Source organism: Pollicipes pollicipes, unplaced genomic scaffold (assembly GCF_011947565.3).
Source record: "Pollicipes pollicipes isolate AB1234 unplaced genomic scaffold, Ppol_2.1 Scaffold_4881;HRSCAF=5763_pilon_pilon_pilon, whole genome shotgun sequence".
Lineage (NCBI taxonomy): Eukaryota > Metazoa > Arthropoda > Thecostraca > Pollicipedomorpha > Pollicipedidae > Pollicipes > Pollicipes pollicipes.
This window is the reverse complement of record NW_023596576.1, coordinates 4,978,974-5,049,357: the sequence shown is the minus strand read 5'-3', so window position 1 is coordinate 5,049,357 and position 70,384 is coordinate 4,978,974. Positions and strand designations below refer to the sequence as shown.

The 70,384-nt window shown below is 58.0% G+C and overlaps 1 pseudogene; it reads left to right on the top strand.

Annotated features, from left to right (window-relative positions):
• Positions 1-15,499: 15,499 nt before the first annotated feature.
• On the top strand, positions 15,500-57,705 carry LOC119101178 (insulin gene enhancer protein ISL-2B-like; annotated as a pseudogene).
• Positions 57,706-70,384: the final 12,679 nt, after the last annotated feature.

Genomic DNA, 70,384 nt, shown 5'->3' with positions numbered 1-70,384 from the left:
TTTCCCTGCCACCAGTAGGTGACCCGGTGCGGTAGGCCTAACATTTTCAGTTATCCATAACAAACAAAAAAACTGAAAGGCAGACTTAATGGCAGTGCAAGCAAGCAGGTGGCGGGCAAGCAAATCCGGCACGCAGGCGTGTCTGTGGTTATGCGTGGTTCAAGATTTGCGGCAATGGCACCGTTGGTGCTGAGTAACTGATGCAACCGAGAGACGCTCAGCCTCCCCGGTGGGTAAGAGGCCCACGAGAGCGTAGAAAATACATACCCCTTCACAAAAGCTCCGTCTCGGTGAATGACGGAATGCATTGAGCTGTTATTCCTTGGCCGTGCGCTCAAATCTCAGAAGAGGCAATTTGCTGGGCCCAACCATGTGTACAGCGGTCCGCTAGCAACCGGTCATAGAGCTCAGTCTGGCACAGGGCGTCCGCGGCGCCGCATCGTACGGCAAGAAACAGATCACTTCGCGATTTTATCTGGCAAAAATGACGGTAAATTATATGTTGACTGGAAACCAGTTCCTTATTAGCAAACAAGTTGCCTGATTTGTTTTTTCTCTGAACGTGTCCTTACCCGAAACGGCCAGGAGCACGCTGCCATAATGCACTCTTGCAAACTGGCTCCTTGGCCACATGTGATATTTGACCAGTTTGTTGCAGATTGGCTTTATGAGTCCGTTTTTTTCGACGCAACGCTTAAGACCTTACGCTAACGCCCTGAAATGCCGGGCATGCAGTTGCGCGTCACCAAGAATGAAGCCTGCATCCACACCTTCGACTATCATTTGGCTTCAACTTGGCTCATACTTTTTTAATGTTTGGAGTAGGGGTACGAAGTTGGTGCATTCAAGCTCTCTATAGCGAGTCATTCCTACCATCCGCCGTGCTCGTACACACGTTCCATTTATACTCTGAAGGAGGAATCATCATTGGCATAAGTGGGGTCTGGATACTGACAACTTTGGGAAGCATTGAGATAGCTTTGTTAAACAACTTAAACGACTTGGCAGACTTAAAAAGTTACCTGGCAAACTAGGCAACTTTTGCTGTGCAACTTAGTTACGCCTCTGCAAACGTATAGGCGGGTAGGTGTTGCCTGTTGCCTGCACCCGTTCCGTGCCGACCACGCCCCTGCGGTGCGCCAGAGCAACATGCGTCCCACGCGCGCGCACCGCGTTCTCACAGTAATTAAACCGGCGCTCGGGTGTGACTGGGACGAATCAATATTCATAATCCCCGTCATTGTCGGTAATGAAAGCAGACGCGCATCTGGCGGGCGCGGCGCTCCGCCGATCGCGCCGCAATAAATCACCGCCGCCAGGGGCGAGCCCAGGCGCTGCTCCCGGGGGGACCGGCCCGCGGCTACCCGCCCCCGCCGTCGGCGGGGGTCGTGACGCCTCGTCAAACCGCCCGTCGCCGCGGAATGTGACGGCACCGCACGCGCCGCGGCCCGTCACGTGCTGTGGCGGTGGGCCGCCGGTGGCGCGCTTTTTGGGCGCCGTTTTTGCGCCGTCTGTCGCGCGGCTCGGCGACACTTGAATGAATTCAATTATGACGCGGCCGTCGTTATGGATGGCGCGGCGGATGAGGAGGCGCCGGCGGGGACCATCGGTCATCGGACGTCCGGGCCGGACCGTCTGGTGGGGGCGGACGGTCCTGTGGGGGGGTATCGTGGTACGAAATGCACTGGTGTTGTCAGAGTGGTCTCCCTGAGCTTAATTTGTGCCGCATGATTTCATGCATTTTTATTCAACGCGGTTCACCATGGGATGATGGTGACGGCAAGACATATGGTCGACTTTGGGACGAATGCAGGTTAAGTTTTTTTTTTGGATAAGAGCTCTTTCGATCAGAAATGAGCATTTCAGGGCTATGGGATGAAGGAGAATGGTTAACGGTGGGGCAGACCTGCATGCGCCTGGGGGGCGAACCGCCGAGCTTTGACCCGCGCATGTGCGCCGAGTACGCGGTCGGGGTCCTCCTTCCCACGGGGCTCCCGGCCAACTCGTGGCTGACACATGCAGCCTGCCCGGGACAAGCGGAGTGTCGCGAGGATGCAGGATGAAGCGAGATAGAGGACAAGAGGGACGGACGGTGATTGCAGGATGCACGCACTGGAAAGATAAATGAAACTTTTATGAGGGATTGTAGTGATACTGGACATTTTCCGGAATGTTGGTGGCACCGAACTCTCAAATTCGACGCGCCGATCAGAATGTGCAGCCGAATCCCTAGCACACAAACACACTCGACCACTGTGATTGGCCCAGGACGAACCGGAACAAAACACCTCATCTGCCCGCCCCGCCTGGAGCAGCATCCGTGCCGGCTGACGGGCCGCCTGCCGGCCGTCACCGCCTGCGCCGACCACCCAGACGGCGGCGGCCGGAAGCCGTCAGGTCGGTCGCGTCTCGGGCGACGGCTCGCGCTCCCACCGGCCGCCAGCCGTCCGCCGCCGCCGCCGCCGCCGTCGCCGCCGCCGCTGGGAACCATCAGCTGGCCGGCCGGCTTTGATTTCGCCGGGCGGCCGACGGCGTGACAACCTGAACAAACACGGCTACCTAGGGGAGATGAATCACGACTCCCCTCGGCGCGAGGTGCGGCGGCGCTCAATGTGGCGCCCTCAGCCGGCCGCTAATGGCTTTGGAGTGAGGACGCGGCGCGCGCCGCCGCTGATGGATGGGGGGCGAGGTGTCAGCGGCGCTCTTTACCGCCCGCGGCTCGGCCGGGGGTCAGCGGTGCGCCCCGCCGTCCGCACGGGCAGCGCGCGTGCCGTGGCACCGCCCGTGTAGCGTGGAGTGCGCGCTGAGGTGTCCTCTGTGTGCTGGCCGCATTGTCGCGCTGATGGGTCTGTGTGCTGGCTCGGGACCAGGCTCACCAGCCAAATATGGTTCCGACAGGCTTCAATAGTGTTCAAGTATATGAAAAACTGGGGGGAAGAATCGGTCCATGACAGGTGAAATGATTGCTGTCGTGTACATTGCTAAGTGTGCTGCGTGCATTTGTTGGTGACCGATACGATGCAAAAAGGCTTGATTAATAGCGCAACGAATTATCATAAACACCATTGGAATGAGCGGTTGGTTGCAAACCAACGCTTGCTTGTGTTTCAAACTCATTTTTGGGTTGAGTTGCATTATGAAAACACATGTGCTGTACTGTACTGTTTCATGACCCCTCCCCCTCCTAAAAAGAACGCGGTTGACTTATTTCGGCAAAGCGCAATAAACGTTTTTGAAAGCTACGAGGAAAACCTGCAGAACATAAATGCGCAATGATTTTATTGCTTTAAGCGTGCGAAGAAGGCATTTTGTCTGCAACTTTGTCCATGTATTTTAAAGTTGTCGCAAGTGCAACCACATCGGCTGTGAGCTGCGATTGGAGAAGGTTGTCCTGCAAACGGGTCGGAACTAGAGATAAAAATTCACGACATTTTGGTGTTCGAATCCAGGGGTCGGTGAGTTCAGATTCGAGATTCGAACAAATTCGAAGCTTTTTATTTAAAGATTAAACTACGATCGTGCCATAAAAGGATGACGGACGACACAGTATGATGCACATACAACATACATTTGATGCATACGGCTTACACTCTGCACATCTACTGCACATTTCGATCATGGTTTTCAGGATTCGGTCAGGTTTTGGGGATACCAGCCCTAATTTTTGCAGCGCGAATCCTTGGTCTCAACTTCGAAAATTTCCAAGGTTCGATTCCATTTGAATCCAATCAAACCCGACTAGTCTGGATCACCTACTCAAGTCAGAACCCTAAACGAATTTTAATGCTCTGACTGGAGCTGTGAATTCAGACAAGAGATCTTTAAGAGGCAGGCACAAAGTCTTCGTGACACCTGCCGCGCCATGCCGTGGGCCCGCCGTGCCGTGCCGTGAGCCTGCCGCGCCGTATCGTGACTCCTGCCGCGCCGTGCAGTGGACCTGCCGTGCCATGCCGTGGGCCTGCCGTGCCGTGCCATGGGTCTGCCGCGCCGTGCCGTGGGCCTGCCGTGCCGTGGGCCTGCTGTGCCGTGCCGTGGGCCTGCCGTGCCGTGGGCCTGCCGTGCCGTGCCGTGGGCCTGCCGTGCCGTGGGCGTGCCGTGCCGTGGGCCTGCCGTGCCGTGCCGTGGGCCTGCCGTGCCGTGCCGTGGGCCTGCCGTGGCGGATGCGCTCCTCGGGCTACGCGCCTTCCATTTGGCTGCTCACCCTACTCCATGACTCCCTGCATTTCTACGCATCTCAGCGTTCTCTTTCGTGGTTGCGAAGCCGATCTCCCCCTCCCCCTCCTCACGCTTCGCTCTGCTTGTCCGTGTCGTTTATCCAGCCGCCCGTCACCACGTCGTACTCCTCTGCGTCTCCGCCAGTTCATCGGCAACCCCGTGCTTCTCCATATCTGCCGTTCCCTCCACGTTCCCGGCCCTGGCGCCCCCCCCCCCCCCTCCCTCTCTCCGTACCTGTTGTCGCCGTTTACCCAGCTGCCCGTCGCCTCGCCGACTCTGTGTGTTTTGGCGTGGTCGCCAGGACCCGATGTCGGAGGCAATTAGGGGGGTCGTGCCGGGTCAGGGGGCGCGGCCCGCCCGCCGTCGCGGCCCGCCACCCCGCCGCGCCGCCCCGCCGCGTCGCCCCGCCGCGCCGCCCGCCCCGCGTCCCCTCTCCCGTCACCATCCGTCACCCCCGTCCCGCCGCCGCCCGGCCGGGGTGTGTCGCACGCGCCCACTTCCCAGACCGGCGAACCAGCCAAATCACGGAGACCGGTGATTATGAGCTTGGAGTGGGTGGGTGAGTGGGTGATACTTCAATTACAGGTTTGGACTTTGGGCAGCGCGCGCCGATTTGCTCGCGCAGACAGCGTAGTGTTTAAACCGTTAAGTGGCTTGACGTATGCGGAATGGGGGAGTTGTTACGTCTCTATCGACGGCGCCGAACCTGTTGCAAAGCTTCCGTTCCTCGCTGCAACGCAGAGGCAGAACACGGCCCTCGGTCCCACACATATATAGCTGCATTGCGTCAATCCTGGGAAGATGCCAGATGGAGATACCACTCACCCATCCCTAAAAGCAGAGACAAACAGCAGTTCATACGGGGCTTCGTGTGGCAGACTCCTGTCCAGCACACGCTGTTCGCAGAGAAACCTTCTCCATTTAAAGCGTCTGTTAACCGCTGCTGTCTCACACGCCGTCGCGACTGCTGGGCATGTCTCTCCCGACGGACGCCGGAGCTGGGCGTCAGCGGTGAGTAGATCGCCGAGCTGTGCGCTCGCAGCCATCCTGTGGTGCTTGGGTCATGGTTCAGCGGTGAGTCAGAGAAGCTGCTTGGACGAGCGGCGACTCTTCCCTGCCAGACGCTGTCAGACACCGCCAGACGGCCGGGAATGGAGGGGAGATGGCGTTAGAGAAGCTGTGTGGACGAGCGGCGACTCTTCCCTGCCAGGCGCTGTCAGACGTTGCCAGACGGCCGGGGATGGTGGGGAGATGGCGTTAGAGAAGCTGCGTGGACGAGCGGCGACTCTTTCCTGCCAGGCGCTGTCAGACGTTGCCAGACGGCCGGGGATGGTGGGGAGATGGCGTCAGAGAAGCTGCTTGGACGAGCGGCGACTCTTCCCTGCCAGGCGCGGTCAAACGCCGCAGACGGCCGGGGATGGAGGGGAGATGGCGAGCTGAGCGCGGACCGGCGCTGTTGTCGTCAGCGCGAGCCAACCTCCGCCTGGGCCCGTCCACCGGGTCAGCCCCGGATTACCGCTGCCCTGATGACTGGATAATTCCCCTCCATCATGACTCGGTGCCCCCGAGAGGCAGCCTCAGCCCGCAGGCCCCCTTCCCCCGCGTCGGACTGGGGAACACATCCTATTGTGGCGCAGTCAATCCAAGAACGTCAAGTATTTATAGAGATGCCAAACACCGATTATGTTCCTATCGGACACATGTCAAGTTGTCGCCCCGTCGGCAGCACCCTTCCTCTTCCTGCGGCCAGCGGCGTCCTAATCCTGGCTGAATGGTGCGCGGCCAGCGGGCCCTACCTGGCGCCGGAAGGGGCACGGCCGGCGACAAAGGCGGCGCGAGGGGGCCATTGTGGCGCGCCAGCCGCCCGCGGCCGCCGCGCCGGTCACTCGGCCAAACAGGCCGGCGGGGACATGTGTCGAGCGTGCCGGCGCGGCGGGGCGCCCGGCCACCCCCGCGCGCTGATGGCCCATTGACGGGCCCGGAGGGGACCGGCCTCCCCCGAGGCCACTTGAGCGCCGCCGCCGTCGAAATGGGCGACGGCTATCCGTGCATACCTCGTGCTGATGGATACGAAACACGGACAGCGTGGAGCCAGGTCACGAGGTTCTGTTTGAATTGTTTTGAGCTCTGAAGTAGCCTACTCGGCCCCGCCCGGGTTTGATTTGCTTTTGCATCAATGTGCAGTTACTCGGGCACTGTCGCTTTGAAATTGTTTCATTAAAACCCAGGACGATTAAAAGCAAAGCCAAGTGCGGTACGATGTTTGTTTTGGAAAAATCGGCCGATGGGACTAATGGAGGCGGAAAGTGTGCATACGTTGTGCTCAAACGCAGACGAACGGTGCGCGTATAGTCCAGTTGACTGCGCTGATGGTGCCTGATGACTTGCTTCGGTGCACGATGGTCGTTGTTCATGTGGATGCAAGTTCCAAAGTTCTGGCCTTCGGACTTTAGCAGCAGCAATATTCGTCGAAGTTGTGTAATGTGCCGCCGAAAACTTGATGGAACCAGTGGATTATGACATCGTTCAGGGCGACAGGGTTTGTTTTGTTTGAAAGTCCCTCCCGACAGCAAATACCCACTCTGCCATCTACCGATTTATATTTTAACTCGCTCCTGTCACGGTCGCTAAACGCTACCGGCAAACCATAACATTTTTCCGCCTTGGCCAGGCTGAGAAACAAATTGAAGTCCCAAATAAGCGTGGGCTCTTGATTTTACAGCCGTGACCAAGCCGCTGTCCCTGCCCCAGAGCTGGAGCCATTAGCCATGGCCAAGTCGCTGTGCCTGGCGGCAGAGCTGGAGTCGTTAGCCGTGACCAAGTCGCTGTCCCTGGCCGCAGAGCTGGAGCCGTTAGCCGTGACCAAGCCGCTGTCCCTGCCCCAGAGCTGGAGTCGTTAGCCGTGACCAAGTCGCTGTCCCTGGCGGCAGAGCTGGAGCCGTTAGCCGTGACCAAGCCACTGTCCCTGGCGGCAGAGCTGGAGCCGTTAGCCGTGACCAGGCCACTGTCCCTGGCGGCAGAGCTGGAGCCGTTAGCCGTGACCAAGTCGTTGTCTCTGGCGACAGAGCTGGAGCCGTTAGCCGTGACCAAGTCGCTGTGCCTGGCGGCAGAGCTGGAGTCGTTAGCCGTGACCAAGCCGCTGTCTCTGGCGGCAGAGCTGGAGCCGTTAGCCGAGCACCAGCTGAGGGTGAGCCGTGGACTCGCTGTCGGATGTGTTACGGTCAGACTGTGCCGCTGCTCCGCCCAGCCCGCTGCTCCCCGCCACCGGGTCGTCGCGTGCTGTCTGTGCTGCCCTGTACGCTCTGTCCGCCCCGCCAGTAACGTCCCTGTGTACGTCTGTCCGTGCTGTCCGAGTGAACCCTCTGGGTGTGACACCAGCGCTGTTCATCCTACGACGACGTCCCCGCTCTCCGTGCTGTCCGCGCCGTCCGGTGAGCACCTGGTGACCCCGTGACCCCTGGAATCAGCCCGGCCGCCCCGCGCGGGCCGGTCCCGCCGCCGTCCCGCGGTCAGCAGTGTCGCCTGGCTCAGATGAGACCGATCGCCCCGCCGACCGGCCTCGCTGATGGATTGGGCCGCGTGCCCCCCCCCCCCCCCCCCCTCCTTCTCCGATCGGTGAGCCTCGGCGACTCTCACCACCACCGAGACCTTGTGTAGGACACCGGACACCACTGAAAACGGCAGTCCGAACAGTTGCGTCCGATTCATGTGATGCTCCCCACGATGCTCGCCATGAAAACAAACCCTCCAGAGCGTACCACGTCTGGTTTAGCTTGCTTAATACATGCCAGGCATTAACGACAGAGAATCCAACGGCGAATCACATGATGTCACGTGCAAGGTCACACGGGTCACGCGTCACGCCAACACGGTCTGGAACGCTGGGTTTTTTATTTTTGACGGCCTTGCACATTTTGTGCCCTATCTCCGCACCTATTTGTGCCCTATCTCCGCACCTATTTGTGCTCTATCTCCACCCTGCACACGGAGCTACTCGCGAGTAGCGTGCTTCGATGGGCAGCCAAATGGGCGATGGTGTGGTGCTAAGTTTATAGTCGCACGTGTCATGTGCCATACGCACACGAAATAGCAAAATTGATTTTGTCACTTTTGACCCCTTTTCATGAGTCATGCTGTGTCTCGGCACTCGGGCGCCTAGAGGCGCAAATCCAACTGCAAAGTATAAATTAATGAAATGTTTACGCTTAAGAAAGAGCTTGGCGAAACAAGCGTGCAAACGATTGTTTAGTACAAAAGGTTATTGTGGTTTGTTCACCATGCCAGAATGGAAACCCTACCACACCGCTGCCTCTTACCCTACGTCACGCTATCGCCCACGACCACATGAACCCGGCTGGCATACGCGGCACAAGCTCAAGCTTTGGATGAGGGAGCCAGCGGACGATGCCGACATAGCAGGATGTGTGGAGCACTGCTCCGTACGGAGTGGCTGAGTAGCGCCGTGTGACCGTGACCTCCCAGCCTTCCGTGGCACTGCTCAGCCGTTGTGAAAAGTTCTCCCCACGGCTGGTGCCCGCTTATGTGCGAGGTTGGAGTAGACGTAGGTCTTGTTCTTCCTTGTCTTTTTCACGAAGACACCATGCCAAGCTCTCGAAAACCACGACCGGAGCACCTACTAAGCCACAGGGAGCCCGACTTTTACTACAGGGTCGCACTGGTCTAGCTAATCGTACTTCAAACAAAATGGATCGCATTTTATCACTGTTCCTCCGCATTTTCTGTACTTTCTTCCTACCCGTGAAGCATCCCTCCCTGCGCTGCAACGTTTTTAAGATGTTGTTACGCCATGTTATGTCGAACAGCTTGCATGGATGGTTTTAAGCATAGGGCAATTTCTATGCGGAGCTTGCTGTATATGCCCTGAGCTAGCTCTCATGTGAAGCCTGAAACTGAACCCAGGCTAGACTGACCCAGTTCATCGGGCATCACCTCCGGCCGTTTTGCCAGACGGGACCGCGGCCGGCAAGACCCGCCCTGCAGCGTTACACGCGGTCTCCCCGGGCCAGGCCGACTCCTTGTGACCAGTTGCCAGCCGAGTCTTCCATGCCACTCGGGCAAGGCAACGCGCCCGCTCCGGGGATCGTGCAGTGTCTGCACTACGGGCCCGGTATCTCTCCCCTCGACCACGGGGACGTCGGGCACTACATGCATTGGATTGCTAACCTTGCGCCACTGCTCCCGACTCAAATTGGAGCTGCAAACGCCGAACAGGTTATAAATTGAAAGCGGTGGAGAGCTGTTTGCGGATGCAAGCAATGTGATGTGCACTGAATTAATGTGTATTTGTTTACTCAAAACAGCTGAGGATTCGCCGCAATTTGGAATTCGAATCCTATGGTGGATGGATTCCAATTGAGATTTAGAGCCGATTAGATTTCAATATATCAAAAAATAATCAAAGTCTTCATAACCTTTTAAACCGATTTAATTTATATCTAGCTGCCCGTTTACAACGCTTCACCCAGTGGAAGATTTCCGACTCGAACAACCTTATGAGGGAGGCACTGGTGTCAGTCTGTAAAGTGACGAAATTTTGCCTTTTGTGAGGTGTATAGAGGGCATCTGACAAGGTATACACATGGTGCCGTGCTCTTTCCGCTAAATAGCACAGTTTATTGCTCCTATAGCTCAGCTGGTTACAGCGCCTGTCTCCTGATCCACCCGACTGTGGCGAGGTGGTGCGAGTCGCTTTAGGCGCTAATTTCCCCTGACAGGTTTGGCCTGCGGCTGGTCGGCAGCGGCTGCGTCTGACGTCACCTGGCGCCGAAGGTTAGATGACGTCAAAGATCAGAACGGACCGTGGCAAGCATTACGGCACGTTAAACTTTTGCCACCAATTTCCTGTCCGCCGACCAGGAATTTCACAATCGGATGTTAGGGGTCAAGGTTCACGCATCAAGCCTTGAGCTTTGCGTGAGCTCTGGTGCCAGAAATCCATTTAATCAAAGGGTTCGCATAAAATCTTAAAAACTGTGTACCCTTCTCGCTAAAAAAACTCCTTGATACCTCGCAAGCTGTTCAAAAAACGACATGCTTACTCATGCAGTGTGGGTTTCGGGTAAGCACACGTGTACGTATGTACTTCTGCCCGGTGTGTGGTTTAGTTCCTGAATTTGACGAGATGATCGATGGAGGACGACATTTCCAGCAGATGCATCCTTACCTGGTCATGGAAGGCGTGGTGGCAATGGAACATTAAGCTGTCCATCACAAAAGAAAGCAGAAATGAAACGGCTTGAAACCCGTCAAAGACCATGCAGTTTTACAGAGGAGTAAAACATGCATGTGAGCAACTCATGTTTATAAACGCCCTAATTAACGGTAACGATCCAAGGCATTTTTTGAGCAAACATGGAATTATTATGAAACGACTTTAAAGGTGTGACATTTATGTATGGCTACAGCGTAGTCCTGACACTTAGCAGCTAGAGTGTGCAGTAGTCGCCTCAATTAGTGTTGGTGCCCTTACCGCACTGAATGCGTACAGTTTGAAACGGTGTCGTGTGAGTGAAGAAGCAAGAAATATCCTTGTAGCTGATGTGGCTCAAACCCTTCAGGAGCTGCACAGCTAATATTTCACGCGCAGGCTCCCAGAAACACCAAAGTTTGCAACGACCTAAACGAAAGGGTATGTAACAAAATGTTCAAGACAACCAGAGGGTTTTGAAAATTGGGTACGTCCACGTGGACATGCAGGCACGGCAGTGGAAAGAAGACGCGTGACTAGCCGCAGAGACCGCAGTAACTGTGTCAGCACGCCGCAAGATCGCAGCAAGACGCCTTGACGACATGACGTGCCAAAGCGACGGAATGGTCGCCGTTGCAGTGAATCTGTTCCGGACGGCATTGTGGCCCACCTTCCACGCCGCAAGTGGCGGCACAGCGCGAGGCTAGCGGGGCTGAGCGCGATCACAGCTGGAGGACACAGCGCCCCGCTGAGATAGTCAAGCTGACTCAATGTTCCCATGTCCCCACAGTCAGCTGTTTTCGCTGCGGCACGCCGGCGCTGGCAGGCCCGCCGCCGCCAGTCATCATGGCTGCGACGGTACAACAGCATCACAGCAGACGGCAGGAACAGAAGCGGTGGGCACTGGGCTAGAAATGTACGGCTGGAGCTCTCCAGGAGAGAGTCGGAGAGTAACGAACGCAGCTACCAAACACGGCCCTGCGGTGACGCCACCACAGCAGACGGTAGGAACAGAAGCAGGGCTGGGCGCTGGGCTAGAAATGTGCGGCTGGAAACTCTCCAGGAGTGAGTGTCGGGGAGTAACGAACACAATTACCAAACACAGCCCTGCGGCGACAGAGGACGCGTGAACCGTGCTTCAGCATGGCACAAAATGAAGCTTTCCGCACGGGCGCGTCCACAGTGATCCCCACCATTGGCTGGAAAACGGCATATGGCGGTGCCGAGGGAGGGTGTTTGGCGCATCTTCCATCGGAACAGACAAAGGCACTCCCAGTCTGCCGGTAATTCGATAGATTCGCCTTCTATAATTTATTCATTGGCCTGGTAGGCGGTAAAGAGTGACCGGTATATTTGGCGCTCTTTTTTAAGGACAGGGGCCTGGTACGCAGTTTTTTAAAGATCTAGTCTGAGCCTTTTGATTGAAGGATTTGTGGAATTAGCGCGCACGCTGCGCAGTGCTCGTTGTGTTAGCGCTGACCCCACCATCCGATCACCCGATCCTGGATCAACGACAGAGTTATGCGGCAAAAGAGGAACGCGGGGTAATGTTCGCCTGCTCTTTGAGCTCGCCGGGCCTTAAGCAGGGCCGCTGTTACTGACCACAGGCCATCTCAGTCAGGGCCAAACAGACAGCACCTAAAGCGACTCAGAACCCTCTTGCCACGAGCGGTCCGATCTGAGGACAGGTGCATTAACACGCTGAGATACCGGAACGGACAAACAGCGTGTCAACAGGGCAGGTCAAGAAACCAGCCCGGCAACCGTGCCCGGCAGGGGGAAAGTGGACTTGCCCCCCCCCCCCTCCCACCCCACCCCCTTGGGATCTCCAACTTACAGACGCCGTGTGAGAAAAACAAAGCTATCGTTTTGAAGGTCTCGTCATATGAAAAATACATCATACATTTCTAACCTCAGGCCAAATGTGAGGTCACCAGAGGCAGTGAACGATCAAAAACGGTCGTTTTAATGAAAACAGCTAAAACCCATGCTAGCGCGTCAAGACACGTATTGAGGGCACGGGAATAAGCGTTCAGACCCTGGGGAGCTCATCTCAGATATCCCTGTCCCACACATGGGTCGCATCCTAAAATTGATCTATCAGGGTCTACGAGAGAGATATTGCAATGTGTTTTTGACTAAGTTTATTTCATTAGGCGAAACTGTTGGAAAAAAGTGTTCATGACACAAAATTACCATTTCAGGGTGATCTAGAGCTCATTTCAGGTCAACTTAGGTCAAATTTATAGCGCATCCGAATGATGAAAATTATAGGTACGTCTCTGTTGCCAGTACCATACTTTTTATGGTTATAAATAGGGTATTTGGCATCTATAGGTACTGCAGTTCGCCTGGCTGTTGTCCGCATCATACATAATCCCTTCGACGCTTGGCAATGCACTTATAATAGCCTGAGAGCAGGCACGTAGGTCCATGAAATTATACGTCGTCAGCTTCACAAGCAAGGCAAGGAGGTGGCTGCACGCGTCGCGTTCGTTCATCTAGCCTCTACGCTATTGGCAACAATAGTCATCAACCTTGTATGACCACATGTGACCTAACATGATCTATTGTGACCTCATTATGCATTACGATCTTACCCAACAATGTTTTCAGTGGCTCATTCAAATTCTGCGTCCAAAATTACCCGAATGCCTATGTTGAGCTCAGCATGCGCTTTGCAGAAGCTACTCATAGAAACAGGTCATGACCTGGGTCAAGGTCATATCCTCTGTGGTCGTATTATGGTGGCGCATGTAAGTTAGTGCTCTTTTCCTCGTATACAACACCAAAACTACACGAAAATGCGTACAAGCCTACATTATTTGCGAACAAATGGTGAAAATTGACCTGGCTATAGATATTATAATCCCTGAAATGATTCAAAACCTGTAAGAGCTGCCGATCAGGCCGACTTGACAAGAGTCCCTGGACGTCACTCTGTCGCCTTCACAGGCGTTACGCTGCAGCGTTAGCGCTGGTAATCAAATCCTGAAACAACGTGTCGAAGTGTACCTGCACGAAACGTGGACCAGGCGGACACGGACAGCGGTCTGTCGAAACGTGCACTAGGCAGGCAAGGACAACGGCATGCCCGCCCAAATGAAGGGGATAGCCATCGTAGGTTATTTCTTTTCATTCACGACCACACCGCCACTGTTGCATTTTAAGGGAGCCGAGCGCTTTTCGACCCCACCTGAACCCAACGGACCTGTTCACATGGAGACACCTGAGGGACTGCTGTGTCGCGACGGTCCTTACTTAACGGGAAAGAAATGAACCTCCGCCGCGAGCACGCAACGCCCCAAAAGGACGCTGCTTGTCGGACATTACTATTCACAATGTTCTAGAGAACTTGCCTGTTGCCTTGCTTTAAAACGAAAGCTTAAGGTGGTTGAGGGAGGGTCACAAGTTGATGCACTGGTCGTGATTTGGCAGCGGAAGCAATCAGCAGAAGCAGCGGTAAAGACTATGCCGCCGAAGCCCGAACGATCGGGGGAAGAGGGACATGCGGGAGGAAACTTAGAAGGTGAAAACAGGGAGAGGCCATCATCGTAATTGAGGTGGAAAAGATCAGAGGGGGGAAATCGAGGAGAATGAAAAACAGGATCAGGGAGGGTGACAAGGTAAGAAGAATATGCACTGCCGTATACGTATAGAGCGATCCCATCTCCCTTGGGCGCGCAGATGGTTGCAACGCTTGGATGATATTATCTGTTTGCATAAGTGATTCCAAAGGGGTGCGTTTTGTATCCTTATCAGGACAGAATGGCTCCTCGCGGGGGACTCAAACACCCAACTTTTAGAAGAAAGTGGGCCAAATCAGGGAGAAACACGTTTATTAGCGTATTTAGGAGTAAGTTTCACCACCTCTACCCCCTCCCCCCCTCCCCCCACCTCACTTTCGTTACGTTGCGCTCCTTTGTCAGGGCTAAGGTTTGCTGAGCCCAGAATGGTTGTGACTTGCGTACATTTTTGCAGAGACAGTGACGCTGTAAAGGCAGCTTGACATGACTGATTACGATTGAAGCAGCTTGTCGTTGAGCAATAGTGTCATACGGCGAACCAGCGCACTGAAGCAGATACACCGTCCTGCTCCCAGGCCACCGCACTGAACCGTATGATCGACAGTTCACGCAGGCTCTCGTCAATCCCAAACAACGTCTTCCGACTCGATTGGTACGTCTGGCGGAGATACGCCGGACTCTCCGCGAAATAGGCGAGCGCGAATTCCGCATGGATGGCTAACAGCTTTTCGCTGTTGCACAAAAGCATGATGTGCGAGTTGATAGGGCGACGCTGATAAGCCGGCCGCCTCCGATCATGCGCGTGCAGCGGGCGCACTGCAGTAATGCAGTAATGGCCGACGTTAACCTCGGCATGCCTACTTGGGTTACTGCATGTTTCATGTCTGACAAATGGCTTTCGCTGATTTTTTCTGGGCAAATTAAACATTTTTATAAGTGGAAACACGTGCATCGTCTTTCGAAGTCGTTGCCATCACCCATTTTTTACCATGAAATCAACCAAGCTCCTCACTTGTGGTTCTAATAGCATTTATTAATTGCAAAAAGGACAATTATTAGCACCGCCCCACCCGGAGTCATGCACAGTGTATTTATTCCAGTCGCTACTGACCACTCCTTTCTGGCATCACGATGCATTTTCCAAACTTTTTTTGCATCAGTTCAGCGGGTGCGCTAGAATCTGTGACCGTTTCACATCTCGTGTTCGGCGGCCGTTTCGCCACGTCCGACGGGAGCTGTCGCACGCGGCCAGCGGCGCCGCCATGCTGGCACCCGCCGCAGGCCGCTGTGCCGGTGCGCGGAAGTGCCGGGCAATAGTCTCGTCCTGGCCCGTGCGACGCGGCGCGGGATGGCTCTGTTTTGCCGCGCGGCCTCGCCGCACATTTGATGCCTCGCCCGACGCCCGGCTACAATCAATCGACAGGGGGCGGGGCCGGGGCGGGCCGCACGGTCACGTGGGGCACGCGGGGGCGGAGCCTCAGCGGCACCCTACTGCGCATGAGCGGAGCGGCGCCGGCGGCCGGGGGCCGCTCAGTTGTGTGCGCGGCTCGACTCGTGTGGTGCCCGCGCGTCGCGCAGACTTGTCACGCTCGTTTTCAGCGGCGACCCGCTCGAAAAGCGTCGGCGATGGTGATGGAACAGCCCCCTGGTGAGTACGCTGAGAGGCGCGCAGGATCGCTCCGCCAGCTGCGCGAGAGGCCCTGTCTCCAGCCGTGTTGTCGACGCCACGGCACTCGCGATTGCAAGGACCCCGATTGCAAGCTTGAAGCCCTGCCGCTACGGAGGGCGCCCTGGTGGAACAAGCCATACGGTTCTGATGGCTCTTCCCCGTTGACGACGGGCAGAAGCTCGGTTTTGTTGTGCCGCCTTCAGGCAGATGGCGTGACCTTGTGACTCAGCTGACAGGCACATGTTTCATCATTGATTTCTCTGTTTCTGCAAAAAGGCAGTGGAGTGGAAGGGGTCCAAATCTCATGCAATTAACTTAAACCTGACGGAAACGCGCCGTGGCGAAATTCACGCGATAGGGTTTCCCGCATCTGCCTGTTAACGCTTTTATTGCTGTGCTGCGCCTGAAGGCAGGCGCGAGGTGAGCGTGCGGGCGTCAGGGGCTGGCAATGTTTGTAAACTGGCTGACGCTGCCACACAAGGTGATTTATCCATTGCTTACCTCGCTGGACACTCGTAAGAGCGTGTGGAGGTTCGTATTTTCGGCTTGGTGGTAACAACACGGCGTACAGCGTACATGTACGTGCCAAAGATTGTGTCGCAGATAAGGGGTAATAACAGAAGAAAGGCAGTCACACCTGCCCTACATAGGTAACGCAGTAGCGTGCTGAGCCGAGGACTGAGCGTTTCCTTCTTCATGACTGAAAGCATCAGGCCTTGTCTGCACAGCCGATGAAACAATATGTACAATATGAATTCATAGGCGCAACGAATTGTTTTGCTCCAACGTGGCTATAGCTATCATTCAAATTGGGATGCCACATTTACAGGAGCTCAACAGTGGGACTTGTATACCTCAAGTGTCACCGTTGATGCAAGAGTTGGTTGGGAACCCGCAGCGGTTTTAAGACGGAAGGGAGTGACGTTTCTAACTGCCTAACACTGCAATACAGTTAGGTTGACTGCGACTTTGCGGGCGTTGTGGGTTGGGCTGATCTCATTGAGCTCCCATGATCCGACAAACATCACCAGCTCATGTGCGGAGCGCGGAGATGTCGCACGTATGCTTTACTCAATACCCTTTCATTTGGTTTCTAAACTGATCTGACAAAGGCGGACGTGACAGCAGTCGACAGCACGTTCCAATCCTTCACTGTCCTGATGTTCAGCTGGCTCCTTGCCATCCTGGTGTGGGCGTAAAACTTTGCCACCTTTAAAGGGCGATTTTCCCCTGCCTCGTCCAATACCAAACATTTCGTGTGGTATTATAGGAAGCCCGTTGTGACAATTTTGCATGTATCCTTATTGCCCGCAACATCAGAACGTTAACCGTAATTTCCGATTGTCATGTAGGCACTCACTGACCTCTCGCATCCATGTGGTAATTTTCATTTCGCATGTAGGACACTTGAAAACAATTCGTAAACATGCTTGAGTGCATCAGACCATACTCGTGGAAACTCAGTCAGCATTCACTGCATTTAAGTTGAATTTAGGGAGCTAACAAAGCTTCATGCCCTCACAAACCGTCCTTCCCAAAAATGCAATTATCAGGACCGTCGCGATGGAATCAGTAACGATGCAAAATGTACACGGAAAATCCGGCAGAGATTGTAGCAGACGCGCGAACCGTCCTCGCCGAATCTTTCTTCAAAGCTGCCAAAATGGGTGCTCACCAACTGAAAAGCGGATTGCGTAGGTGTCGGGGAAAACGTCATCGAAAAATTCCTGAAGCTGTCATGTTTCGCGCGGTGCGCATTGTGTTATCTATATTACGTTCATTTTTTAGCTGTTGGTAATCCACGTCCCATCTATATGGAAGGGAAACTGAGGGTTGCCATACATGTACCGATTAATTCCGCATGGGTAACGAGTAACGGCCATGGCTTGTCACTCCGGTGACGTGTAAGTCTCAGCGGGTGGAGGCAGGCGCTGATGAGGTCCATGACTGAGTAGCTTTCCCTCAACCCAGATCTGCATGAACTCGTCCATTACGGCTCCAAGCTATAGATAACGGCAGTAATAATGGCCGACGTGTGCACTGAGGTAGCAGCTAGGACTGTGCCATCGCTCAGATCCGTCGCCTCGACTGCAGTGTGCATGCTCTGCATGCTCGTCAGCAGCTTCCGGTCGGGACTGCAGGCGCCATGGTCGCTGCTTGGACCTGGCCCAGTTTAGCGTTGGCCGGCTTTGTGAGGCCTGCACAGGCGAAGCACGGGCCGTGTGGACCCCGGACATCGCGGAAGCTGGTCCCGTAGCAGCCGCCCATGACTCCGCGAACATGCCGTAGCCTCTCGCGGTAGGGTCGCCGGCCAAGACGCTTCAGGCGGTCCGATCCCTTGGCGTTTGAGGCCCAGCTCCTGGTGGTAGCTCCTGACTGTCACGTGGGGAGTTATTTGGCCAGAACGCTTCAGGTGGTCCGCTCCCCTTGGCGTCTGAGGCCCAGCTCCTGGTGGTAACTCCTGACTGTCGCGTGGGAAGTTTTTTGGCCAAGACGCTTCAGGCGGTCCGATTCCCTTGACATTTGAGGCCCAGCTCCTGATGGTAGCTCCTGAGTCTCTCAGCTCGCCATGTTGAGCCCTGTCTGGGACTTGCCTCAGCTCATGCTGACGACCGCACTTAGTACCCCCTTCGGCGCACAGCCCTAGGGTCGCTCAGCCAGTGGGGAATGATTACCTTCTGGATGACATGAAAGCACCTGACAAGCCCATCCTCAGTAGCTGAAAAAGACCGGCTTTTCAAACGAAGCAGTGATTTTTTATATTTTCTTTTTTGCAAATGCCTGGTAATGCTGTCAAGTGGAATTTGTGTCCGTCGGTGTACGCTTCAAAACAGCTACTCGCCTCCTCCGCCCGTGTGGGCGTGAAGAGAACATCTACTCTCGGTCTGTGGCGCACTTGAGGTCGCTGCTCGCCCTATAATGCGTGATTGATGGGGTGCCTTTCTTAAATGGGCTGGGGCTGAGCTGAGAAGACGACCTAACCTACCATCAAATTCTGATTTGCTATTGGATTTCGGCAACTTTCATTTCACGCCGATTTTCAAGTAAAAACTTGCTTTCTTATTTTTTGTGGTTTCAAAATTGTTTTGCTGCGGAGGAATCACTTACCGATGCAAAGCGATGCGGAGCTGCTTTTTGCGAAAAGCTTAGAATGGGCTGTGATTCATGGAAAAGGTTTTAGTAAATCTTCGCATGGGAGCACTGGTGACTACCGCTGTCGCTGATTTTGTTGTACCATTCAGCTGTCACTCAAATACCGCCACGGCCTTGATTGTGTGGCAAATACAAACACACACGCTCGTCACTGTGGAGGAAACATGGACTAATTATTACATGGACCTCTCTTTACTTTCAAAACCTGCCACATATTGCGGTCGATTTCCTTTCTCTCGATCCAGGCGTCTTATGTAAAAATGTTAAACATTTGCAGACTGGCGTAGTATACAGTGGAATTAACGTGGCAGAACTTCAGGTATGAACAGGATGGTATCTTATACAAAATAAACATGCTGCTGATAGTGAGTTGCTTACGTACGTAGGGCGTCAATAGTAAGAAGGATTTTTTCTGCTTTTTTGGTCCAGCATTCCCTCTTTGCCCATCTGCATTGACAGGGATCGGAGAAACATTGAGGGGGTCTCAAGTCAGAATCTTGCGGGGGGACTCAGGCCCCCAAAAGCATATCGAGTGACACCCCTGGTGATGGGTTGGGATCCGAGCTGTGTTCGTTGCTCCAGGTCAGGAAGTAGACGACCTTGTCGTCCAGAGCCGCGCAGCTTTTTAAATGCCTGACTCACTGAAATATCGATAAACAAAATGCCTCCTTGGATTGCATGATGCCATTGCATTGTTTTTAGTCATTCATTACATGACTTCTGACTGTGCTGCCCGTAAACGAAGCCGGTCGTCCTAACTAATGGACTGGTGACGGCAAAAAATTCGTCCGCGACTATTTAGATACCCGCGATTTCAGTGCACAGCAAAATTTGCAAGACATTTGAAGAAGCCGTATGCGTCCAAGGGGTCTAGTGCGACCCTGATTGGGCATTAACATAAGTTCCTTTGATGCATGTCTCGTCACCAAGCATGCTGCTTAGATCGAGATCAAGAACCGAATTTCGCGGCGCTATGTTGACCAATGCAGAGCACACTCAAGTAGTCCTAGAATATCTGAGCTCTATCTGGACATTTGTTGAAACAGATCGAGTGCGATTTTGACCGCGGACTGACGATGGCTCGGTGCGGCACGGAGAGGTTTGGCTCCAGATCGATGGGATAAGGATTTTTGTGGGCCTGAATTGGCGATGGTTAGACCTCGCCGGTTAGTGGTCTTGTCAGGGTAGTGCACCGGAAAACTTTGGACGGAATGACTGTTACTGACATCGGTTACGGGCCATAGAAGCGAGTCCTGGTTCACCAAAGTGGCTCGTCTCCAAATAAAATTAGATCTGCCAACGATCTGTTAAATTTATTTGGTTGCGAAGATGGTGTGATGTGGCGTGATGTGTGTGAAAGTGATGTGAAGAAGTTGCGGGAATTTTCTACCCGATCCCTAATACGGGTGGATAAGTTGATGACTTCAAGCAATGTGACGATAGAATCTCTATTTTGCGAAGACGGTATAATGTGGCGTGATATTCATGAAAGGGGTATGGATAAGCTGTGGATTGTCCCACCCGCTCCCCAAGACGAGTGCATAAGCAAATGACTCCAAACAATGAGACGCTGAACATGCTGCCACACCTCACCGGGGCGTAGCACGCGGGACCGCAGCCGCCCTCGGCTGCCAGTGCTTCAAAGAATTGTCAGTAGAACGATATGAAGGTTCGCTGCATTCAAACGATGCCGTTCAACATTCAGACAGAGCGAGGAGCTTCAGATGCTGCCAGCACCTTGATTCGATCGATTCTTAAAAATCGTCAAGCTCAGGTTGGCAGTTTGGAAGACCTCTGCGTTATAAGATCAATACGACGCAGCATAAGCTCGTCACTGTTTTTGGGATTCTTCAAAACTGAAAGTCAGCCGACATCCAGTTGTTGTAGCGTGTATAGTGTGGGTCCTACTGCTGATAGTTGGAACACTGGCCCTCTCATGACATAAAGTACAAACCTGAAGCTGATCCCGTGTCCTCTGATCCACCATTGCCTTCCCCGCTCTGCCACAGCGTCCCTGCGTCACACGCTTGCAGCGCAGGACCGCGGCGAGCCCTGAAGCCCAGCCCCTGCCCGATCCGTGTGCGTCCATGCGGTGCGATCCGCCGGACCGCGACAGACCGGCGGTCCTCAGCCGGCCCGCGGCGGCTCCGGCCCCGCCCCGGTGGTCCTCGCGCCGCTTTCTTGCCGCTCTCCCACGCGCGCCTGGGAACTGCGCGCGCGCGCGGCCGCCTCTAGCAATGGCGGCTGGATGGCGGCCATAAAACCGTGAGGCCGCGATCGCCGGCCCACCGCCGCCGCCCATTGTGTGGCGTGGTGACCGTGGCCACCCGCGGCTATTGTGTGGTGTGGTGGCTGCGACTACCGGAGACCGCTCGGTGCGTGACCGCGGCCACCCGCGGCTATTGTGTGGTGTGGTGGCTGCGACTACCGGAGACCGCTCGGTGCGTGACCGCGGCCACCCGCGGCTATTGTGTGGTCTGGTAGCTGCGACTACCGGAGACCGTTCGGTGCGTGACCACGGCCACCCGCGGCTATTGCGTGGTGTGGTGGCTGCGCTACCGGAGACCGTTCGGTGTGTGACCGCGGCCACCCGGGGCTGCCGTGTGATGTGGTGGCTGTGGGTATCCGGACTGTGATGTGATGCGATGGCTGTGGCTACCGGAGGTCGCTCCGTGACGCAATGACCGGAAATGCCCGGAGCCGTTGCGTGACGTGATGCCCACGGCGTGCACGGGCTCATTACTACCGTGTGACTGCTACTGGACTATCCGGGGTTACTGTGCGACTGTGGCTCGGTGGTCTATCTCAAGCTTGTGAGTTTGTGTTATTGCTACGCGTGTACAATGTGACGCGGTGTCATGGTTGCCCGGGCCACTAAATGTGGGGAGGGGGGGAGGGGCACGGTTACCCGGGGCTATCAAATTCGGGGGGGAAGGTTACCCAGGGCCATTGAGTTCGGAGGGGGCACGGTTACCCGGGGCTATTAAGTGTGGAGGGGGCACGGTTGCCCGGGGCTATTGAGTGCGGAGGGGCACGGATACCCGGGGATTTTGAGTGTGGGGGAGCACGGTTACCCGGGGCTATTAAGTGTGGAGAGGGCACGGTTACCTGGGGCTACTGAGTATGGAGGGGGCACGGTTGCCCGGGGCTTTTGAGTGCGGAGGGGCACGGTTACCCGGGGATTTTGAGTGTGGGGGAGCACGGTTACCCGGGGCTATTAAGTGTGGAGAGGGCACGGTTACCTGGGGCTACTGAGTATGGAGGGGGCACGGTTGCCCGGGGCTATTGAGTGCGGAGGGGCACGGTTACCCGGGGATTTTGAGTGTGGGGGAGCACGGTTACCCGGGGCTATTAAGTGTGGAGGGGGCGCGGTTAGCCGGGGCCATTGAGCTCGGAGGGGGCACGGTTACCCGGGGCCACTGAGTTCGGAGGGGGCACGGTTACCCGGGGCTATTAAGTGTGGAGGGGGCACGGTTACCTGGGGCTACTGAGTATGGAGGGGGCACGGTTACCCGGGGCTTTTGAGTGCGGAGGGGGCACGGTTACCCGGGGCTATTAAGTGTGGAGGGGGCACGGTTAGCCGGGGCCATTGAGTTCGGAGGGGACACGGTTACCCGGGGTTATTAAGTGTGAGGGGGCAAGGCTACCCGGGGCTATTAGGTGTGGAGGGGGCACGGTTACGCGGGGCTATTGAGTTCGGAGGGAGCACGGTTATCCGGGGTTATTAAATGTGAAGGGGCAAGGCTACCCGGGGCTATTGGGTTCGGAGGGGCGCGGTTACGCGGGGCTATTGAGTTCGGAGGGAGCACGGTTACCCGGGGCCAATGAGTGACTGCTATATGGCATATTGAGCTATCGGCTGACTTTTGATTTTGATTTGACTCCTAATCAAAACTGAGCCAACCCACAATTTACCACTGTATTATTTAACCAATGGATAACCAATTTACACGGAGGAAACCTGAAATGAATTCCTTTGATGAGATGAAGTCGGAGGTTAGTCGATCGTTATAGATGAGATCATTGTTGAGTGTCGTGATAAAAACAATCGAGAACTAGCAAATGATATTATTATTAAACATTATCTGCGTGTGTAGCAAACGGGACTCAAGATATACTGCAGCCTTAGTACGAAGATGTTTGTCTTATGGAAGCCGCTCCGAAACGCCCATAAGAGCGGTGCTGGTATGGCGCAAATGACAGCTAGCCACGGTAAAGGAATAACGTTGACTACCATCAACTCAGCCACGGCATGACAGTGACTGCGAGTACCCGGGCGACGCTGTGGCGGCAAGCATGGTTGACTGCGGATTCTCTACGATGGTGACCACGGTTACACGTGGCTATTCTGTGGTAGAGACAACGGCTTCCCCATGTATTTTATGATGGTGATCACGGCCACCTAGGGCTGTTCTATGATGGTGACCGCGGCTACCACTCGGCCACTCTCGTGCGACGCCCACACCTGGCCGAGGCTGAAGTCGTGACCATTTTGTGTGTGCTGCGCAGCTCCCCCGCCACGCAGCCTCCTGCTAGGTCGGGTTCATGTCTGTACGCATGCCTCGCCCGCTGCCAGCGCCTGCTCGGCGTGGCATGCCACAGACGGCGCGCGGCCGCGTGGCGCACGACATGACCGCTGTGATTACCGCGGGCGGGGTGAGCGCGGGAATCACGGCCAGGGGTAATCAATGTATGGCGACCGCTGCCTTGCACGTGTGCGCGCGGTAGTGGTCCCCGTTCCCTCGCAGAACCCGACTGAGCTCAACACTGCGATCGAGGGGAGGATGCGGGTAGCCGTCCGACGAGGCAACCCGGTCATGGCTGAGATGGGAGTGATGTGGTGTTATCGGGCGACAAATAAGCCGTGATAGTTAAGGACATGGCACAGATAGGGAGCCTTACCAGACGAAATGTCGCACGGCTTCAAACATTGGTGCTACCATAAGCGTTGACTTCAGTTGGGAACGAATGGTGCTTGCTTGTTGCTCGGAACATTCTGCTTACAAGCCATTTCAGATGATGTTTGAATGTGGCTGAAGTCGCTCTTGGTCGTTGGAAACGGCCGTTATCGCGGACAACTTGCCGAATGTTACGTGATATCGGCTTTATTTTACTTTGGCGTGCCCTTTGTGTAGTTTACATTTAAGTGACAACGCGATATTTCTGCCCGTCACCCGGATGCCCCCGAAAAGTGAATACGAACCGGCCACAAGTGGAAAACATTATGTTGCAGACAAGTGTACTTTCAGTTTCAAGGATGCGTTCGGCGAATCCTTTGCAATACTAGTCCTTTAAACACTGACAAACGCGACCTCGCTTATTCGGAAATTTAGAATCAAAAGCGTCAACACTTCAAGTCCTGAACACCTGATTAGCACCCCTCATTCTAGCCGAAACCAGTCGGGGAACATTGACCAATGGCGTTGCGGGACGCCTCGACGGCTGAAGTCCGGTTCGGATCTTTAACGAGTCTGGGAATTGGCAGATGATTACGCCCTCAACCTGAAATGAAGTCATGAGTGCGAAGAGTATGCGTCCTAAGTGCTTTTAACCTTGACTATGACCTGGGTGCTTTGTCTGGAAAGGATTTATCAAGATAAGAAACCTATAGCATTACCAATCCTATGTTAAAAGAAAAATAATAGAAGACATCAGCTTGACCGTGAACAGTGAAAAATAAAATCGCCCAAAACCCATGAATGCCTCAGCAAGGAAGTAGTGCAATTCAAGCCTACATCGCTGCGCTTATGTCAGACACAGGGCTCCCTCGCAGGGGAACGGCGTTCCCATCGTTCTTAAGAGGCGGAAGGAGAGAGAGGGCTCCTCGTGAGATGCGAGCGGGTGTTCCTCGCGAGAAGGTCCGAAATGCCGCACCGTCCAATGACGGGCGGCGCGTGACCCGCGCCCCGACCGAGGTGACCGGACCGCGTGACCCGCGCACTGACCGAGGTGACCGGACCGCGTGGCCCGCGCACTGACCGAGGTGGCCGGGCCGCGTGACCCTCGCTGTGGCCGAGGTGACCGGGCCGTATGACCCGCGCCCCGACCGAGGTGACTGGACCGCGCAACCCGCGCCCTGGCCGAGTTACCGGGCCGCGTGTGACCGGACCGCGTGACCCGCGCCATGACCGAGGTGGCCGGACCGCGTGACCCGCGCCCTGACCGAGGTGACCCCGGGCCGCGTGTGACCTGCAGCCAGAGCTGCCTCCAGTGTGACGTTCTGCTGACCAGCATCATCATCCTGCTTCTTGATCTGACCTGACCATCTTTATTGGCCGGTTGTTTTCTCGGGTCACCGCGTCTTCCTGCACATTTCGTGTCAGCCAGCTGACGACACCGATTGGTCGGCCCCGCTGCGTTAGGTAGAGTGTCAACTCATGCCTCACAACCTTGTTGCAGAAAGGTGGTGCACCAAATGCACATTTGAATTCCCGCTCTGTGCGTTGCTCGGACCGGGTCCGGCGAATGGATCGGTCCCCAGCCAGGACGTCGGGCCATTCCGGTAGTCCCGTAGCCCCCCCCCCCCCCCCCCCCTGTGCAGCAGCGGGCGAAGACTGCCACACTGTCACTGAGCACACCTTTACGCCCCCTTCGCAATCAGTTCTTATTTTGTAACGAGACCATGGCAATGCATGGCGAGGATGTTCCCAGAGGGTCCCAAGTGGCTGTCTGAGTCGCCGCCCCGGCCAGTTTTGTGGAGCGCATCTGCTGTGGCAGACTGTGCCGGCCGAGCCCGCACAGACGGCCAGGCCGGGTGGGACGGCGGCCAGGCCGGGTGGGACAGGCTGCTGCCATCCTCCCACCATCGTCCACACAGGTAGCCAGGCCGGGTAGGACAGGCTGCTGCCGTCCTCCCACCATCGTCCACACAGGTAGCCAGGCCGGGTGGGACAGGCTGCTGCCGTCCTCCCACCATCGTCCGCACAGACGGCTAGGCCGGGTGGGACAGGCTGCTGCCGTCCCCCCACCATCGTCCACACTGGCGGCCAGGCCGGGTGAGACAGGCTGCTGCCATCCTCCCACCATCGTCCACACAGGTAGCCAGGCCGGGTGGGACAGGCTGCTGCCGTCCTCCCACCATCGTCCACACAGGCGGCCAGGCCGGGTGGGACGGGCTGCTGCCGTCCTCCCACCATCGTCCACACAGGTGGCCAGGTCGGGTGGGACGGCGGCCAGGCCGGGTGGGACAGGCTGCTGCCGTCCTCCCACCATCGTCCACACAGGTGGCCAGGCCGGGTGGGACAGGCTGCTGCCGTCCTCCCACCATCGTCCACACAGGTGGCCAGGCCGGGTGGGACAGGCTGCTGCCGTCCTCCCACCATCGTCTACACAGACGGCCAGGCTGGGTGGGACAGGCTGCTGCCGTCCTCCCACCATCGTCCACACAGGTGGCCAGGTCGGGTGGGACGGCGGCCAGGCAGGGTGGGACAGACTGCTGTCGTCCTCCCACCATCGTCCACACAGGTGGCCAGGCCGGGTGGGACAGGCTGCTGCCGTCCTCCCACCATCGTCCACACAGGCAGCCAGGCCGGGTGGGACAGGCTGCTGCTGTCCTCCCACCATCGTCCACACAGGTGGCCAGGCCGGTGGGACGACGGCCAGGCCGGGTGGGACGGGCTGCTGCCGTCCTCCCACCATCGTCCACACAGGCGGCCAGGCCGGGTGCGACAGGCTGCCGCCGTCCTCCCACCATTGTCCACACAGGTGGCCAGGCCGGGTGGGACAGGCTGCTGCCGTCCTCCCACCATCGTCCACACAGGTGGCCAGGCCGAGTGGGACAGGCTGCTGCCGTCCTCCCACCATCGTCCACACAGGCGGCCAGGCCGGGTGGGACAAGCTGCTGCCGTCCTCCCACCATCGTCCACACAGGTGGCCAGACCGGGTGGGACAGGCTGCTGCCGTCCTCCCACCATCGTCCACACTGCTTGCGCCGCGGTTTCATGATGTGATTTATGTTAGGGCCTCAGAGACAGTGCGCTGTCGCTCTGAGAGTGTGTCCTCTATACATGGCATGCTTTAATACAACTCAACCGGAATCTTTGAAAGAATGGAACGAAGCACATCCCTATCACGTCTCCTATAAGCTTTTACGCGGACCGCAGACACTATTGTCTTCTGAACTTGCCTGAGGTTGTCTGTGCGCTGGTAGCCATGGCTCGCCCGGGTTACCGCCGCCCCGGGTCATGACGTCACCGGTGACGGCCTGACCCTGGCCAGGGCTCGTGGTGCAGGGCGAGCCGGCCGGGGACGGCGTGCCCATGGCCTTATAGCTGGCGCACCAGCCGGGTCAGCCACCTGCTGACTGGTGCGTGACGGCTCAAAACAAGGATTTGTATGCTATTTCGTGTTTTATCTTAAAGGAATTTTTTTGAGAAGCGCAGCAAACAAATCAGCTTAAAGACGGTATTGTCCTAAGTTCAACTTGGAACTTGTTATGTTGCAGCGCAATTTTTCCTTTTGTGTTGAAACCACGCACTTATTCCAGAAAAGGACGGTTTACGACAACTGCCCACTGAGTCACCATTTCGCTGGACTCACCTAGACCGGAAGCCAGTTATGCCTGTAGTCACCTTTATACCGACTGGACTGAAGTCATTCTTCGTGCAATGTTCGTGAACGAAGCCCTGTAGAAAGACGCGGATGCAAGTATGGCTGCACCTGTTCAGCAAGTCCTTAAAAACTCAACATTGCTGACGGTACGATTGTCCCATGCTCAGCTTGAAATTAATTGTACCAGTTGCACAGAGAAACGCATCACCCACTTGGAGTTTGCGTCGGCTTACACGAGATAGATACTGAAAATAAAAGTTTAAGATAGCTTTTAGCTTTTGCTAACTGAAAGGAAGCTAAAGAAGTTTTTATGCATCCATAAAAACTAGTTATACATACCTACAGGCTAACCGCGTGCTATATCCGTAAGTGCATACAGGTACGCCCATGTTCGTCATAACAGTACACTCAGTGAATTTTGTCTGTCAATAAGACACATAATCCGGAAAAAGTCGGGCGTTTCCATTGAACATCGGGCGCCCCCCCCCCCCCCTTCCAGTCGAACAACTGGGATGGGTGGTCAGGGGTCAGGGGTGACAGACGGCGCCGCCCAGCCGGCGCCGCGGCGTCAGTCGGGCGCGCGAGAAAAAACCATCAGCCTGACCATCAGGCCGCAACCCATTCGGCGCCGGCCGGCTCGGCTTGTTAGCTCATCTAATTGGTGGTAATTACCGGCGATCTCGGCGCGATACCCGCGCCCGCCTCCGGCCCTTGTTGCCCGCGACTGTCCCCACACGGCGCGCTTCCGCCGCGTCCGGCACCGAGCAAGAAGGGCACGGCTGCTGAGGCTGGCGGGGGTTGACAGATTGGTCGTCGCAGGCTTGACGGCGAGGGGGGGGGGGCGTACAGACGCGCGCCGTTACCCGTCCCTGCCACCCGTCATCGAACTCGTGCCCACCCGCGGAGGGGTCGTGTTTTGGATACAGACCTGCCTGCGGTCCACCCACCGTCCATACACACACACAGACGGTATAGACTAGACGGTACCTGTGGCCGTACCCTGGCGCCCTGACCCACCCCCACCTGCGCCATCACCTCCCTGGGGACTGGGGCCCTCTCAGAGCAGGACTGTCGCTGGCGCCCTGACCCACCCCCACCTGCCCCATCACTTCCTCCCTGGGGACTGGGGCCCTCTCAGAGCAGGAGACTGTTACTGCCACCCTGACCCACCCCCACCTGCCCCATCTCTTCCTCCCTGGGGACTGGGGCCCTCTCAGAGCAGGACTGTCGCTGGCGCCCTGACCCACCCCCACCTGCCCCATCTCTTCCTCCCTGGGGACTGGGGCCCTCTCAGAGCAGGACTGTTACTGCCACCCTGACCCACCCCCACCTGCCCCATCTCTTCCTCCCTGGGGACTGGGGCCCTCTCAGAGCAGGACTGTCGCTGGCGCCCTGACCCACCCCCACCTGCTCCATCACTTCCTTCCTGGGGACTGGGGCCCTCTCAGAGCGGGACTGTCACTGCCACCCTGACCCACCCCCCACCTGCTCCATCACCTCCCTGAGAACAGCCCCTCCCCCCCCTGATCCACCCTCACCTTCTCCACCCCTGAGGACCGCGCCCTCCCAGAGCGGGACCGTCGTTTCCGCTGTGACCTGCGCGTAGCCTACGCGGTTGCATTTGCCTCGCGCCCACCCCATATCGGAGTGCATATGGTCCAGCTCTGAGCATAACGAGGTTTGCGTACTGGTCACTGACCTGGCCCCTGACCCTGACCCCACGGTCTGCGAGACGGCGTGAGCTGCTGCTGAAGGGTGTCAGCACACGAAAGTGTCGAGTTCAGAGCTTGCAAACAATGTCTGAAATACCAAACTATGCCGAACAAGCAGAGAGACGCATAGATGTACGGCCGATAAACGCTGCAAATGGACAGGCCTTGGGTGACGGAAAGAGTGACGGGAAAAGAGAGAGAGAGAGTTTGGGATGTGTTTGTGCTGATTCGCGCGCCCTGCCCTGCGGTGCGTTTTCGCCGAAACCATTCTTGAACGTGCCAACTTCGTTGATTTACTCGGTAAGTTATCCCATAAAAGTTGTCCTAATCCTGTCGTTATTAATCATGAAAAGCGTTCGTATTTTAGATGTTAGATATGTCCTCAGCTGATATACTTCCAGCAGTCAGCGAAGCCCTGCTAAACAAAACGCACCGTAAGTTATTTTCAGACCAGCAACTTTATAAATGTCAGCTACGCACTTCCGGAAGTTTGCCAGCTTCTGTGCAGGAACACCGGCGACACGTTGTAACCAGCACCAGCCACGCACACATTCGAGTCGAGACGAGGTGCAGCCCCATCTGTGTCAACAAGAGGTGTAGTTCGTCCGGTGACTGAGGGAAGTCTCCGGTATGCCAGCTCTTCCCGAGACTGAGAAAGGTCCCCGGCGCACCATCTCTACGAATGAGAGAAGGAAGTCTCCGGTGCGCCAGCCCTTCCGGAGACTAAGAGAAGCCTCCGGTGCGCCAGCTCTTCCCGATACTGAGAGAAGTCTCCCGTGCTGCCAGCTCCTCTGGAGACTGGGAGGTGTCTTTAATGCACCAGCTCTTCGGGAGCTGACGGAGCTGTATCGGCGTCTTCTCGCTACAAGATGGCCGACTCGCAGCGCGACGAGCTTTGTTGTCAATCAACCTGAGACTAGCCTTAACAGAGCCTTTTGCTAATGCTGCCACCACGCATCCAAGCTTGAAAACATCAGGGAGCTTGTAGCAAAATCAGCTCAAGTCAAAACAAATACCGAACCGCTTGGATACGTGTTTTGAGAAACTATGCGGCGGACCATTGTACGGTACATACCCAACATTGTTGGGCATGACGGCTGTCATTCTGCGTTCTGGCTTAAATGTCCAGCTATCAAATCACCAAATGTAGGCGGTCTGTACGCCGGGCGCCCTCAGCGGGGTCTGTTCCAGCATGAGCCGGACGGGAGCCCGTCTGCAGCGCACAGCTGTCAGTAGAGCACGGCCAGCATGTGGCGGACGCGGAGTCCCGGCCTGGTAGTGTCAGTGTGGCGCCGACCGGCCGCAGTAAGGTGGACGGTGGCCGACGCCGAGATCGCCCCTCTGTTGACCGGGTCAGCCCGCTGCAGCGCAGCCCTGCAGAAAGGCGAGCACGTGACGCGGCCATGTGACGGACGTGATGCGGCTGCGTGACGGTCACCCCAGCGAGACGTGGCCTGGTGCCAGGAGTCGTTACGTTATTTGGTGACGCAAATAGGCACTGCGATTATGAGCACAGCGAGCTCTCACGCTCGTTGTCGGCGTCAGGGGTTCCAAAGTCTTAACTTGCTGCTGTGCCCCACTCATTTGTGTCTCGACCCTTCGACCCGTTCGGCGACAAGTTCCCTCTCCGTAGCCCTCGGGCCCTGCCGCCACCCTCGAGCTTCAGTTTGACACCTGCCTGCTCCCAGTCGTCGCCTGGCGGACCCCCGGTTGGCCGGACCTTGCCGGTGCCGGATCCCGCACCGGATCTTGCCCCGGATCTTGCCTCGTGTCCTGCCCCAGATCCTGCCCTGGGTTTACGCTGGATCCTGCCCGGGTCCTGCCCGGGTCCTGCCCGGATCCCGGGCCGGCCGGCCGGATCCTGCCGCGGGCCGCCGCACTGTCGTGACTGCACGGCAGGAAAACCACTGTCCGACTCCCACTGTCCTGCGGGCGCCAGCCAATGATACGCATCATGCCACCACGCTACCGGTTCGGGCGGCAGGATTCGTGGAAGCCGACAGCATGGCTTCCCGACGCCGCCAGCCGTCCGGCGGCGGGTTGTGATTGGTCAGAATGCTATCCAGAGGAAGGAACTATTCGTGGGATTCTTGTTTCAAACAAGCTGCCAGTTCCTGACGAAAACGATGGGTGCTAAATTTGGTAGCTGGCGACAGGGATGCTCCCCTGCCGTGCAATTGATGCTGCTCGTTACTGTGCTGGTCATAAATGACCGTGTTTGACGAAATGCACGGTAGTCAAGACCGAGTAAAACTCTGCAAAAGCACGCCAGGTCTGGGCTACGGTACCCGGGCCTTTCCTGCTCGCTATGCACTATGGTAAACGAATCCCGTACATGCCGAGACGGACATCCACCGACTACGACCTTCCAAAAACGCCTCTTAGCAGACGGGATCGGCGAGCGCGCGGCTGTGCCGGCCGGCGGCCCCGGCCGGCTCCCGTGCTGCGGCGGGCCCTGATCCGGCTGCGAGGCGGTGACAGGATCTGAAGCCGGAACCGGCGCCGGCAGCGGCACGGCCGACGCCTCCGCAGTTGCGTCAGGCAGGGCTCGGGCGGGCCGCGCGCCGCTGACCGCCGCCGCTAATACCTCCTGCCAGATCCCAGCCAGCGGGGCTGTGATCGCCGAGTCGGAACGCTACGACGGAATTCATGTTTCGTGGAAATAAACATCGTTTTTTCCGATTATGACCCCATGTTTCCGATTTTGCGCCTTTCTTTGATAGTCTTGCTGTCCCCTGTTTACCCGCGTTGTTGATCAGGGCTGGTGCTAGCTTGCATGAACAGTGTGAGAGCCAAGGCTATCTCGAACCGCTCCGTCACACCTTTGAGCCGAAGCGCACTGTAGGAGTGCCGTTCGCTGTCCGGACAGGTGCTCCTCGGTCCGGCGTACCGCGCGCCGTCGAAGCACACTGTAGGGGTGCCGCTCGCTGTCCGGACAGGTGCTCCTCGGTCCGGCGTACCGGGCGCCTCCCCACCGTCGGGGCGACGTTTATCCTCCGGCTCTCCGGCTCTTCCAGCTGTCCAGAGCCGTGCAAACTCTCCGTTGGAGCCTTAAAGAACTGGGTGAAAAGATTGAGGGACGTTTAAGGCTGTGTAGGGATGATAGCCCGAGTGCTGTTTGCTTTCTAAAGTCTGCATGCAAATGCACTTATCTATATGCATATATAGAGATCACGGTAAAGAAGTATAACCACAGTGAAGGTGTTCGCACTGCGATAGGTTTATTTGGCATCGATGCAGAGGACCTGATGAACCGCATTACTTAAACTCTTTACACAATAATTATTTCACTATTTTCCCACCAAATCTAGCTGAACTGACAGTTTTATCTATGCTATCCATGGAGCTGCAGTATATATGGTTGCTTGTCAACCCCTCCCGCCAAACGACGAAAGCTGCCTTTCCGTCTGGCGACACCACCATCTTGACCTATCTCGTCAGCAAAACAGCAGCTGTGACCTTCCGCCCCGTCGGCCGCGCCGTGGCCCCGCGTGATCTTGACCCGGCGTGTCCCCAGGCCGCCGGCGGGCCTCGACCTGCATCGGCTGCGGCGGCGCCATCCACGACCAGTACATCCTGCGCGTGTCGCCCGACCTCGAGTGGCACGCCGCCTGCCTGCGCTGCGCAGAGTGCAACCAGTTCCTCGACGACAACTGCACCTGCTTTGTGAGGGACGGCAAGACCTACTGCAAGCGCGACTACGTCAGGTGAGCGGGGCACGCGCCGGCGGACAGGCGCCTCCGTTCGCGCGCACCCACCGAGAGAGTGCCAATTGGCAGCGCAAATAGTGCCGAGTCCTGCAGCGTTGCAATGCGCTTCCAGTGGTGGGTGGTCGCCAAAGCGCCGCGCTGTCTGGACGGCAGCCGGGCTGTGCCACGTCCTGGCTACAGTGGGGGGTCCCGGCCATTTCGGCCGCTTCATTCCGCCAGTCTGGTGATGTGTCTTTGGATGTTGCCAAAACCACCTGGGCGCAGCAGCATCGGCTGACGTAGTCGCATTGTGCTGCACAGACCTGATCAATAAAACTACAATCAGGGCTTGTCTTCAATTCGCCCTAAAAGCGACGCATTGTGCGCGTCGCTGTGACGCAGAATGGCCGCCATTAGTCAGACTGGCCGCGTTTTGCCGCGCTCTTTAGCCATCCCATGCCTCCCATTACACAACAAAGGCGGCTTTCACTCTGCGCCATTACCCTACCGACGCCTTTATGCCCAGCGGCGATAATAAAACACCGCGTCACTCGAACGCCGCGCGTGTCGCGTCGGTCGACGGCGGCCGCGTCTGGAGCCGCGTCGGCGCCGACGGCCGTCGACCGGTGGCGGCGCTGGCTGGCGTGACGCGCCCGCCACACGACCGCACAAGATGAACGATTTTTGCACGATCGGCGGATTATGGGCGATATTAGTCGGCGTTCGTCAATTGGTATCATGGGCTGGGCGATTAGCGGCGGCACGCGATTGTCTAGTTTGCCGGCGGTGGCGGGCCGGCGGCAGAAAAACAGCCCCGGTCGGGCGGCGATCGATCCGCCCGATAAGTCGGGTCGGGCCGCCCTTCGATCGCGAGATGGCCCGGTGTCGCCCGGCGGCCGGCGCGCCCGCCGGGCTGGGCCGTGCCCGGTCCTCGCCCGGCCCCCGTCCAGGCCCCTGCCTCGGCGCTGACCGCGGCCCTGTCCCCGGACTCGGCCCCGACTCGGTCCAGCCTAGCACAGCCCTTTGTCTGCGTAAGGCTGCCGCGGTCCCAGGTACACCAGCCGATGCTGTCGGCCAGGGCGGAAGACACGGCGCCGCCGCCGGCCGGTCGGCGACTCTGTTTGCTCTCGGCTCCGCCGTTTGTTTTGTTCGGCGTGTGTTCCGTGTGATGCCGCCGCATCCCGGCCAGGTGTGAGGGCCCTCGGGCCACTTACGATCCTTTGTGGATCTGCAGATAGTGCGATCTGAAGAAAATGGCGACGTTCGTAAGCCGTTCGGTGTCCTGTCTTGGTAGCCTTGATCATCAGGCGACTGGACGCCAATTTTTTACAAAAAATTCGTTCACGGTAAAACCATAGGATTAAAAAAATCTGTGCTTTTAATTGGTCGCATTTTCGGAAATTTCGCGGCACTAGTTTTTTCAAACTTTCAAAGCGAGCGTGCTTTCCAAACAACACACAGACTGCGATGGTGTGGGCTGCTGCCGGTTTGGAGAGACATCAAGCCCCGCCCCGTCGGCAGGTTGTTCGGCGCCAAGTGCAGCAAGTGCGCCAAGCTCTTCAGCAGCACGGACATGGTGATGCGGGCGCGCGACAAGATCTTCCACATCGACTGCTTCCGCTGCTGCGTGTGCGCCAAGCACCTGGTGCCAGGTGACGAGTTCGCGCTGCGTAACGAGGCGCTCTACTGCAAGGACGACTACGACTGCGTGCACGACCGCAAGGAGGACAACAACAACGTCAAGCTCAGCGCCAAGAGCCCCGGAGGTGAGTGCGCCCGCTGGGCGCGGCGAACGCGCGCGGCAGCCCGCGACGCTCGCTTTTTCAGGGGTCTGACGCGCCGTCAGCGGCCGTACGCGACGGCGAGCGCAGCTGGCGCGGGCGACGAAACTGGTTTGGGAGGACGCGCTCCGCTAACCGCTGTCAGAAAACAATGGAGATCATACGTAATCGCCCATCAGGCCGTGTAATCCAGCCCGCGCGCTCTGACACCTCGTTCACGCGTCTGCGCGGAGGCTGGCGCCGCGCGAGCCGCGCTGCTCTGTCGGCACGGTCCCGTGCCCCCCCCCCCCCCCTCGGCCGGACGACCCGGCCGGACCGGCTGGGGCCGCCGCGGCTGGCACCTGTGGCGTCGCCCGCCCTGCCGGCGCCGCCGTCCGCGCCCGCTGATCGATTCGCCGCCCGTTTTCCGACTTTCTGTCAATGGCGCTGCTGGCCGGTATCCATCTTGCGCCGGCCGGGCTCGAGTGTAGCCGACTGGTCCCGTATCAGCGCCACCATCTCACGCGAGAACGGACAAAAACGCCGCCGCCGCCGCCGCCGCCGCCCGGCGCTCGAAGAGGCGACCCTCTCCGACCGCCCGGCCCGGCACAGGGGCGCCGCTTGACCCGGTCCGGGTCAGCCGGCGCAGACCGACTGCTGCTCGGAGTTAGGACCGGGGATCAGTTAGATCTCCAGATCCGTTAGATGATCAGCCAGATCAGTCAGATCTATCAACAAGCGACGGTGGCACACCGGGGGAGGGGAGGGGGAGGGAGGGAAAGGGTCGGCCGCTACTGATGGCGTCTGGAGAAGGTAGCAATGCAAGACCGCTATAAGCTCGTGGTCTCTGGATATCAAATGATCAGTGTTCATTCGTCTTAAGCGCAAGCAGCCTTACCAGTCACATCATCAGCGATAATCAAAGGTGCTCTCTCACCAAACAGTAGGACGTTAAGCTTGATTTTGTTCCCGCGAAAAAAGCACATGGCATTGTTTGGAACTGTTAGCAAAGTGGTACCGAAAAAGAAAAGAAACGCGAATGGAAGGTCAGTTACGTTACTATCACGAACCTTGACGGTTTTTATGACAAATGTTTTGCCATTTAGACAGAAGTTATCTGTGAGCTAAGCGCACAATGCTAACAATATTGGACAATGCCGATAAATGTAATCAGGAATATCACTTTCTAAAATCGGTAGGGGCTCAGCCGAAAAGACAGACCTAAGCTCCTACCAAAACTTCATTTTCTCCCGGATTTCGGCCACTTGGATCTGCGTCCTCAATCTTGATATACAGCTTTGTGATACTTCGTAAATCCAGAAATGTTTTCCTACAGAAGAACAACTTCCGATTCCAAAATAATGCGAACTGCCTTTTTGTGAAAGGCTTAGAGGGGGATGTGATTCACAGAAAAATATCGAAGTAAATGTTATAAAGGGCTCACTGATGACTACTGCCGTCGCTGATTGTGTCGTATAAAACCCCCCAGCAACAATTATGCGACGAATACACTTGCCGTTGTTTGGGAAAACATGCATGAACTCTTCTTTCGGTCACCCTGTACTTTTAAGAACTGCCGCACAATGCAGTCAATTATTCTCTATTCCAATTCAGGTTTTATCGCTTAAAGAAAATGAGCTGCAAACACTTGCTGACTGGCTTTTATATGAAAGGACAAAAACGTACGGTACTTGAAGGATATTATTTGGCGCGAAATTAAATGAATAGTAACAGTAATGCTTTTAGGCACCTTCCACCTAGCATACAGATAGTTAAGATAACTGTGATGTATTTATTCGGTCCAGCGTTCCATCTTTGCTTATATGCATTGAGGGGGCTCAGAGGAGCATGAGGGAGCTCTAGCCAGCATTGGAGGGAGCGGGGAGGGGGGGGGGGGGGCTCAGACCTCCGCCCTGAAAGCATACAAAGTGACGCCCCTGAATGTAACATTATTCGAAGGATCCGATCCAACACATTGTCTGACCGTGGTGCTCCTCGACTCCGAGACGCGTCACTGCCCCAAACGTCGAAGCCCTGCTCTCCGCCGGGTCCGCCGAGCAGCGCGTCCGTCCCGCCTCGGCGTGCGCGCCAAGGTCGCCGGTTGACTTCAAACGGAAGTGCCAGTCACGAGGGTCGACGGCTTTTTGTCCTTCCGATGCTCCTCCTTCGCCGGTCGGAAGAAGGGAGCGACCGTGGTCCGTGTTTGGTCCGTGTTCAGCATCCGTGAAGACCGCGTATCAGGCTCTGAGCGCTGGTCAGACGCTGGTCAGACGCTGGCCAGACCCTGGTCAGACCCTGGTTAGACCCTGGTCAGACGCTGGTCAGACCCTGGTCAGACGCTAGTCACGCGTTGGTCAAACGCTCGTCAGACGCCGGTCAGACGCTGGTCAGACCCTGGTCAGACGCTAGTCACGCGCTGGTCAGACCCTGGCCAGACGCTGGCCAGACCCTGGTCAGACGCCGGTCAGACGCTGTGCCTATCCGGTGCTCCGTCTGCGGGGATAAGTCGGAGGAGTCGTGCTCGACGGCTAATTCTGCGGTGCGCAGAGTACGCTGCAGCCTGCCGGATGGACCGCCACCTGCCGTGCTAAGCCCCGATCAGTGCAGGCTGTCCTGCTCAGGTTTGAAGAGGGAGATGTTTGGGGCAATACAGTGGGTTAGCTGTAGGTTCGAAGGCTCCTCTGAATCAGGATTGTCACCCGGCCGCCAGGGCGGACTTCTCCAGACCATGTGTACCGTCCGGCCGTCAGGGGTCAGCCCCTCCAGACTGCGGTCACCGTGCACAGGGAGCTCCTCCGGACCGCGGTCACCGTGCGCATGGAGCCCCTACGGACCGCGGTCAACGTGCGGAGGGAGCCCCTCCGGACCGCGGTCAACGTGCGCAGGGAGCCCCTCCGGACTGCGGTCACCGTGCGCAGGGAGCCGCTCCAGACTGCGGTCACCGTGTGCTGGGAGCTCCTCCAGACCGCAGTCACCGCCTGGAGGGCGCCTCTGCGGACAGCGGTCACCGTGTGCAGAGAGCTGCGGACGGTGGGTACGGCGGGGCGGCGTCGGCCGGCCTCTCCCGCGCCGTGTCGCGCTGTCTGTCGGCCGTGTGTCGCGGCGTCGCGGCGCCGTGTCGCCTCCCGTGACAGGTCCGCTGTCTGGGGGCCGTGCACAGGCCGCGCGGCGCCGCGCCCCAGTCCGGCGCGGCTACCGGTTCGCGCGGAACGCAAGCGGGTCGGCGAGATGTCGCGGCCGCCGGTGCTCCACTGACGGCACCGGCCGGCCGGACGCTGGCAGGGGGGCTGACAGCGTGGCGGAACATTCGGCTAGCGCTGCCCCACATGTGGCGTCGGTTATGGGCTATGCCTGCCGGTGCGGGATGTTGTCCGTGCTTTCAGGAATCGCCCCAGGACATGACCGGTGCTGGCGATTTGGCGCGATCGCTACGATAGACTTTTATATTATTTTCCAGACCGAGAACCATACCTGGGTGCAAAAATGCACTTATACTTGGTTGTTGCTTCTGCGAAGAGGTACCGTTCGGGCACTATACCATCAGAGAGCTGCGCCGCGAAGACGTGGTGCTGGGCGAGTAGCTGACTTGTTCCGCTAGGCGAGTTTGAAAGGCACTGGGAACGCGGTTTTTTTCTTGTTTCTGAGTAGAAATATGCAGTGCTTCCTTTGCACTCAGTTGTGATGTTTTCTTCTTCAACCGTTTGCTCTTGCTGCACCGTTTTTCTGCAATGGTTTGTTGCATGCAAAGGTTTGAAGCAAAAGACAATGGCATTCCGTGCGGTTTTCCACTGTCTGCGGGGAATGCTACCGTTGTATACCGGTATCGAAGGCACATTACAGCACCGCTTCCACTACCTTCCGACTTTGTGGTAAGAGCCCAATGCATTAAGAGTTTTTGTACTTGCAGTGCAAAGCTGACAACGTACCACTGCGCATGAAATAGGGAGTGCTCCTACCTGGCTCATTCAAAGTATAAAATAAGCAGCCCATTTTGGTTGAATTTCACCTTAAGAAGGCATGTCAAGCTCCAAATAGCACTAACTGACTTCAAGCGTGGTCGCCAAGGTAAGTGATCTGGCCGGTATCTAATTACCGAACAAATATTTAAAAGGCCATCACCACTTTGCCGTCGTTCTTGTGGTTAGGTGTTGGTGTTCCTGACGAGACAATCCATACAATCGGAATTCGTCGCAGCTGAAATTTACGAAGGGATTGGTCGGCATCGGCTATCAGCGGAGTTCCACAAGTTTAATTTGGGCCGACGACCAGATCTTCCACAAAGACAGCAGTGTTTGTTGTCAACTGTTTTAATGTTGGAGGGGGGGGGGGGGGGGCGAGGCGGTTGTTGAGGGGCAGGATTCCTCCGCAGAGATAAAAATCTCCTCCGATGCTTACCACGAACACGCAAATTTGTCAGTGTGCTGAACAGCTACTTGGTCGCCGGTGGAAAGAACCAAAGTAAGTCTCGTTGAACAAAAAGCATATAGGTTTTAGAGGGGAAGTCGATGGCAGCATTCGGTGAAAATGGCTAATTCAACCGTAATGATTCCCATCGAACCGATCGGCACCTCCATACAGGTTGGTTCAGGACTCAAAACTTGCAGCCTTACTTGAAGGCAACATTTTAAGCCACAACTTAGCTCACCGCGATCCGAAGATGAGATGGAAAGTTGCAATGCTTTCGTTGTTTTGCACCTGATGGCTTTGAATCTGCTCGAGCAAGTACAGTGTTCGTCATGTTTCTAAAATATAGGGTAGGTTAGTTTTGGGAAGGTTATTTCCATAAAAAGCTGCGAAAGCATCTATGCCAGAGGGACACCAGTGAGATCCGGTGGCGCAAGTGGCGCATTTTGCGCTGCATCAATCTTGTGAGTGGATTATTCCCATGTCAAATTTCGTGCACTGACTCGGAAAAAAACAAAACGGGAAAATGCCGCTTTTAGTGGGCTAAACAACTTGATAGAATGGTCCAACATGAGATTCAACGAGAACCGTTCTTAGGCAGATTTTGCCGCCCCCAATGGTCCGGAAACGTACATAAATCAGATATGCGTATACAATAATATATCATGGCATCACATCTCATGTAATCATTTCCAAAATATGTCTATATAATATTATGTAAATTGGAATTACACTCTCGGATATGGGATATATAGGAATAATACAACGGAAAATAAAGAGAAGAGCAAGACCGCTATTATTTGTAATCCTTGAATTACCGGACAGGCAATTTCCTGTTCCGTCAGCCTAGCATTGGTGACATTCACAAATACCTGCGTTGGCACCATCGGTGGTCTTAAAACTGAGCAGGTCTTAAAACGCACTCGCTCAATGTGCTGAGAATGGACTGCTTGAGAAAGCTGCAGCACAAGTGTTCGACTAGTCTCGATACTCGGGAAGTGCCCCGCGGCCACCAGCGAAGTAAAGCTGGGTCGCGGCGAGGGCAGCTGACAGCTGCAGTCCGGCCGTGGCTGCGCCCCGCTCGAAGTGCCCCACGGCCACCAGCGAAGTGAAGCTGGGTCGCGGCGAGGGCAGCTGACGGCTGCAGTCCGGCCGTGGCTGCGCCCCGCTCAGACCGCGCCGAGCCGGACGTCATGGTCGCCTGCATTCGGGCAGGCCGCGTCCAGCCGGCTGGAGACGGCCGGCGCCGCCGACCGTGGACCGCCCGTGTTGGGACCACCATTTCCGTCCGATCATCGACTCGGTGATGATTGTTTGGGCCCCTGTTTGATCAGCGTCCTGCGCACATAGACACGCCGGCTCTTTCAAACAGAGCGGCCAGTTTGTCCTGATAAAATAGTCGCGTTTCCCGCACGACTGCTGCTGGGAGGCAACCGGCCCAGCCCCTCTCATAAACCGCTAACGTTGACCTTTCTACAGCCGGCGGCCACGTAGGGCGCAATCACATGGAAACCGATGGAGACTGAGGCAGTCCGCGGCAGACACTCGTGAACTCCGCGAAAAGAATCGCCCTGAAGTGTCTCCAGTCGTCCGCACAGACGAAAACTCGTCTTGAAACGTTCGTGCGCGCCGTTTTGTGAGGCAGATCGCGGCCGGCCCATGCAACGCTGCGGCCGTGAGGCGACGGCGGCGGCTCGGTCGCCTTTCATCGGACGCTGACCGTGCAGCACTCGCGACTGCGCCGCGCCGCGCCGCGCCGCGCCGGGCCGAGCCGGGCCGGGCCGGGCCGCCAGTGGTGTCCGCAGCCCAGCGACGCGAGGGCCGGCCAGCTGCCGCCGCCGCACACCGCGCCGTCGAGCGCGCTTATTTACGGCCGGCGCCGCGACAGGCCGGCGCCGGCGCCGACCCCCGGACACGCTGGTGGACACACCGGTGGACGCGGCTGGCCGACACGCTGGCGGCCTCGGCTTCCGCGCCGGTCCCCGACGATGAGGCTGCCGCGGGTTGTCGGCCCAGCTCTTCACCTGGTAAGGTGGGGCTGAGCTCGCCCGGCGGCGGCGGCGGCGGCGGCGTGTCGCCAGCTAGCTCGCGTGCCCCGTGAGGGTGTCAGTCACAGCTCACACCAGCCCCATGCCGTGCGTCGCCGCGGCGCCAGTTGCCGTGAGCGGGAGCGGTGCGGTCGGACCCGTCCGTTGCCGCTCCGGCCGCGGGGCCCTCCGATCAGCCGCTTTCAGAGCGCACCTGTCAGAGCATCTTCGACACAATGGAACGCGTCACAAAAATCGGCCAATTACGACGGCGCTGATCACGTTATTTACCAGTCGGCGCTGAAGCCGCTCGGCCTGTGACAGCTTTGCGTTTAAAAAGAAATCCGGCTGGACACTGCAGCGGCCGCTGCTTCATCTTCTTAGATTGACCTTGGATTATCGCGTGGATTCGTCGAAGTCCGGCCCTCGGAAAAAAACTCTGTTTCGGTCAGCGTGGCTGTTGCAAAGGCGACCCAATCCGTGGTGTGATCGGGAACGTACTTCCATAACCTGCGCCCGGGCCGCGGCTCCCTGGCTGACTCCTGCACGGCCCGTGAGGGTCTCCTGACCGCCCCTCCCCCTGGTCGGGGTCTCAAGGGCCGTCGGCGGCGCCGGTCGCGTCTCAAAGCGCGCCGCGCCGCCGGCCGGCCGACGACACTGTTTACCGGCGTCTTCGCTGCGGCGCCGCCGGAACGGCTACCGGGTCACGGCCGCGGTTGACCCCGTCCCCGGGCGAGCGGCTGACATCCGGGGAGAGGGGGGAGGGGGCGGACGCGTCTTGTGACCGCGTGGAGTGCCGGTCAGTTGTTGGTCGCGTTCTCATGAAGGCAGCGTACGTCGGCCGGTAGTTGCTGGCAGCCAGCGTCAGTCAGCGGCCCGGCGTTCAGGCGTCGGCTGTTGGAAGGGTCTGTGCATCCCTTGTCTGAGCGACGCGCTCCTGTGGTTTTACGGAGCTCGTGCAGCTGCCACCGCTTTATCCCGGGTGGCGGTCGCGTTGTTGACCGGGTATTTTGCTACACGCTGTCGGAATTTTCGGACACGACGAATGCCGGGCGGCGGCACGTTTCCTGTTTGTGGTCCGTGTCCGGTGCCGGGCCCGACAAGGTCGCGATGGCACGCGGTCCGCCCGCCCCTGGCCCTGGCGATAATGTGCGACGTAGCCGGGGCTCCAGCTGGCCGAGGGCCCTGGAATGTCAGCGTCGGCGAGAGATGGCCTCTGCAGTGGCAGCTTAACTGCTGCTCCCCACACCATGAGACGGGCTGACTACTGAGTACAATGGCGCATCAGTGTACCGTTTCTGGCAGGCTCCAAAGACAATGGAAAGATGGGCCCCGCATGTAACTGTCAAGCCTTTTCAATGCACTGAATAAGGATTAAGCGGTTTTCTTAGCACCTCATTTCACACCAAGATGATGTTTTAACTCTTATCAGCGCTCTTCAATGGTTGTAAGCATTACCGTTTGGCGCGTACGATGTCAAGTCGCCCGCAGCCTGAGACATTTCAGCGGAAAAATGGCCCTTCATAGCTGAAAGGCTGATTTTTTAACACATTGGTCAGGGCTATGCATGACATCGTGCGGATTACTTCGCCACATTCCCGCTGCCGTTCTCGCGAACCGGAATTCACTCTGGCATAAACAGCGCTTCCCGGGACGCGATGTGTAGCGCGACCCCGGCGAACGTGCCGCGCCGTGCTGGTATGACCCGTGACAAGTTTGGACAGTTTGTCAAACTGATAAAGCACATAAATGCACGCTGTCCGCCAGCCGATGCGAAAACCGCTTTTTCCGCAGTGATATTTGCACGTATAGCGCTCCAAACTGAGGAGTGCTTATATCTATGCAAGTCGGTGTTGACCGGGATATAAGACAACTTCGGCCCACTCTTAAGCCGGGAGTCTCTGTCAGTTCCGCTCAGCTGTCTCTCGGCACATTGTGTCACTGCCGTCTCACACGTAATTGCAATGGCGCCAACGGGCAGCGGCTGGCAGTTCCTCCATTGCATTCGCAGAGGCCTCAGCTGTCCCCCCCCCCCCCCCCCTCCAGCCTGGCCCTACTTCGAAATCCCAATGCGATAACGATAACATTTGCTGCAGCATTGATTTTGTGTTACTTGTCAGGTGTCACAACGTTTGGTTGGTAGCAGCAGTGGTGTATGCGTGGTAATCGGGACGCATGGGTTATACCCCCCCCCCCCCCCCTACTTTCCAATAGTCACGTCTACATTTGAGTTCGGCCCATCAAGATAAACTGCATTTTCGCAAGTAATTTTCGGGCACTGTCACCGCCCCCCCCCCCCCCATTTGTGGAACGTACGCACGGGTCTGGACCATCATGAACTTTGCATCAAACAAAGAACACGAGGACTTACTGTTGTAGCCACCAATTCCTGGGCTCATTTCTTGATTTGACTTGACGAATTCTTGACTCAGTGGCTCACTTCCACTAAGCACCTTCACCACCCTCCCCTGCCCACGCACGACCTCTGACCATCACCCTATCTCTTCCCGCCAGGTCAGCCCCCCAGGAGGAGGGCGGAAGGCGGGGAGGGGGGGGGGGGCTGGCGGTGCGCCAGGAGCGGTCGGCCCACCCACGCCGGCCGCCCTGACCGTGTCACGGTGACGGCCGGAGGGGACGGGCCGCGGCCGGCCGAGCCGTGCCGTTGTTTCGCTTGGCGGCCTGGCCGGCGGTGAGACACCGGCCGCACCGGCGACAGCCGGCGGCGGTGGCGGCGGTGGCACCCTCTCAGCTTGCGGGCGCCGACGGCCGGTCGGCCGGCAGGCGGAGAGACGGTGCGGGAGAGGCCCGGTCAGCCGCGACTCTGGTACCGGAGAGGCCCGGTCAGCCGCGGCTCTGGTACCAGCGGGCCCTCGCCGACACCGGCAGCCGCCGCGCGCGCGCCGCCGAGAGCTGGGCCGCAGGAATGGGTGCGATGTTTCTGGTGGCTGGGCAGGTGGGCGGGCTGCGGCGTGGCCTGCTGCGCACGCAGGCCAGGTATGCGTGTCCGGATGCCACACAGGAGTAGCGAAGGCTCGTGACGGATACAGCCCGGGGCGTGGGCAGGGCGGAGGGCACCGGGCACACATGACAGCGCCTGTGAGGATGACAGAAACGGCAGCAGAGAAGCCGGGATCTGGCTCTGTCCTGTTGTCATTAGACTGGGTATTTATAGATTTGTGTCTGCCTGCATAATTGCCTCTTCTAGCAATCGGACGCATCCAGAATTGCCAGACAGCAAGCATGACGCAAAAGACAACAGTCGTGTTTGGGAAAAACATATTCGACAGGCCTACTACGTTAACATCTGTGTAGCGCAAATGTGTTTATTCGGGACACAAAATTGCCATGTTCACGTAATATTGGTTGGCCAAACATGCTTTGAGTGGAATAAGTGATTATGGGCCGAGTTATGAAAGCTGTGGTGGTTTTCTGCCAAGTTATGAGATGCATTAATCCCAGACTGCCTCATGTGTCAGTGCAGGTCGAAACAGCACGTGCATCAATTTGAAATGGATGAATATCATTAGCGTCGGACGAATGCTGAATGTGTCGGAGGAAACGAAGGCTAGGTTGAACGTCTGTTCCAAATTCCAAATGAGAGTACATTTCCTTCTTATTTCCAGATTCTGGCGAGGAGAACGTGCAGCCAAAGACAGAGAAGGAGCAGAAGAAGCGGGAGGGCAAGACGACGCGCGTGCGGACCGTGCTGAACGAGAAGCAGCTTCACACGCTGCGCACGTGCTACAACGCCAACCCGCGGCCCGACGCCCTTGATGAAGGAGCAGATGGTGGAGATGACCGGGCTGAGCCCGCGGGTCATCCGAGTCTGGTTCCAGAACAAGCGCTGCAAGGACAAGAAGCGGCAAATCTACCTGCGCCAGATGCAGGAGGCCAACAAGGTAAGCCGCCGCCCTCGCCGGCGGCGCGCCCCGCCACCCGCCGCCGGCCGGTCCTGCTGTTGTACGACGCTGCCGCAACGGTGACATCGGGCTGATAAGATGCGATGCGAGCCTGCGGTCACGTAAACAGTGTGCCGCGCGCCCGTCCCACAGCCCGCTCGCTATTTCCGATGACTGATGCCGGCCCGATACGGCGACAATTTTCGCATGGTCAGCTCTGGCCATCTCCCACCTGGCTCTATCTGGACAGCGATCGGCGTGTTAACTATGGCGCTCCGGCGGCGCGGCGCTCTGCCCCCTCTGTCCGGCGCCCGGGCGTCGCCGGCTCTGGCGCCGGCGCCGGCGCCGCCGCCACCGGCGCGCACTATTTTGTCTGTGCGCTGGGTTACGGCCGTGACCACCGAAACCGGAGACGGGGCGCGCAGCCCGGGGTTTGGTCGTGCCTTTCGTGGAACACCCCAGGTCGCGTGGGCCTCATCCGCCCTAAGCGGCTGGCCTGTCTTCGGCCTGCGACACGAACGAGATTGATCGTTGTTTGTTGGTTTTTCAGTGTCGGTATGTGACTCGGTTATGCCTGTGCCTATAGATCAAATTTCACATGTGCTGACACTGGGCTGCTTAGAATTTGAATATAAGTGTCAAAGCTGAATTTCTATCGGCCAGCTTTTTTGAAGGGTCATTTGGTATAGCGCACGCGCCAATGAGCTACGTTTGTCGGTGGCGTACGTGTCACATGTCCTCGGACCGGGTGCGGTAAGAAGCGCCGCCGCCGCGACTCTGGCGAAGTCCGCCACCGCGCGCGACCTCCCTCACCCCGGAGGCGTGTCGTACCGACCTTGAACTTGACCCGGCGACATCGGACCGCGCCGTCCCGACCGCTGCGCGCGCCCGACGCGTCGGCGGCCTCTCTCATCTTCTGCCGCCGAAGAGATGAAAAACGCCGAACGGTGCAGAAGGCGGCGACGCACGCGCGCGGCGACGCTTTTAAGTGGTCGGCCGCGTGGGCGCGTGCTCTGCAGAGTGCAGGGTGCGGGGCGTCCGATAGCGTCTGCGGGAGCACCGCCTGCCATTCCCACGCGGTATCGGTCCCGCTTTCGCCCGGCCTTAATTAGGCCCATACGTCGTCTCGGAATGATGCCTGCGCCCGGGATTACACCATCAGTAGGGTGTAAATTTTACATAGCTGAGCTGCGGAGGGCTTGCGCCGGCACGTCCGTCGCTGCTCGGTGGCGCAGGCGGCGTTGCCAGGAGCTACTGCCGTCCTCACAGAGACAGGCAGCGCTGGCGGCCACCGCCGTCCCCGCGGAGACGGGCGGCACTGGCAGCCACCGCCGTCCTTGCGGAGACGGGCGTTTCAGATGAGCAGCACTGTGCTCACGGGGACGGTTGCCGCGCCCGCACAGCTTGCTGCTGGCAGGTGTCAGCTCTGGCACATATGACGGTCCGGCTCAGCCCTGTGCGGTACAGCCGTCAGTTTGTCTGAGCTGCTGGCTGTGCCCCGCGCCGGTCAGCCACGTCACTCTGTCAGCCGGCTCCGTCACATGGCCGTCAGCTCTGTCACACGACAGTCAGGCCCTTTCGGAGGCGCCGCCGGGCGGCCGTCCCCTCCGCGTTTCCGCGCGTCATGTCTCCGCCGGCACGGGCGACGGAAAAAGCCTAGCGCGCTGGCGCGAAAAAGGCCCCACCGGCGGCCCGAGAGCCGGTGGCACGTCACAACTGATCGGCGCCGCGGTGACAGAGCGAAGCGGGCCGCAGCTGGCGCCGCGAGGCCGCGTCTCGCGCGCACGCGCCGACAAAAACGGCGCGTCGGCCGCGCCGCGCCGCGCCACGCCGACCCCAAACTAATCTTATCAAAGCCCATGACTTTATCGTCGGCTAATATTAGTGTATGAAGTGGCGGAGGCGCTGGCAAAAACGTCCCGCCGGTGCCGGCTGGCGCTTTATCATCAGTTGTAGCACCGCCCACCGCCTGCTGGCGTAATGACGAGCTGATCGACATTAGAGAGTGTTTGTCCGCCTCTGATACCGCGCAGACTGCGCAAACAGCAAGGTTCAGCACCGCGCCGCACTCGACTCCACTGTTGTGTTTGTGATTTGGCTGGTCATTGTGTGGGGAGGCGGCTACTGAGGAGCCCGCCCAGCGCCGTCGCCGGCCCGCCGTCGCCATCAAAGGCCCGCCGCGCGTGCACTTTGACCCGACCTCTCTGACTGAGGGCGGGTGCCGGTTGGGCGGGTGCTCTGTGCAGAGACGCCAAGGTGCGCGGTCGCCGTGTGTAGAGGTGCCGGGTAGGCGGGTCCGTGCGCGGAGGTGCCGGGGTAGGCGGGTACCGTGCGCCGAAGTGCCGGGGTGGGCGAATACCGTGTGCAGAGGTGCCGGGCTGCGTCTCGTGCTGCGTGTTGCGCGTTGTTGCGCTGGGCCTCACGTGGTTTCGGAGTGGATGGTGTTATCGGACTCATGTGGCCTTTTCTCTCGCCGAAACCGTGGCCCTGGCTCTGTTTTAAGCCGAATGATCAAGAGCAACCAAGGTTGTTGCGATGCCTGCGTTCCTTTTGTGCCACGGTTCTGTGCGGGTGCTGTCGGGCAAAAGTATCGTCTTCGCATGGCAGCCCAATATCCCCCTGGAGACTCCTCATTCAACTCTCACCAACCGCGCACAGCCAGTCGAGCCCTTCTCTACACAGTCCCCTCGTTGGCGCTGCCACGTCCTCCCTGGCCGACAGCCGACCGTCGCGACCTGTGACCCGACCCGTTGCCCCTGCAGGACGGCCGCCGGCTGGCCAGCATGCTGCCGATCCAGGGCATCCACATGGTGGCCAGCTCGCCGGTGCGGCATGACGCGCCCATGGACGGCGGCCACGGCGGGGTCGACATCACCAGCTACCAGCCGCCCTGGAAGACGCTGCACGAGTTCGCCCTGCAGGGCGACATCGACCCCGGCGCGCCGCAGTACCAGACGCTGCTCAGCCAGGTCGGTGCCGCACCCGGAGCCGTGAGCTGGGGTGTGTGTTTCTCAGTGATGCAAGGGGTCGTCGCCGGCAAGGCGTGTCAGCTACGTGGCAGATCTCGAGCCGTAGGCGTGGACACAAATGGCCCGGTGGGGAATCTTAAACAGTAGGCTTAAGACGGTGCTTGGAAAGAAACAGACCACAGTCGCCCTGAGCCCCCGGTGCTGGACTAGTTCCGTCGCTCATGCCTGAGCTCACAAGCTTGATAACAGTCGCAGTCAGTTCAGGGCAGCCTGTCTCTCCAAATAATCGAGATAACACTCAGTAGACAGTAGGCACAAGCTGAAGACGTGTAGAGAGCGGCCGGTATCGGCGAGCCGGGCGTTGGAGAAGAAGCCCACAGGACTGAGTCCTTGAGCCACCCTTTTATTGCGGGAACGTGCGAGAACACACCCCGACTGGGTCGCCGTAGACCGGATGACACTCGATTGGCGAGCTTCGCGAGCGGTCACATGTTGATTCAAAAGCCGCTGAATAATACCGCAACCATGACGATGTAGGTAACCATTTGCAACGGCACTATCGACAATGATGATGATATGAACATCCTCGCACTGTTGCGGTGGCAACTGTCCGCTTCAGCCCGGTGCGTTGACGCATGAGCCTTTTTTCTCTTTTTCGCCGCCTGCCTTTCCCTGCGCGGCTGTCCGCTGGTGCGGCGTCCGGCCGCCGCTCTGGACCGCGCCGGTCGGGCCGGGTCATCGTCAGTGCGGGCCCACCTCCGGTCAATGGGAGGCCGCATACCGACCATCCGGAGGACGGGATTTTTGCCGACCAGCCTCCCGGCCTGCGACGTGTGCAGCCGCTCAATCCCGTGTAATGACGGTTAATCCCCGCCTCAGCTTTGTCCGCAATACGGCGCCGGTGTCCGCTGTGTCAAACCCCATAACGTAAGCCCTTTGATCGCGGTAGGTGGTCCGGCGCGGACCATTGCGTCAGGGACCGCGGACCGCGCGAACCGCGCGCCGCCGCGCGGCCAGTGCGGTCCTTCTGGTGCGGCCGGCGAGGTGCCGCGCCGCCGTCATTGGCGGCGGCGGCGGAAGTGTCGGCGCGTCTCCGCCCTGACGCCGCAGCTCGCGCGCATCCGGACGGCGTCCGGCCTCGCCCGACGGAAATCCCGCGTATTCGGCCGGACGCCCTCCATACCCTCTGACCGTGACAGGGACAGATCTCCGGCAGGCCCCGCGCGCTCCGGATCTCATGTTTTATCCCTGTATCCGCAAGGCTGAATCCACAATAGCCTTTAATCATGTCGACGCCATATTCGACCGCGGCCAGCGATAACGTTTCATTATGTCAGAGCCGTATCTCAGGTCGTTTGTCACGTGACAGCGTGCTTTGACAGGCGCCGGGCAAGAACAGGTCCGGAAAAAGGGGCCGCAATTTGTAGAAGCCGCCGCCGCCGGCGGCGGCGGCCCAACGGCGCCGATATGCCATCGGCAATCACCCAGCCGATGCTGTGACAGCGGCCCTGCCAATACGGCCCGGCCGGCCGCCCGTCGCGTTGCATTGCGCATGATTGATAGCCGGATGCGGCATTGCTATGCACCGCGCGCGCGCGCGCGCACCGCCGCCGCGCCGCTCTCGGCCGCCTGTTTTTACAGTCGGCGGCGGCGGTCGGGCGCGCTGGCGCCGCCGCCGCCGCGCGCCGCTCCTGTTTGTTTAGCTGGCCGATGATCGGGCCCGTATCGGCCGATCGCGGGCGATGGCGCCGCCGCCCGGCGAATATCAGCTAATGACTTCTTTACGCGACCGGTGCCACTCACAAACAACGGCTATCGGCTGCCGCATCGCCGCGGTGCCCCGGGCTGGCGACGCCGTGTGGGCCGGCACCGGGACCGGGGACTGGGGCTACAGGACCGGGGCCACAGGACCGGGGATCGGGGACCGGCCACCGGCGGCTTGACCGAGTCGGGACCCCAGGGACGACACAGGGACGGTCCAGGGCCAGATCGACGGCGGAGAATCGCCCGACCGAAGCCGGCCTCCGCGTACCGAACAAGTACAAAAGATCGACTCTAGGCCGACCCAAGCTTCCAGAGATCAATACGGCTAAACCACAGAGCGATCCGTGACCGGACGAGATCTGCAGGGATTACACTCAGACATGAGGATGAGCTGGGGTCGACTGGTGCACAATGACGCCGCGGAGGTGGCGTCTCCTGGACGCCACCCGAGACAGTCATGTCTTCAAGACATGGTAACTATTGCGAAAGACAGGAGGGCGGCCCGAGACCCAGTCACGGTGGCACAGTAGCATGGCACCCCGCGGGGATTGTGACATCATGATAATCCCAGGGCTGTCATGACAGCAGCCAGTCCCCGGGGACGACAGCGTTCCGCGAATGTCCGCGGGACGGCGGCTCCGCCTGGGGTGACATCACTGACCCGGCACGACGCCGGGTGGTCCATTGATGGGGGCTGCGATCAGGACGCGCCACGACGCTCCGCGCCGGGGGCGCGGTGTCTGTCTCCGGCCGGGCCCCGGGGCGACAGCTCCACTCCCCACTGACGTCACGGCTCCGTCGGTGACGTCACGGCCGCGGTGGCCGTGCGTCGGGGTCGGCTGCCGCCCGCGCCGCAACCGACAGGCCGCTGACGCATCCGGGCCGGAGCACGGCGCTCGACGGAGCCACCGTCCCCGTGACGTCGCGGGACCGTCCCGGGATCGTCCCGGTCGACGTCCCGCGGGCGGGACACCAGGAGCGGCCCGTGGGCCGCCGTAGGGCATGCGAGGCGCAAGCGATGGTGGCGGCCGTCGCCTCCCGGTCTGCTTGTGACGTCCTGGGGTGGCTCAGGCGCGCGCCAGCTAGGAGCCACTCTGCCGTGTTTGTTTACACGCGCGTCGCCCGTGGCGCCTCCCGCGCGCGCACCTGCGCCCGTGCGTGACACCGGTGACGTCACGCGGGGGACCACGCCCAGCTACAGTCCGCCGCCGGCGGCGCCGCTGCGGCCGTTCCGGCAAACATCCGGCGCGCGAGACCCGGTTAGCGCCGTTATGGCTCTGTTTGGCCGCGCGGCGGCGGCGGCGCCGCCTGCGCCGACCCGCTTAATGACGCGATCATTCTCGCCGCATCGGCCAATCAGTGGGTCGGGCGGCGGCACGGCCTCTGACGAAGGCAGCGCCTGGAATCGGCGGTCCGGCCAGGAGCGCCGGCGCAGGAGCGGGAACGGAGCTGTGCAAGACCGAGCCGCCGCTCCAGGGGGAGACGTCGAGATTGGCCGGCTGGGACTGAGTGGGGAGTGGATGGGGCGAGCTGCAGAGCGCAGGAGGCTGCTAATCGAAGAGACGCGGCATGCAAATGCGGCAGAGTGGGACGAGCAGCTAACGGTACAAAACACTGCAATAAACTGGCGCAGCTTCAGCGCTGTGGTGGGCCGTCCGGGGGAAGGGGGGGGGGGGGGCGGCAGACGTACCACTCGTCTTGGCACAGCCCCAGAGCGGTCCGGCGCTGGAAAACGTCTCCCTTGTAGCCATTAATCTCGTCCCTCAGTCTCAAAGCCGGCAGCGTTTGTGAACCATCCCTCTTGTATGACAGGCTGACAACGCTTCGGCCGCCCTCCGCCACGTCAACGCAAGGCCCCAGCCCACACTCCGTGCCGGTGGGCAGCACGGCGGCCCGCGCCCGCCCCCGCTGCGCCGCTATCACCTCGTCGCCGCGACGGGCGTGGCGCGCGCACCCAACGCGTCGCATCCGCTCGCCAATGAGCCGCGGCGCACGCGTGATCAGATGTGCGCGGCCGCCACGGCGCAGACGTCTGTCTCATCGTCGCCGCCGCCGCCACCGCCGCCGCTGCTGCTGCTGCTGCTGCATGCACATGAGCGCGTCAATCTGGCGCGCCGGCGGCGGTGGCGGCGCGGCCGGGCGGGCCACACTGGGTGTCACATAAATATTAATGCCGGCCGGCGGGCGCGCCGTGCCGTGCTGGTCGGCCCACAGCCCAGCCAGTATGGGTTTATTGCCGCCAACTCCGCGGCCGCCGGTGACCGTCCAGCAGCGGACTCCGCCGGAGCGGAGAGCCTGCCGCCACGCGCGGGGCATCAGGGCAGCTAGACGAACAATCATGGGACCTTTCAACACGGACAATGGTCAGGCTTGAAATGCTCTTCGTCAAGCCGCATAGAAAAACCGTGGTGGTCAAATGACGTCCGGAAATTTTATTTTATGCTCTTTCTCCGTGGCAGCAGCTTCGAACCGTCAGCGAGTATTCGTCACCTGGAAGCGGATCTCCAGCGCGGAAGCAAAGCCGTCCTGACTCGGCCGTTTGCCACCCCTGCAGTGCCGGGGGCGCGGGCAGCTGACCCCACCGCTGACCCCGCCGCTGACCCGTGCCCGGGGCGCCCGCCGCCGTGGATCAGAGGCGCCGCCGCCCGGCCGAGGCGACCGCCAGGCGGCGACACGCGACACCAGACGCTTTGAAGTGGCCGCGCGGCCGGCCGCGGCCCGACGCCGGTCGCCGCGCCCGATCCCGGCCCTGATAAGCGGCGGCCAGCGGCGGCGGGCGGCGGCCCGGCCTGCACGCGCGGCCTCCATCCCTCCTGCCATGGTTGATGTCGCCGACGCCGCCCCAGGTGACGCGCGCACGCCCTGGCGCGGGCTCACCTGGCGGCGTGATGGGATGATCACCTGAGCGCCACGCGAGGTGGCGGCTCTCGGCGGAGCTCCAGCGCGCCGAACGACGCCGTGGACGCCGCACGCCCAGTGCACGTGCGCGGTGTGCAGAGCGCGCCGCGCTTGCGGCGGCGATGATCGCCACGGCACGGCACGTCTACCGGAGCGTGCGGTCATCTGACGTGTCGTGGTGGGGTCGGCCAGAGACGGAGGCGGATCGGCATCCGCCCGCCCGGCCGCTCGGCATGTGTTTATTACCACTGGCCATACCGCGCCGAGCCCGTAACAATGGGGGCGGCGCTGAACCAGCGGAGTTCGTGCAGGCGCCTCGGCCGCGGCGGAGGGTATCTCCGGATCGGGACGGTCAGGCTTTGTCCAATGACAATCGCATCGGCGAGTGATTGGCAGGCGGACCGATTATGCAATCCAAGCTGCATCGCGGCCGGCCGGCGCGGCCGGCTCGGCTCGGTCTGAGAGGAGCCGACGCTTCAGATAAAGACGTCGTGCAGGCGACTGGGAAAACCTGCTGTGACGGAGCAGCGGGCGCCGGACAGCCACTGGAATTCGCCGGCCGTTGTTGACCGCCTCGGAGCACACCGCCGCCTCCTGCGGTCCAGCACTCAGCCGCCATATACGGGACCGACGGCGGCGGCCGTCGGGACCCGACGACAGGTGTTCGCACCCCGCGGGCCGCCTCCCCTTCTGTGACCTGGCGACGGTCGGTGTCGCCCCGCGGGCGGCTGGCAGGCCTGTCCCCCCCCCCCCCGGCCCCCGTCGGCCGGTGACGGACACCAGACCCATCGGCGCGGGACACGTTCTCACGGCGGCGGCGGCGCTGTCGGCACTAACCCAATAGCGGCGGCGATGGGAGCCAGCGGGCCGGCGCGGCCCATTGGCTTTCGCAGCGCGCCGCGCCGCTGGGCCTCGCTGGCGCCACCGGCCGCATTAGGGCGCGGCAAAAAGCTGATACGGGCGGCAAAAACGGCGTGCCGCCGCCGCCGCGGCCGACCCAATGGGCGCGCCGTCGACAGCCTCCACGCGCCGGCCGCTCCCACGTGAACGGCCGCCGTCGGCCGCGCCGCCGCCGACGGCCGCGCGGCGTCTGGCATTTTTCAGGGCGGGCTGAGCGGCGCCCGCGGCCGGCTTGGAGCGGCCGGCGACTGCTGACGGACGGCCGGCGCCGCCAGCCAGACTGACGACCCGGCCCGCGCCGGCTCCGGCCATGCATTCGGCTTTGGCACGCCGCGACGGCGTTCAAGGCGCGGCCGACTGTCTATTATGTCGGCGGTGTTTGTGTTCGCGCGACGTCGCATCCATCGCGGCGGCGGCGGTTCTCCCGCGTCGCCATCGCCGCCGGCCGCAAAACATCTAAATCACAACTTCTTTACGGCCGCTTTAGCCGACGCGCGCAAAAAAACGACCACAAAACCACTCATTGGCGAGCACAAATCATACATTGATACAAATTGCTGTATACCTTGGCTAAGTGGATAATTTATCCGGCCTGACGGCTGGATAGCCCGTCTTGGCCGGTGTACGTAAACAAAAATAGAGGTACGGCGGCGGGCTTTTAGCTGGAGTAAGCAGGCGGGCGTGTCATGATTGACAGCTATAACTCAGGCGGCGCGCGGTCCGCGCCGCCGCGCCGCGCCGTTTGGGAGGCTGTCGCGCGCGGTGCGCTGCTTCCCGCCAGCCGCAGAGGTGGGGAGGGGGAGGAGGAGCGCTGGTGAGGGGTGCGCCTGGGACGGGGAAGATTTGGGTTTGGTATCGGTAAGAAGACGGCTTTTTGTTTGGGGTGTGGAGCAATGGCTACTTGGCAACACTAACCTCAGATCAAATACAATTTCACGTAGGTAGGCTTGTTACTGTTCACTGTTGCTTGTAATCAGACTTCTTTTTTAAATTTCCGCTGTTTCAATTTCAAGCACGACGCCATTTCATCAAACCACATTTCAACCACCATTTCTCCGCCGAACTATGGACATCCAACCACTACAGCACCACAAATGGACAAAGCGGACGCGCGCACGCAAGCACGCGGCGGCGGCGGTGACGGTGGCGGGCCTCGGCTGTACGTGGTGTTGTCGGCCGGGCCCGGGGCTGGACCGGGCGCTCGAGGGTGGCCCGGTGACGCCGCTGCCCTCCCCCTCCCCCCCCCCCCCCCGGCCCGCCCGCCTGCCCGCTGTCCCCAGGCGCCGGTCAACACTCCGCCGGCCGGCCGATATGGATTTTAACACCTGTAATTAGGGCGCTACCGTCTACGGGCGGCGCCGGGCCGTCCGCCGGGGCCCGCCGCCCGCCCGCTTTTAGAGCAATTACGCCCTTATACCGGCGGCCGTTAGAGGCCGGGTATCGTGCGGCGCTGTATGCCCCACGGTACTCCTGCGCCCGGCGCACTTCAAATAGAGTTGTATGGATGGGTGCCGACAAGACGATAAACATCGGCCATTTAATTTGGTCCGTAATGAAGGCGTTGTGGCCGCTGAGTTGTGTGATACCGGCGGCGTATTATTTATGTGTACGAACGGACACGTGAGCGTTAAAGTGTACAGTTGAATTATGCACGTGCCAGATGACCGACGAGCTGTCGGGCTCCGGCGTTCCCCGTGGGATGTTGTACACGGCCATGCCGCAGTTGTTTGCGTGGTTTCGCAGAAACAAGTCATCGCAACTAGCGCGGCAAGTCTGCTGGAGCTTGACTCATTCACAACTATTGTATAAGGATTGACGCCTAATTGGCCACAGTATTTGGTGAACTTTCTGCAACATGCTACTGTCCAGGCTGAAGCCTCAGACCGATATCGTTCCGATAACTAAGATAGCCCAAAATGTCCCTTACTTGATCCCAGAACGATGTAGCAGGTTTGGGGGTGGAAATTGTGCCTGAACTGCTCTTAAGCCCACGAAATGACGGGAATATATCCGGATTCACGCGTCTGTCTGCTGTGGCCACATCAGCCACTTGGCACCGCACAATGCTCCATCAGCCAACTGGAGGTGCACCACACCGCACTGATCCCACCCGTTTGGTGACGCCACGGATAGTCATTGTCGCACCCGTTGATACCGCCCCACCCAGCGCTGTTTGCATTCCTGCTGGAGGTGCCCTACGCGCGTGCGCCCGGTCGCTGACGCCGACTGCTCGCTGTTGCAGATGCACGGCTACGGTGCGGAGCCGCTCCCGCCGACGGCCGGCCCCGAGGGCTGCCTGTCGATGCACGAGCCGTCGCAGCACCCGCAGGCCATCAAGTACGAGGCGGACGTGGGCTCCGACTCGTACGTCTCTTACCTGGAGAGCGACGACAGTCTGCACACGTCCAGTCCGTGAGGGTGCAGGTCCTGACCCGACCCGACCCGCTGACCTGAGCCGACCTGTGCTGCATCGACCTGGGCCGACCTGACCTGATTTGACCTGGCCTGACCTGGCCCAACCTTATCTGACCTGCACCGACATGAACCGACCTGACCTGACCTGATCGGGACCGACCACATATTTCTGAACTGGGGAGGGCAGTCGGCACGAGTCCAGCCCGTGCAGGTTCAGGCTCCGACTTGACGGATCCGACTCGACCTGTGCTGACCCGAATTAGCCTGATCCGGTCTCCTGATGCGGTCTGCCACCCTACCTGACCCGACCCCACCGGACGCGGGCCGGCCGACCTGAACTAACCCGCACCAAACCGGTCTCGGTCAACCGGCATGAACTGACGCGACCTGACCCGGTCTGACATGACCTGATGTGTTGCGGGGCCCAGAGAGCCTGACTCAGCCCGGCTGAACCTGCTGCATCAGAGGAAGATCGCGCGACTTCCCTATGCCCTGTGGACTGGTGCAGCCGAGGGGTGGAGGCACATCACCGCAACCACAAAGAGCTCTCGGTCATACCAAAGCCTGACGTCTCTGATGTTATCTTTAAGATGATTATTTACGTCAGCTCAGACCGCCAGAAGCTTCAAAAGAGAATAGTTTCACTCGACTGATCCGTTATAACTGAACAACGGGACCAAATAACGGCATAAACCGAACTGACCTTACGCTAGACGCTGCGAAGCTCTTATCGTGCACGGCATTTCCCACTACACTGGATGTGTTGCACGATTCTCAAAACTCCGCGATCCGACTCCAAGGCGACAATGACGGTGGAATGCAACCCGCGACATTAAGCCACCACGTTGCCGTCTGTGACCGAAGTCGCGGCGTATTGGCCGCCGGTGCTAGGCGGTACAGCATCCTGAGAGGTCAGGGGTCAGGGGCGGCGTGCCGTGGGCGCGGCTGGGTCGTGCGCGCATGCGCGAACATGCGAGGGTCGCAGCAGACGCGTTGCAGGCGCGAGTGTGGGGAGCCGGAACGTGTAGCACGACAGGGTATTTTTTGTTGGGTTGAAATGGATGATGGGCATAAACTCGTCCATCTAAAGGTAGAGATGGTATGGATTCAACACTAGGATGTGGTAAATATTGGAGATCTCTCAGGACTGATCTGTTCCAGCGTTGCTTTGTTCGTTTTGCTGTGTTGAAGTCTAGGGTTTTTCTAGTGTTCTGATGTTGGATGCATCGTTGGTGAATAGTTTGCTGTGTTAATTGGCTACGTGCATCAATTCGTTCACATGTAATGCGCCGAATTTGAATTGAATGACTTCCCTGATGTTCACGTGTTGACTGGCATCGGGTGGAAGGCCCAATGAGCATCTCAGAATCCCAAAACAACTTTGGGACATGCATGGCTTTCCATCGTTATTTTTGCCGCATAACGGATTTTTTAAAGACATCTTCAATCGTCAGTCATGCTAAAATTATTTTTGCTTTCATCACAAGCTTCTGCGGTGATGGTCATCGACCTCAGTTTTTTTTTTTTAGGGGAGAGAGCATGAGTGTATTCGGCAGCCTCTAAGACGTGCAACCCTCGCAAGTTTTCAATGGTGAATTGATGTTGCAACGTTGACAGTGCAATTGCAGCGTGGTTTGACGCGTTAACAATTGTGAAATGCGTATTTGTATGTGTTGGATATTTGTCATCACTACGCTGCGGTGCGACGTGAATTACTTATATGTCTGTGTGTGCACCCAGTGTGCGGGGCATTGAGCATTTATTGCGTGCGCGTCATCTTGCATGTATGTGCCAGGCGGCGTCCTACTCGCTTGGACTTCTGAAGATGGGTGTAGATATTATGGGCTATGTTGGAAGACAAAGCCCGGCTGTAACCAGACCCGTGACTGTATGTGTCTGTTTTTTCATGTGCGTAGCTTGTAAAGATATAAAGAACATACCGAAACGATTCGTGTATTCACAAGCGGAACCAAAGGGAGGCATAGCCGACAGAACGAAACAGCTCGAACCCATCCCATTGTGGATTCGTCGAACGAGCACTTGTGAATTACGAGTACGTGCGGTCAGCAAAATAACTAAAGACAAAGCTATAAATCAAGAAGCCCCACTCCAGCTTGGCATGCCGGCACACGAAATACGGGTACGCTCCTTGACACACGAGTGGAAAATGCTGAGAAAATCGGCTGGTGGAGCGAGCACCCTTCCACTGAAAAATGACAAAATTGTCAGGGACGTCGCTACGCTTGGCGCCAATGGCTCCAGTATGGAGCATGCCACTCGGCAAGTAGCCAAACGGCACACTCCATACATGCACGGGCGTGATCACACATGCAAAAATCCAGAGGATAATTGGTTGATAGGACGTTATTTTGCAGGTGGTAGCGGCCACATGCTTTCCCTTGAAATCACTACCTCACATCTGCAGGAATGACCAAGTTTTGCGGGACATTCACCAGATTACAACTTTTGAGTTACTTCGCTCGCAACAGCTTGCAACCTGGTTACTTGTGGAGGTGACTTCACAGCATATATATATATATATATATATATATATATATATATATATATATATATATATATATATATATATACATTCCTTTGCCGCCTATAAGGGTTGAAAAAATATATATACATATATATATATATATATATATATATATATATATATATATATATATATATATATATATATATAACTTCATAAGACTATGAGGTCAATGCGGGCAAAACTCGGTCAACTTAGACGACTTCCGCGAGCAGAGCATGTTAAGTAGGTGGGTTATATTCACCAACAGTATTTTGTTATGGGCGTGAATAAATCATCTTGGTCAGCGACGATTTGGCGGTACAGTTCACTACATGCCTACCAAAAGCGTGTAACGGGTGCAGTGCAATTAGGTATGCAGTGGAGGGGGGAGCTGGGAGCGATTGCCCCAGATCTCCACGTAAAGACTTCTTTGGGGGAGGGGCCGCCGTAGGGCGCCGCAGACGCCCTTCAATGGCGGAGCCCCTAAAAAGGCGCCCAGTGGTACCCCAACACCTAAGGGAGGGGAGCGAGCACTCGCGAGGTTTGAAAGTGCACCCGTATGGTGTACAAATATGTCTCGACGTCCTAGATGGATGCATCACATCAGGGCACTCTAAAGGATACCATGAAGTACAGAGAACACTCCAAGGCCGGACTCTGGAAGGGCGATACAGGCAGAGTATGAACGACCACGAAGGACTCCGCCCCCGGAGAAAGGGTGACGAAGGGTGACGAAGAGCTCCACTTCACAGGGCACTTGTCCCAGTGCTGGTTGTTGTGATACCTGACGGTCTGATAAGACGGGCCTTGCTAGCAAGCGCTTGACGCCACGACAAGCAGAGCTTGCCTTATGCCAGGCGGTAATTCCCTAGAGCAGATCTTGTGAGGCAAATTTGTGGGCATTTCTAGCAATTTCACAAACCGGGACAACACAAGTCTCGACATTTTGGCGATAAGGCTGGCACCCTCTGGATCAAAGTGGCGTTAAGTCGCGGAAGGTCCCCGATGGCAATTTCTGGAATCCCCCAAAACTGGAGGACGCCTGGTTCGTCGTTTTACCAGCATTCCTAGGCGTATAAACCACATTTGGGCTCCGCCCTGCCCACTTCTCACACACCTTTAGCATACCCAGCTTTCACGAGCGAGATTATTGGTGGCCAAAGGCTCCTGCGGCCGGGAGTGATAACCGGCCGCTCATATCGCATGTCGTTTAAGAGACAAATATTTTTGCAAAGTCAAAAGATATGAATATGACTTAATGTCTCCATTGCTATGGTCACCACCATTTAATTGAAATCCTGTCAGACAGCACGATGGGAAAATATGCGACTACGAACACACACACAACACGCTTGCATCATATTTTTGTCTGAAACCATCTTTTCACCCGTGATATGACAAAGCCAAACTCTACACTTTTTTTCTGTCCCAGCGACCAAGGGCAGCGATGTCGGTCATCCGAGATTAGCAGGGCATTTGCTTTCTGATAACGGGCCGAATCGCCACATGGCTGGAGAGAGAGAGAACACCACGGTGTCTAATTGCGTCCGGAATCCTTTCCTAAGTACGTTTCCAACTCATCCAATTACTTTATCACAGGCTGCGATAGACAGAAATGCCTGCCTCTCCATCTGTCGCCTCTCGTTGGGGCGCGGTCAGGTACGATGCGTCGCCGGCCCTCCATTCCGGCACGGAAGGCTTGCGGGACGAGACGCGACGCACCAGCTGGCGGCCCGCGATGGCCGAGACGGCTGCGCCGGCACCCGGCGTGAGCCCCGCCGACGGCTGCGGACGCGGCGGGCGGCCAGGTAACGCCGCCGCCGTCGCCATAGCAACGCGGCCTTCTCGGTATTGATTGGTCGACTCGCGGGAGTTTGCGCTGCGGGCTGCCGCGGTGGCGGGACGGCCGGATTATTAGGGGCTGTTGCTGTGTGAGAGGCGAGGACCAGCCGCTGATGATCTCCAGCATGTGGTGGGATAGGGAACTGCTTGATGCGCCTGAATGTCCGTAAAAATAGATCTGCTGCCGCGCATCATGGGCAGGGGATCGAAGAGACCCAATGCAGTGCGTTGCAAATGTTGCACTGCAGCGTATGTTTCGTGAGCACCGATGAGGTTGCCTGGCTTTTCAAAACGAGACAAGAAAAAGGTGATCACAGCGGGTACATCGCTTAGCACATAAGCTTAGAGAATCAACGTAGCTTAGAAATATTGGGGAATTTCTATGCTGCTGCTGATGCATTGGTAGGTACTCGAGACACAATGTTCCAGTCCGCCAGCCCGCCGCATCTAACCCGGCAAGGGCCCGCGGACTTTTGACCGTGTGGTGGGCCAGACCTTTCAAATTACAGCAAAGTGTTTCTCCTAGCACAAAGTTTTGAATAACCCTCCAAAAATGAGTGTCCTGTAATGCGCAATGAAACTTTGAAACAAATCATGTTTTAATTTTTACAGCGAGGGTCTCAGCGACAGAAAATGCACGGCATTATCTGTATACAGATGGCACAGCAGTAAATCAAGGGACAGAAACTGAACAACCTGGTGCAAACACCTCACCGAAAAAGTGAAGAACAACAGCCCAAGCATTCTCAATTTGGCTTATTTCATGAAATCATTTGTCACTTAATTTAGCATGGTGGATCGTTTACATACACACCGCGAAATACCGCGCTTGGCTGTTATTGTGGGGGTGAGGTGCACTTAAAGTGCCTTGTTTCATGCCCAAGACCATGAAGCAGGATCAGGGCCACCAGGGGTGAGGTGCACTTAAAGTACCTTGTTTCATGCCCAAGACCATGAAGCAGGATCAGGACCACCAGGACCAAACCATGAAACGAGCGGGATAACTGTGCCGGCTACCGTTCTTGTCTAATGTATTGGCAGGCACACAACGTTTCAGCCAGGTAACCTGTCGGCCGCCGCCAGGTATCATGGAGCCCTGGGTAGGTCTGGTTGATGTTTGCCTGTCAACCAGCCATGCTTCACAATCCGCATTCTCTCCTTGGAATTGCTGGGACTCGAACCAGGGTCTTCCGTTTACGGGTCCAGCGCCCTACAATTGAAATAACCAGGAAGGGCGCCGGGAACGTCCTTCCCGGTTTCAAGGTCCTACTCGACTGCAGCAGGCAGAGGACGCTCATATACTTCTAAAGAGGAGGCCTTGGATCTGGTTGGAGTTGGGAGTGAGATGGGTTGAGGGGTGGGGAGGGGGCAGCCCACGAACTAAGCCCGTCAAACAACCTGAAGAGCATCTCAAGCCAAAATAGAGGGATATACCAAGCCCAGGCGGACGTATCCGCCGTCACTCACGTCACCGCCCGGTCACTGTCACCCCATCACCACGTCACCGCCCGGTCACTGTCACCCCATCACCACGTCACCGCCCGGTCACTGTCACCCCATCACCACGTCACCGCCCGGTCACTGTCACCCCATCACCACGTCATCGCCCGGTCACTGCTCATCGCCGGTCACTGTCACCCCATCACCACGTCACCGCCCGGTCACTGCACCACATCACCACGTCACCGCCCGGTTCACGCACCCCATCACCACGGTCACCGCCCGGTCACTGTCACCCCACCACCACGTCACCACCGTCACGTCACCATCGCTGGTCACCCCCCCCCCCTCCCCCCGACGTAGCTGAGTGGTGCCCTAAAAGCCATGAATTCATCGATTCTTATTAAAACACTTCATAACGTTCATTAGCCAACGCAACGGTCATTTTCTTGATCATCACGTGATGTCCTCTAGACCAGGTAAGGGGAAGTCCTGAGGCCAAAGCCAGTGCAATGGAGAAGAGGAGGGGGCAGAGCGGTACAGCAGAGTGGAGCAGGGTAATGGAAGAGAGAAAGGAGTGGTACCTGAGAGCACGATAGTAAATAATTATTATCCTTCCACGCAGAGGACAGCTTGAGCCTAGGTAGAGGGATGGTCTAAACAGGTGAGGGGGAATTTTTGTGCTTTGAACCGTTGTGAAACGGGTGTCGCACAGAGCTGAAGAGTGACAAAATCAAACTCAGGCGGACGGGGCATCCAGACAAGCAGTCAAGTATCCGCCTAAGCAAACTGGAACAGCATGGGGTCTCCCTAAGAACGTCAGTTTAAGGAGACAGTTTTTGTGCTTAAAAACGTCACTTAAACATCCAGTGATAATGAGAATGACGTCATCATGACTTACTTGAGTATAGCCTGCTGTCTACGCACCAGATTGGGATTTAAGGCAGTGGTTGAGCGAATGAGTGAATGAGCGAATGATGAGGCAGCGAATGATTCCCACTCATTGTTTGCTGACGGCAGTCCAGTCAACGCGCCTTTCCATGCTTAGAACATCGTTGAAAATCATGTTGGCGACAGACAAGAACACAGAACAGTGTGAATCTCAGGGCAGTGGCCCGTCGTTTCGAGCACCAGTGAATCAATGGGCTCGGCAGGCTACCGCCGGCAACAGCTCAACACAACAGCGAGCGCTTACGAAACCGACGATTTGTCGGGAGCTAGGATGAAGCACGCCCCGTCTGCAGGCCGGCTGGCCTGACGAAACCCCCCAGGGCACGTCCCCGTCTGCAGGCCGGCCTGACGAGACCCCCGGGGAACGTCCCCGTCTGCAGACGCCCGGCCTGACGAAACCCCCAGGGCGGCTGACACGCCGCCGCCCGGTCCCGGTCGGCCGCGGGCCCACCGTTTACACAGTCGAGGTCAGACGGCGAGACGACGCGTGCAGCGACCGGACTCCGACCCGCTGGCGGGCGCCGAGGCCCCCCCCCCCCCCCCCCCCCCCCAGCTGTCCCCGGTTCTCAGGGCGCCGCATCACACGATGTGCAATACTTGGGAACAGCGTCACTGGTCGCAGTGATGAAGCCATAGGGTTGCGTGGGTCGCATTGTGCAACCTTGCAGAATTGTGCAATTGCAACGGAAAGGACTTTATGGTTTCCGGTGCCGAAACCTTTTGTTTGAAATCATTCCTGTCTTCGTTCCCTGTTATTCAGAATCGCGTTACTGAATTTCGCCGGTCTCTTAAACCGTAATCCATCATCTGGTATAGCAGCTGCTGGCATTGTTAATACAACACTCGATTTTATGCATTTGCCTAGTGATTAGGTTCGCTGCCGTTGTAAAAAATCGCATCCTTCTGCCGCGGCATCTTAACATTATCGCACAGCACTAAAATCTTAGAGATAGATGTCTAGTTTAGGCGACACGAGATCAGTGGTGGAAACTGCTGGGTAAAAACTAGTCAAAGATTGGAGACTATTGGATACCATAAATGTTATGTGCAATCACAGAAACCAAAGATCATGAGCTCTGCCTTGTTTCTGAGATAAGAAGCGTTTGTAACCTATGTTATATTGGTATAACTACGTGTTTTCTATGTCTCGTTCCTGCTTAACGCAAATGAATAACCAACACTGAACACCACGAATGCCATCTACTTGTTACGGTTCATGTATCCGTAGCAGGCAGGTACATATTCGACTCTATTCCCGCACTGTGAGGTTTTATGCTGAGCAAGGCTGACGTTAAATTATTTCATCAGCTTGCTATCAGATCCATGCGCCGGATTGACCTTTCACCATCTCGGCAAAAGTCAGTCCGACGTCCGGAATGGCCACCGCGACGCCAGCGTAGGACGCCAGATATGACACGCTGTTTTAAAAGAGGGCAACGCAAGTGGTTCGACCCTGGTTGCTGTACCGTCCATTGGCCAGCGGAATGGCGCGGCCGGTGTCGCTCGGCGCCCCGCTCGGTCCCGGCTTCCCCCCGTGTGTGGAGTGCCCGGCTCGGCGCCGGCCGCACCAGTCCCCCGGCGCGTCCCACCCGTGCACCGGCGCTGTCTGATTGACAGGTCGCCGCGTTCCCAGCGCAGGGCGCGCCGCGGCCAACAATTAAAATTCATATGAGCCGCCCGCGCCGGCCGCGCTTCGCTGCAGCGCAACAATTGTCTCATTACGGTATTGTGGCCGGCGGTGGGCCGCAATGATGAGCGTGTGTCAGTTCATTTGTTGCGAGCCGACCCAATTGGTCAGCTGACAATGCGGTCACGTGACCGGCCGGCCGCGGCACGCAGCCGGCGCACGTGCGTGAGTCCATTGGGGCTCGTCGCCGCCGACGAGGAATGACAACGATATCGACAGCGGCACGTGCCGGCGGCGGGCGACGCGACCCCTTCAGACGGGACCGACGGACGCCATTAGGGCCCCCCGCGTCGCGGTCCGGATAAAAAGATTTACAATGCGCTGCCGAGCAAACGGCCGCCGGCGCCGCTGCGCCGGACGCGGCTTTGTTGCCGAAAACCTTTTGTGGCCGACGCTCGTAGCGGAAATAAAGGGCGGATTACGGCGAACCGTGTCACCAGCGTGGTGCTGAAACATTGAAACAGCTTAAAAACCCAGCGGACCGTTCAAATACAAGTCCGGCCCGTGCCGAGCGCCCGCGGGGACGTTTTTCCCACGAGCAAAATTCCTGCTGCGGACAGCCGGGAGCATTCGAAGCGTGGAGACCAGCTCATTAAAACCATGTCAAACAATAAGGCAAAAACGGCCTGTGAAACCGTCGCAACAATGAGAAAAAGCCGCGGGCGTTCCTCTAAAGTGGTAGTGAGCCGACAGAAAGGATGCGAAATCCTCTGATCGTAAAAGGCCAGCTACTTCAGCGAGTTTGACCGGCACGACCGCCGCGGCTCTCCCACTGCTTCACGCGTGCCTCCACCGCGCACTTCCCTGGTGACAGGCTGCGCCCGAGAGCCGCGCGCCAGCCGTGTTTTTGACTCTTTTCCGTGGCGCGGCGTGTCCGGTTTCGTGTTTGGCGCGCTGGATCGAGGCGAACAAAGCGCATTGACGCAGAGCGGCGACGACGCCGGCAGTCGGGCCGGAGCGCCGGCAAATAATCCCGACCCGCGCCCACCCCGTATTTACCCAGCAACCCTACGCCGCTGACCTTGCAAATAAACAGGGGCCTGGGTCAGGCGGGAGGGAACACGGACGGAAATCGGATAGGCGGCCGGGACGGGTCCGATCGGGGGCTGTCGATGTTGCCTGCGAGTCTGGAGCGCCAGGGGCCGGCGGGGGCGGGAGGCGACGATGGGCGGTCGGGACGGGTCCGATCGGGGGCTGTCGATGTCGCCTTCGAGTCAGGGGCACCAGTAGTCGGCGGGGCGGCAGGCGACGATAGGCGGTCGGGACGGGTCCGATCGGGGGCTGTCGATGTCGCCTTCGAGTCAGGAGCGCCAGGGGCCGGCGGGGGCGGGAGGCGACGAAGCCAGGCACGCAGGCTGGCAGCAGCGGGGAAAACAGCGGAACCGGCACGGCCAATGCGCGGAGGCCAAGCATATGTAGCGGCCCAGAAATGTGTTGAATCTAAAATATCCCAGGTGCAAATACTGTGTGATTAGTCAGCTACCGGTCATAAGATATGGCATGCGTAACAAGATACTTCTTGAAGTGACTTGCATTTGTCATATTTACTGGTGAATGAAAATGGGAAACTGGAGATGGGTCCAGAGCAACAAGGCTGCCATCATTTCCGATTGTAAAAGAAAATAAGAAAACGAATATAATTGTAGTTGTAAGATACAACTGAAGACAAACTCCCACAAACCTGCCTGTCGATGCTACGACGCATGCAGTAAGTTAAGCAAGTACAGCAAAACGCCCCCGATAGCGCTGCGCAGAGCACACGCAGACGAAAAGGGTACTGTTCGTTTCGTAAATGCACCTGTCAATGAAGCAACTAACGAACTGGGTGTCTGTCACGTAAGTCTAATTCCTGTCCGGCTGCAGAGGTCTCGCCCCGCCGAGGACCTTGCTTACATGACGCGTCACTCACCACGTCGCGAGGCGCCACATATCCAGCGGGGGCGGAGACATCACAGGCGCGGCTCGAACGGCGCGTCTTTCGGCACTACAGACAGCAGCGGTGTCGTCCCACCTCCACACAACAATGACACACAGACGCGTGGTGTCAACGTGCATTTTGTCCAACGATCAGCTGCTGTCTGTGCAGAGAGTCGCGCTGTCCGACGCGTCACATTTTTAGGCTGCTGCTCGCCGGCCTGTGCCTTGGTCCTGCTGTTCTGGGAATGGGTCTCTTGCAGGGAACAGGCAGCGTTGCCTTGGTCCTGCTGTCCTGGGAATGGGTCTCTTGCAGGGAACAGGCAGCATTGCCTTGGTCCTGCTGTCCTGGGAATGGGTCTCTTGCAGGGAACAGGCAGCATTGATTCGACTCACGTTTTCGCGAGGTTTCCTATCCAGGCGAAGCGAACGGCAAAATACGGAGAACAGCAGAGAGATCGACGGAGTAAATGTCCAGCAGCACGGTTTCTCCAGCTTATTGACGATTGAACAGCACGCTTGCTCCTCTAGCTCACTAGTCTCCGTTCTAGGAGATTCACGTCCAGCTACACCATTCTCGTGGGTTGGTATTTTGTCTGACTCCTTCATTACCGGAGATCTATCCTCAACCCTACTCTTTCGTTTCGGGAGTTGCTCAGTTCTTCCGTTCGGGGGATTGTCTTGAGGCCGGATTCTTCACCCCAGAAATCAGTCCACAAGATGGCTTCTCTGATTCCAGGGAGCTCTAGCCAAGTCGTCCGTTGTAAGGCAGTCACCTTTTCTATTTCCAGGGCTGATTCAACGTTGGGCTCCTCCGCTTCCGGAGATTAGGCTACTGCCAGCTCCTCCGTTCCCGGAGATCTCCATCAGGCCCTTCTTTTCCGTAGATTAGGCTGCTGCCAGCTCCTCCGTTCCCGAAGATTTTCAACAGGCCCTCTTTTTCCGGAGATGAGTCCGCAGCCAGTTCCTCCGTTCCCGGATCTCTCCAACAGGTCCTTCATTGCCGGAGAGGCGTCCTGCGCCGCTGCCGTCGGTCAGCCGGCTGCCGCGTCCGGAAGTGGCGGAGGACCGCCAGTTTTTGGTGGCGCAGCCGTGTTTTTTGGCCATGGCGACCAGCCGGCAGGAGCCACACTGGCGGCGGCCAGCGGCCCACTCCCCGTCCCGGCCGGCACCGAGTGGGTTTTTAGGGCGGCACTCAGGAGAGCCGGCGCCGCCACCGGCGACCCGGCGCCGCCTGACGCTAATGACGACGCATGGGCGGCGGCGTCGACCGCCGCCTCACGCTCCACTCTGACCTTTGATCGCTGACCGCTGGTCACTGACTGTTGCCCGCTGACTTCGGACCACTGACTGCTGACCACTGATCACTGACCACTGACTGCTGATCACTGACTGCCGACCGCTGACCGCTGATCGCTGATCACTGAACACTGACTGCTGACTACCGCCTGCTGACCACTGGCTACCGATCATTGACTGCTGACCACTGACTGCTGACCACCAGTCACTGACCACTGCTGACCGCCGCCGGCCGGCATCACAATCGACAGCCGCCCAGCCACTGTGGACTTTGGACAACAGACCGCTCTTCAATGACATCTGACCATGTGATGGGGACCAAGGGTTATTATTCAGAGTTTACTATTCATGGACGGAGGGCTACAGCTCACCGACACAACCCACTGGCCCAATGTCTCAGACCACGCCCACCGGGCGACACCCAACAAACCACGCCCACCGGGCCACGGATAACGGCTCACCCACTTCTGACCACCGGCACCGATCACCGGGCCCTAGTTTGTACATAATCTGCTGTACGTGGCGCGACGGCCATCCGCCAATTTGCACGCACTACCCACAGAAGCGTCGACGCGTTGACCCTTAGACCACTGACCGATGGATGGTTCACTGTGTCTATGAGAGAGCCTCAGTCCTCTCATGTTTATTCGACCCTTCATCCCCACGTAAGTCACAAATCACCTAGCAATCCGCTAAAAACTGTGAAAACCTTAGACGTTCACCGGAAAGTTTGTGCTTTACCCTCCTCCAGTCCCGACTTTTCCACGGCTTGTCTCCGGCGGTGACCGCGCCGCTCACCGAGCGCGGGGTCTGACCTGCGGTGTGGCGACCTCGGCCGCCGGTGCCGGCACCTGACAACCGCCGCGTCCCGGTGGCGCCAGACGGGCCCGGCAAACGGGTCCGCTGGCGCCACCGCCAGCCGGAATGCTGCCCGTGCCGCCCGCGCGCGCGGCGACGGCAGGAGGGCCGGGCTGGTGGACAGGGCGCGCCGGTGGCGTGCAGAGACGACACCAGCCAGGCGGAGCACCTCTGGCTCAAGCGGTTTTACAGCATTTGATGGGCTGGTCCACGTCCCGGAATAGGAGCCTGGCACTGGGTGGTTTGCGGTTATACCGGTACTTGACGCTGGAGCGCAGTACGACGGCAGCCAAAGAACGGCTGCGAGCGACGCAGGGTCTCCGAGACGCACTCCTGCCAGAACCGGAGCATTGCCTCGGCAGAGATTGGCGCGAAGCTCAAGAACATGCGAAGCATGGCGGCGACGTCAGCCAGACGGGGTCAGCAGTGGGATGTGACAAACAGAGCCGCCCGCCGCTGTGCTGATGTCGGAAGGGCACGGAGCGAGGACAGGTGAACACACCACCATCGTGCGCTGGTAGCTGACTGATATTAGCGTAGATGCGTGTGCCCATGGGCCGTTTATCGAGCTGTCATTGTGGCGGTTTCAAAGAATATTGAGATATCCACGATGCACTTTTACCTTTGTTAGCTCTGTATGCGAGCAGTACTGCAATGGGAGCGATCACAATTGAGCCACTATTGATAAACAAGGCGCGCCGGTCTTGTTGTGTATTCTGTCCAGTGATTAGTTCACCCGTTATTCTTTTTCAAAATGAATGACTCACGGCCTCACTCACTCAGCTGTTCGCTCCGTTTACTCCACTCCGTAGTTGTGTCGTGAACTTTTGTCAGGACAAGTACACGCTGTCACAAACATGAAGAGCCTGGGCAAACGCAGCGCGGCATGTAATCGGCTACGAGGCACGCCATAGTCAGCTTGACACTAACTCGACAGCTCCACCGTGTCAGCCAGGATCTGGCCGCGACCACATGCCGACACGCCAGCACGGTCGATCGCCAGGCCTGTTCCGCGGCGGCCGGCTCGGTGCACGGGCCTGGACGCCGCCTTTTCCTGCTGCCGTGTTCCGCTCCGGCCCCTCCTGACAGATGTCCCCCTCCCCCTCCTGACGCGACGACACCGGCCCTACGACACCCCAAATAATCACTGCGCCGGCACACCCCAGCTTTTTCCGGGTAATTTTTAACGCATGGTAGCCGGATTGATCAAAATAAAGGGATCGGGGGCCAAATGAGGCGGAAAGAGCGGATGCGTTTTTCCACGCGACTTGGCCCGCCTTTACCCCTTCTGGGAAATCGGCGACATGTGGCACTACAATTGCCGCACGCGGGACTGATGGAAATCGCTCGTTGGAAACGGCTCCGACTCGACTCGGGGCGCGTCGGTACCGGTTTTGGCGGCGCACGCAGTCCACCGCTCGAACAGGTGCGCACCAACCAACCTTTCCCACACTTATCCTAGATAAGCCGCCTTCCCTTTCATGCAGCGCTCACCACGCCATTGACAAGACAAGCCATGTGTGCGTGTGTGTTGATACTCAGCTGTACGTAAGGTTGACTGGCTGATTACGCTCCACAGCTGCGGAAAATGGCTGCTCGGTTGGAGCCGTGCATGCCTCTGGCTTCCGACTCCCTCCGTGACTGCAGCTCGGTCTAATTCCTTGTAGCGAGTGTAAACAGCACATTAAAGTGCCATCTTTGTAACAGGAAACATTATTGCAAGCTCAAAACCGTTCATATCAGCCATTCTTAGTTTCATCGGCACGTTAGACAAGTCACGACTCACAAATGACGGCCCATGTGTGACTAGTAGAATAATCGCTTACGTGCAACAGGCAAGACTAGTGTGGTATATGACATGGCATGGGCGGCCTTTCGAGCCCTTCTGTGCGTTGATGACGCAATTTTTAATCACTTTGAGTTTTGAAAAATCATGACGGCATTTGCAACAGTCCTTCACCAAGATGTTGCAGGGAATAGCGACAAATGGACGTTCAAGAGTTTGTGTGAGACTTTTATTTCAGGTCAGCAGGCATGACAGGTCAAATTCACAAAATCATTTTTGTGCTGCAAACTACTTAAGCAAACGTATATTTATGGCAGTACA